Genomic DNA, 72089 nt, shown 5'->3' with positions numbered 1-72089 from the left:
AAAAGGGGTTTAGTACATCAATCATCACTCTAATCCTCACGGATTTATCAATGCCCATATAACCCGAACTGTCCAATCTTATGAAACGCCCAAATTATTCCCTAAAGCTTCCACATTAGCAGAGTACAGGCGGCATTTGAAAGGGAGATTATACACCCTTACCCACATCGGAATTTGATAGAGATGAACATCAAGCGGCTTCACGTTATCCCCAATTTCTCCAAGCAACAGAGCATGTCTATCGAAATGCCATGGCTGATCATCAAGAACCCGCTTCTTGTCCCTCCAATGATGAAATTGAAACACATATGTATTCTTCCCAATGTTGCTGATTTCCAAGCCATGTTTGGGTTGCCAAACATTCTTTATTGTTGCCAAGAAAGCATTTGAATTGATGGTGAGCTCGGTCCAAATCTTCCCTACCAACCCTAATTCCACCATCGCCTCCTCCTCTTCCTCATTACCTTCAATCCATTCAACAGCATCCTCCAGGTCACCATTACTAGCACTATTATTTGTAGCCTTGAATCATTTTCTCTAGGTTTATTGAGAGCTTTATTTGAATCGTTATCTTGATTTTTATTATTTGCCAAGGGCGTCAATTGGTCAGAATTTGCATTGTCCATGATCGCATTCGATTCCATGGCCAATTGTTAACACAAGAATCACAGAAAAACCTTCACGAAAAGGAAACCCTAGGAAAACCTAGACAACCCTCCCAAGGAGAAACCTAGAGGGAACGTCGTTACTTCAAGGTGTTAAATAACTTCATCCAAAAAAATATCTTAAAAGAAGAGAGAAACCAAATAAAAAAGCCCATTCAATGTCATTGATGGCTCGTAGATGACAGATTAAAGATCCTACTTTTCTCGAAGAAAAAAAAAAATGAAACCCATAATGAACCAACTTCTCCATTCTACAATGGAGGAATGAAGGAAGTATGGACAATCACGCCATATCCACCATCATGCTGCATTTCCCCTTATATATCAATCTCCTCCATTAAAGTTGCTTGTGAACCGTCCATTTCAACCCCATATTTCCAAAAACCCTAAGAAAATTGAAGTAAAGGACATGATTAACCCTTAAGGTTAGGATTTATTGTCCTTCTCCATTGAAGCTGCTCGTGAGGGTTTAAAGTTTTAATTATTGTGGAAGAAGATGAAATTTTTTACTCACATGATGAATGTAACGTCCAACTAACGACCATTATTTGAATGCCACTTACATGAATGTGAAATAACAAACCTATCTGTGACATGACAAACCTATCACTACAGTTTATAAATATAAAGACCAACATATCCCTTGATAAACATACCAAGTTCATCGTGGTGACAAACTTGAATTTTCTCGTTGAGCAGACAGCAAGCTAAAAAAATTTAATGGTTTTTTCTAATATTCAGATTTGACTAATCATCAACCGTATGTATAATAACTCCAGCAATTGCTGAATACTGTAAATTACAAACTTACTCTCACAATTCTCCTTCGAATCCCACAAATACATACAATTATGAGGGCTCCAAGGTAAAATAAATTTTACAATTTCATGCGACAATGTAATTTTCCAAAGGCACTAGCATTTGAGCCAATAAAGACGCATACTACAGCAAATAAGGCAGCCAAAAACGAAAAAAAGAAGTATCCTTTCAATCTGCTTCCTGCATTTGTACTCAAAGATTTACTATTGATACTACCTGAAACTGCAGGTATGATGATTTTAGAACTCATTTTTAACCTACTAAAACTAGACATCCGCTGAAACGCCTTGTTCAACAAGGCGCTATCAGCCGCTGATGCTGGGGCAGCAGGTATGGAGTCCACAAATGACCATAAAGAAGACCAGGATTGAGAACTTTCAGCCTCCTGATTTTGCTTTTGATTTGATACAGACATACCATCATATACAACACCTGATGGACATACCCAAAAACCTCTAATATCAGCAACAATTAGTCTTTCTGAACCAATCAATTACAAACAACCATCTCCATTTCACACACGCCCACACCCAAAAAAAAAAAAAAAAGCTTTGAATTTTCCACCACTTGAATGATGAACTAAAGGAAAAGGTTAAGAAATTGAAAAGTGATAATCCTTCCGTTCTTTTATGTTCTATATAGAGTACTATAAGCACACATTTAAAGAATGTAAGTGGGTGTATGATAGGTAAGATAAATAAGAAAGAGAAGATAAAAAAGATGGGTTTGTGAAAAAAAAAAAAGTTAAATCAAGTAATGAAGTGTGTGGAACGGTATAATTATTGTAGAGTTCAGGAGATATAATGGTAAAAAGGATAAGTCAAATATAGAACAATGCAAAATGAATAAAACAAAAAATGAATGAACTAAAATAGTAAGCGAGTACAACAAAAAATAACAAAAGGAAGTATGTTCAAGAATAAATAAATATAAAGTAAATAAATAAAGTGTTGTGATCACAAGAGTTAATTTGGCTATAAAAAAGTACTTCCTCTGAATTTAACAAGTGCAACATGTCCTCTTGACACACATTTAAAGAAAGTGATTAGAAAATGAAAATTAACAAATTAGCAATATAATATCAACACCGATAAGAGAAACATGTTGTGTTATTTGTGTTCAAGCCATTTAAGCTAATTTGTCTATTTGCCTTATCTATCACTTCCTCAAAATGTGTGGCATAGGGACATTGTTGAACTTGTAAGCAAAACTAAGAAGCTACATAAATTCAATCTATTTACTAAACATATTGCATCATGCCAAATTGAAGTGTAATGCATAGTCTGTGCACCCAGATGCGCATGGTGCACCCAGTTAAACAAATAAAAAGGCGGAAAGAACATTAGGTGTTCGAAAAATGACATTTAAGTGTTAAAAAAAAAACATGTTTGTTTTTAACAAAGAACATGCATTACTAAAGAACATAAAGACATTACAAAAAGAACATGATAAAAACTTAATTAAAATTTCAAGAAAAATTACATATTAACAAAAAAAATCTTTACCAAAGATATCATTTTCCCAAAAATAGTTTTCTCTCTTTCAAAAAATTCAACTTTCTACAATAATTTTAGTTTTCTCTCTAAAATTATTTTCAACTAAAAATAATTCAAGATTTCACTTTAAAATTAAATTTTAAATTACAAATTTCAAAGATCATACTTTATATTATTGAAACCCAAAAGACATGTTTAATCAACATAAGTTAAAGAACATAAGTATAAAAGAACATATTATCAAACATATATAGGTATGTTCTTTGTCAAACAAAAGTATGTTCTTTGTAATACACGATATGTTCTTTGTCAAATAACAGTATATTCTTTCCGCCTTCCGAGTGCACCATGCTCGGGTGTACAATACTATTTTCGGTTGAAGTGTTGCTACCTCCATTTTTTTTTTAAAGCATCACTTTGACTTGTGCACTATTCACATACCATGTTTAACTTAAATATTTTTACTATTAAAAAATAAATAAATGCTATAATATTAATATATCAATAGATTAGTTGCAAGTCTTGCAATGTCTATTTTCATAGTTTAATTTTGTTATTATTTTTACTAATAAACAATTAAAGATATTAATGGTCAAACTTATGTCTCAGCAAATGAAAGAAACAAAGGGAGTAGCATGGAAGACCTTGTTTGGTGTAGTTTATTATAAGTTATAACTAGTTGCAATAACTGGTTTGACTAGTTTATATTAGAAACTTTGATTAGCTGGTAAAATAACTGTTTGAAAAGAAGTGTGATAAAATTAGAGCAGTTATTTTGTTGCTTAAAATTTTGAAATGACAAATAGAAACTTTTTGTGAGTGTTGTAAAGACATGATAAATTGACAATATTGATAATGAGATGTAAATATAAACAACTTAAGATAAAATAGTCTTTTTATTGTAAAAACTTCAATTTGAAAAAGCTCAAAACTAGGTTCATAAAAAAAAGCTCTTTACCAATCAATCAAAAGAAAATATATTTTTCAAACAGCCAATTCTCTATGCTGATCAACAACAACAAAGCTTTAGTCCTAAAATAATTTGGGGACGGCTAACAAGAATCGTCACAAGGAACCGAGCATAGCAAGACAATTGATTGAATATAAGTAGGTGGAAAAAAATGTGTAAAGCGAAAAAAACCAAACTAGGATATACAAACTAAATTTAAGAGTTTAAAAGATTGGTAAAAGGTATTAATAAGTAAAGAAATAAAGAAATAAAGAAATAAATAAAAAGGAATAATGGAGTAAAACACATAACAGTTTGAGACAACTTTAACAAAGGAAATAAGTAGAGGTTGATATTAATTTGAATAAGCTGATTTTGATCAAATAAGCTAACATTTTGGCAAACTCTATTACCAAACAACCCCAAAATCTAACTAGTTAGTAACTTAGATCTGACAGACCACCATGTACAACACATTCAATCTCCATTTCAATATACAGAAAACACCAACAATTTTCCACCCAATTGAATGATTAAATGAATAGTGACTCATAAGGGTTAGTTTGACTGGTCAAAAGTATATAAATCCAGTCTATCTACTTAAAATAATGCATCATGCTAGGTTGAAGTGTTAGCATGGAAACTGTGAGTATGTACCTGTGGATGGTACTGTGGAGTTGACGACGCATAATTTCGGCTCATAAGTCCACGTCTCACTAGCTAATTCACTTACTTGTGAATGTGACCCATGGTATTGAAAAGGCATTGTTGGATCACTAGCTGCCACTTGATGTAATATGGCATCAGCATCATAATACAAATCAAATTCACTCAAACCATCTTCCATTCTGAAGTGCGAATTCCCCTGGATTTCTCCATTAGTAGGCTGTGAATTCTGAAGTGTAAATTCCCCATCTTCCATTCTAAAATGTGAATTCCTCGAGATTTCTGCGTTAGTTGGCAGTGAAAGTGATGTACTGAGACCTTGGGCAGGTCCTGGACTGAAAAGATCATCCATCTCGATAAAATCATCATCTCGGAAAAAAGTACTAACTTCCTCAAACGATTGGTTCGTCACCAAACTATGATCTTCTTCACCAATAAACTGAAACATGAATAACACGCAATTTCAGCATAAAAGTTAAATAAAAAAATAAAGAATAATTATAAAAATAAATAAAAAGCAGAATTCAAAAGCTATGCTATAATTATGGTGAGAAGCTAAGGTACATTCAGTAACAAGTACATTAGGTTATAATAACAAATACATTAAACAAACTATTCAGGTTTAGTGCCAAATGAGAATTGATATCGTATGTGATTATCAAGCCAAATGAGAATGATCTTTGCAGGTGTACCTGACATGCTAATCACACGGGTCCATATAGATTTTCAGCAATTATATTTATAATTAAATCCTTATAATCAAAAAACACAGACACAAGGAGCGAGAATAAAGTCAAAGGATTTCTAGCGCCATTTTGAAGCTCCATGGCAACTTTAGTGCTTTACGTTGATATAGGGAGGAGAGTAGGAGAGAGAACATGTGGGACTGATTGGTAAATGGAACAAGGCTAGGTTCTTTTTATTTAATCTTTAAATTTTACCAAATAGCCATTAGATTTAGTTGATAATACGTTATAGATAATTCTCACGATCCTCACTACTTTATAAGCCTGACTATATATATTAACAAAAAATAATTAAAAAATCAGCAACGAAGGAAAACAGAACCAACCTGAGACAAAGCTTGATCAAAGTCGTCGTCGTCGTCATTTAGAGGCAATGGTGCAGGCTCATTAAGCACACCGTTCAAAAACTCATCAATGTCATTCACTGAATTATCTACCTGAGCATTCTGACAAATATCAATTGGAGAAATACTGACCATCTGCTGGGCAGTATAGAGCTCATTGCAGTTGGACGTGCTTTTAGGGTAATCATCTTCAGGCCAATCTTCCTCCTTAAAAGGGGCTCCATACTGCTCACCGTTCTTAGGACCTGCACCACTCTTCTTAAAGACCTTATAGATCACATAATAATCGTAAACATTTTTGCACCTCTTCAGCTCATCTTCCTCTAATACATACTCGTGCATAACCCAGTCTGTGCGTTTGCCAGTAGGAGCACGACCCAGGTAGAAAACCAAAGTTTTCTTGATACCAACATTCCTGGCATTACAGGTAATAGGACGGTCCTTTCCAGTTGCTTTCCAATAGCCTTGTTTAGTAGCTCTGTTCGACCTTGATCCATTTGGGTACTTCCTATCCCTGGGGCTGAAAAAGAACCACTGCCGATCTCCATTCTTCAGTAAAGATAGCCCTGCATCCAAATTACAAAAAGTCCTATTAATAACCAGTAGCTCAATGCACAAGAAATTCATGACTTAAACAATAGTCTATTAACGATGTGTGCAAAAACAGTGATATCATCAAACTCAGTCAAACCATGACATCAATGAAAACTAATCTATTCTCATAACTACATGAAATAGCAGGACTATTGCTAAATGACTTTTCGCACTGCAACAGATGTTGTCATGTTAATATTAAAATTAAACCTATGAACCATTTACAATCTTTAGTGCACATTTCGGTCACTTAAACCATCACCCCGCACACACACACGCACAAATTCAAGATCTCATCAACATAACATAAACAACGTTACCAAGTCACATAACTTCCGCTAAGAGGCGATCTAATATTTAAAACCTATCAAAGATGAGAAACCCTACAGCATACACATAATTAGGCCACAATAAAATATAAAAAATATCAAAATCACTATATTTTTTAGTAAACAATATAAAAGATAACATGAGTATTCAAGATTAGATCAACATAACACAAAAAAGATCAAAGAAATACCCACCAAATCGCATAAATTCCGATAAAGATGAGAAACCCTACACATAATTCAAATACAATCAGGCAAATTAATTTATGGCCAAGTTCCTTAAATCAACCAAATTTAGGGGGGAAAAAAACAAACAAGATAAGAGGTCAACATCCCGAATCAAGAATCAACAAAGAATCATCCATAATCAACAAATCTTCCATGAAATCACACCGATCGAAAAAAATTGAAAAGTCAATAATCATGAAAAAGAAACAAGATCATCACACCGCGTAAATTCACAACAACAAAAAAACCCTAAATGAAATCAAGATTTTTTTTAAAAAAAAAAAAGATAAACCCTGAATGGAATCAAGATTCATCATAAAAAAAGTAAATAAATAAATGAAATTGAACAAATCTTTCACAAAATTGAACAATCAACAAAAGAAAAAAGATCAAAGAAATACCCACAAACAAGAAATTTCACAAGAACCCCAAAATTGAACAATCAACAAAAGAAACACAATCATACCATCAAATAAAAAAAACGTACCAGGTAAATCTTCAGGTTCGAACTTGTAAACATCAATTTCAGCGATAATATCAAGCTTCAAAGAACGACGAGAGACTTTTCGTTTGAGATAATAGAGGATTAATTCTTCATCAGTTGGATGAAATCGGAACCCAGGTGGCCATACTTCGTTAGCAACAGAAGAAGAAGCCGCCATTGATGTTGAAAGTGGAGAGTAGAGAGAGAAAGTAAAGACTAGAGAGTAGAGAGAAAACAGAGAAAAATAAAAAATAAACGGGAAAAAATATGAAAAGCGGTAAAAAAAAAATAAATAAATAAGAGAGGGTCAATGGAAAAGCCCTTATGAAGGAGAAATGGATGTGGTAAATGACTGAGTATACCCTTTGCGTGTAAATTGCCAGCTAATTTTTTTTTCCTTTCTTTTTCGGATTTTAGTTTTTTTACAAATTATAGTCAAAAGTTTTTCTATAAAAAAAACGTGTAAGGGTTACTAAAGTTCTTATAGTTTTTTTTAAAAAAAAAATCTTATAGCATATCCAAGGCTTGTAGTTTTTATACGTAGAGTATGTTCTCTTCAGTTTATTTCACTTTATTTCACTTTAATTTAGTTCAAATTCAATCATTTCATTTCAGTTCAATTCAGTTCAGTTTCTAATTTTCTTCTCTTAGAAAAATTCAGTTCAATTCAGCTCAGCTCCAGTCAGTTCAGTTCACTGCTCAGTTTAGTAAATCAGAACAGGCCCGTAGTACAAGATATCTCTAAAAAAAAAAGTATGCTTTAAGAATATACTCCCTCTGTCCCAGTTTACTCGCAATATTTAGACTACACACCCTTGTCGATGTACATGTTCGACCGTTGATATCTTTTATTATATATTTATATAAGTTATAAAAAGTTTATATTAGAAATTATATACTCCATATTAAAATAGATTCAACAACATCAATCTTAGAGCAACTCCAACGATTAGCTCATAAAAAAATTAGCTTATTATGCCACATAAGTTAATCTCTTTTATAGCTAATTTGTGCTCCAATGGTTAGTTAATAGCTTGTGATTTAATTGAGCCTTAATTTGTTAATTAGCTATTTACATTTAATTTTGTTATTGTATCAACCTATCTTTTTGGCAAGTTTATTTCTCAAGCAAATTAGCTTAGAGCAACTCCAATGGTTATACCTAGAGACTTGCTTGCAATTTTCAAAATTTTCTAGCTACTAGCTTGACCATTGGAGTTAAAAATTACAATTAGCTTGGCTAAGCAAATTAGATTGTTTAAGCTAATTTGCTTGAGAAAAAAGTTTCCAAAATTTTTGGAGATTAACATATTAAAATAATTAAATTTATAAAGCTAATTGAGAAAATCAAGCTTATTTAATTAATAAACTAGTAGCTAACCATTGGAGTACAAAATAGATACAAAGAGAATTAGGTAAAATCATATGTGGCATGACAAGCTAATTTAACAATTAGCTTACTATTGAAGATGCTCTTAACTAAGGGCTTGTTTGGCATTATTTTTGGTTTTCAGTTTTCTGTTTTTTTGAAAACCAAAAACCAAAAACAGGAAACAAGAAAAAGGTGTTTCGACTTTTCTGTTGTCAGTTTTCAAAATTATCATGATTTTAATAAGTCTATATAATTTTTGTTTCATTATGTGACATATATAATACACTTTTAAAAAACAAAAAACCAAAAAACAGAAAACCACAACGATGCCAAACGAACCCTAAGCTAATTTGTTTGACCAAGCTAATTTAGTTTTTAAGCTCCAATGGTTAAGCTAAAGCTAGGGACTTGCTTGCAATTTTCAAGTCTCTAGCTATTAGCTTGACCATTGGAGCTAAAAAATACAATTAGCTTGGCCAAGCAAATTAGCTTGCCCAAGCTAGCCCAAGCTAATTTGCTTGAGAAAAAAGTTTCCAAAACTTTTGGAGATTAATATATTAAAATAATTAAATTTATAAAGCTAATTGAGAAAGTCAACCTTAATTAATTAGCAAGATAATAGCTAACCACTGGGGCACAAAATAGCTACAAAGAAAGTTAGCTTGAAATCATACGTGGCATGACAAGCTAGTTTAACAATTAGCTTACCATTGGAGTTGCTCTTACATGATAACATTGACTTTCATATAATAATTAAAAAAAGGTCAAAGGAAAATGTGTGAATACGGAAAAAAGTCAAACCGTTGCAAGTTATTTGAGACGGGGGAAGTACTCTAATTTTTTATGTACTACCTCTATTTGTAAAAATATAATATATATATATATATATATATATATATATATATATATATATATATATATATATATATATATATATATATATATATGGTTATGACCTACACACAAAGAAAATGTATTATAATGTGGGGGTAAATATAAGAAAAAGGAACTAAAATTAAAAAAAAGGCGACATAAACTAGTGGGCCGAGGGTAAAGTTAAATAGAAGAGTTTTACTTTGTAATACTGACATAATATGAAGAGAGACGACTAAATGCTTTAATTTGGTGAAGTGTATGTAAATACTAGTCTATGTATTAAGATTAAGGATAACTTTAAAATGCAAGGAGTGAGAAAAGTGGGAATAAAATAGTTGATCTCTATTTTGGTCAAATACTCAAAGTAAGACACCTTCCAAGAAAGTGTGTTGTCTTTTTTGGGAAATTTAGATTGGTTGTTATCATTTGTTTTTAGTAGGTTTAGATTTGATTGGTTGTGAAATGGTCATGGGGTATTGGGGTTTACAGTCAAAAAGGATGAGTTTACTATATTAAAAGTCTTGGTGCATGAATGATAATCACCAATCATCATGATAGATAGTCATTTAGTAAGAGATACGATTAGTATAGAAATTATAGCTTGCAATAAATCATTTTTATTTTTTATTTTCTCTTCCAATGCATTAGAAATTAGAAATTCCATAGTGAGAAAGGTTTGCTAATCTAATATATATAAATATATATATATATATATATATATATATATATATATATATATATATATATATATATATATATATATATATATAAAGGAGAGTTTTTTCCCGAGTTTTTAGAGAGTCATATAGGATTTATTTTTCTTAACGCGCCACGTAGGATTATAAATTTTAATTGTAGCCAATAAAATAAGAGATTATTAATTTCTTTTAAAATTAAATAACTCAAATGCCATGTAAGCAAAATTGTCGAATGAGATTTTTAAGTTTAAATATAAAATATTATCTTTTGATATTATGAATTTTATCTAAATATATAACAAATTTTAGCACATACAAAAAAAAAAAAATTAAAATTTCAAAAAACCGTGCATCGCACGGGCTTCATCTAGTTTATTTTTATTTTTTTCTTATCTTTTATACGTACATAGTAAAAAAATCATCAAAATGGATAATGAATAATTTAATAGCGACATCATTTTCACCACATTTTGTGGAATATGAAGTACTTCTGTTCTTTTATATTTATTCAATATGTTACGTGATATATGGTGCATTTGCTATCATTTTCAATTTTAATTTTGAATTTTTTAAGTTTAAAATCAATAATGTATACACAAATTGTGTTCATATTGAAAAGTGATTTTAGAAATTAAAATTACTTTTTCTGATTACTATAATTTTGTTTTAAATTTTAGATAAACCGCTAATTATAAATAAATAAAAAAAACCCTTAAATTAGGTATAAATAAGAATGATGGTGGTGTTAAGTGTTAATTGTTTCTCCCATTAAAAAAATATTAGGTATAATAAAGTAAGAAAGATGTAATTATTAACAAAAATTGGAATAAATAGGATGTTAATATAATTAAAGGGTAAAGTTTTGTATGAAGGTTGTTTCGGGGTTTTCTAATGTGTCCTGCGAGAGAGTTACAACTCCTAGATTGGATCTATCGGCGCCTATACCTGCAAAACAACGGAAGCTCCGATTGTTCGGAGTTCCACCTTCGACGATCAAGTTAGTACCAAGCGGAGTGAAGTAAATGTGGAAAGTAAAATAGCTCTTCTCATATCCGGAGATCTAGATGATTTCACTGTTGTAAGAACAAGTGAATAGTGTTTGAAAATGACTTATTTTAGTTTAATAATTGATTGTGCCCCCCAAATCAATAATTGGCATTCACCTTATCTTCTAACTCTCCCCCTTGAATGCCCAACTCATACAAAAAAAGGTATACGTTGCCTCATTAAAAACCTCGCTAAGTAAAACCCTATGGGATAAAAACCATAGCTAGGGAAAAAGAGTACAACGATATTGTATTATATGCTTTGATATACTGCCTTGTTAAAAACCTTGTTAGGAAAAACCTAGTGGGATAAAAACTTGATCGAAGAGAAAAATAGTGCAGTGCATATAATACTCCCTCTTATTTTAGCATAGTTCATGAAGATGTCTTGCGCATTCCAATTTTGTGAACTAATTGCTCAAATTTCTTGGAAGGAAGTGATTTGGTGAACAAGTCGGCAAGATTGTCACAAGACTGGATTTGCTAGATATCTATTTCCTCATCCTTTTACAAATCATGTGTGAAGAATAGTTTTGGGGATATATGTTTTGTTCTATCTCCCTTAATATATCCTTCAGTTACTTGAGTGATGCATACTGTATTGTCTTCAAAGATGATGGTTGGATTTTCTGTTATTGCGTCCATTCCACACTCTTCTTAGATATTATTGATCATCGACCTCGGCCATACACATTCGCAGTCAATGTCTTCTTTGTTGATTTCCATGATATTGCAATACTGCCATAAGTGAAAAAATATCCCTTTTGTGACTTGGCATTTTGAGGATCCGATAAGTATCCAGCGTTTGCATACCCAACGAGAGCAGCATCTTGTTTCAGTTGATAAAATAAACCAAGGTCTTATGTCCCTCATAGGTACTAGAGTAAGTGTCGGACTCCATTCCAATGCCTATATGTCGGTGCATTGTTGTGCCTTGCTAACAAGTTCACAGAGAAAGCTATGTCGGGTCTAGTGTTGTTAGCTAAGTACATTAAAGCTCTAATTGAAAGGAATGATGTCCTTCGAACAAGTGTATTATTCTGATAGCGGGTTTAGAATTATTAGAAAGCTAATATATTCAGTAAGGTCAAGTGATCCAAATGCCTGGGTGGAGGCCGCTTCCGATTAGTAATATTAATATAATTAATATTACAGCTTAATCTTGACTGAACCCTTCGGGTCACACCCAAGCAAATATATGCGAACCAACTCGACGAATTAATTCGGAAGAAATTAATTCGTCGCCTGAGTGTTAAATATTTAGACGTCGATAATTCGAGCTTAGAGCGTCGAAACCGATCGTCAGAAGTCGAGTCTAAAATGATAAAAGACGAGACGCGCAAAATAATAATAAATCGACCATATTCCCGAAAATACCCCTAGCATCGGTGTGCCCCGAGCATCCGAATGCTAGGGGCAAGACGAGCTAGCACACCGTGCTAGCAGCCCCGGCCAGCCGCGGCTAGGCACAGCAGCAGCCGCACCAAACCGCAGCAGCAGCTGGTGCGGGCTTGGCTCGGGTCAGGTGCGGGCCGGGCTCGGGCTTGGCTCAGGTCAGGTGCGGGCTGGGCTCGGGCCAGGTGCGGGCTGGTGCGGGCCGGGCTCAGGCTTGGCTCGTGGCTTGGCTCGGGCCATAGGACCATGAATAAAGGGGAAGCTTGGAATATGGGAGTAAGTGGGAAAAGACATGTGGCACAAGGAGAGTATTGAGTGGGGAGCAAGTATGGTCCCCTACTCTCCATGTGGTCCTCACCAACCCATCTCACATGGTAATGCCACTTGTAGATTTATTATTAGTTTGCAATTTTAATTTAATTTAGCTTTAAATTAATTTGTGGAATTTCATGATCCCACATTGATGGGATAGAAATTCCCACTCATACTTTCCTCTATAAATACCAAACTTTGGGAGTTGGAGTAAAGTGCTTGAGTGGGAGTTAGAAAGAGCATTCCATAATTTTGGGAAAACTCTTAAACTCACATAACACTCGGGTTTGGGTCGGACCTTGCTAACCCCAAGGTAGTAGACCTTAAAGTTGTGTTCGCCCATTTGTGGGTGGATACCGTTGGAGGCGTGGCGCTTGACGTGCTAGTAGCTTTCAAGTAAGAGCCCCGGGTTTTGGGCGAAGCTCGCTTCGAGGGTAAGATTCGTTATCTTTTCTTTGTGAATATTTATTTATGCTTTGTGATTTTAATTATTGCGAGTGGTTCCTTGGGAGGGGTTGTTTCCGCGGTGAGTCGGACTCACCAAACCCCAACACTAATTGCAGTATGGTACTTCTAGACCCAGGATTTTTTCATTTTCTTCTCGGGGTCTGAATAGATCGTTTTTCATATTCAAAGAACGAACAACCATTGGGAAGTTGGTTGGAGTTGCTTTGTCCATGAAGAATCTTTTCAAAACTCTTCTTGTATAGTTTGATTGATGGACAAAAATACCATGACTCAAGTGCTCAATTTGCAATCCAAGGCAAAATTTAGTTTTCCCAAGGTCTTTCATCTCAAATTCTTTCATTAAGCATTTTGCAGTTTTCTCAAGTTCATTTGGGGTTCCGATGATATTTAAAGCATCAACGTAAACTGCAATAATAGCAAATCCTGATTATGATCGCTTTATGAAAACACAGGGACTAATTTGATTGTTCTTAAATCCTTCTATCCTAAGGTATTCACTGATACAGTTATACCAAATCCTTTCAGATTGTTTCAATCCATAAAGTGACCTTTTTAGTTTTATGGAAAGTAATTGTCTATGCTTGTGGTTTTTTGGTAGTTTTAGTCCTTCATGGACTTTCATGTAAATGTCTAGAGTGAACCATATAAATACGCAGTCACTACATCCATCAATCGCATTTGCAGTCCTTTTGTGACTGTCAAACTTACTAGAAATTTTAATGTAGTTGCATCAATTACTCAAGAATATGTTTCTTCATAATCAATCCCTGAAATTTGAGAAAATCCTTGGGGTACAAGTCTTGCCTTGTATCTAACTATCTCAATTTTCTCATTACCTTTTCTCACAAATACCCATTTATGTCCTACGAGTTTTACACCTGCTGGTGTAAGAGTTATTTTTTCGAAAGCTTCTCGTTTTTCAAGTGACTTTAACTTAGCCAGCATTGCCTCCTTCCACTTTGGCCAATCACTCCTGTGTCGACATTCTTCCACTGTTCTTGGTTCAACATCATTTTCATCAAACACAATGTCAATTGCGATGGAATTTGCAAATATTTCATCCACTATAACATCTTTCCTATTCCACTGAGTCTTGGTAGAGACATAATTCATTGAAATTTCATTGTTATCAATGTCTTGAACATCTTATTCATTTCCCGTAGGGTTGTTCTCTTGTTCATCCCCTTTTAGACTATCATTATTTTCTTTACTTTCATCCACATTTGGTCTTTCTTGACCTTTTGACGGGAGAACATCATTAGTCTCATTTTCTATTCAATCCAATCTTTTCAACTTCCTTAGTCTAGAATCTTTTAAACCAAGTGGTCTCCCATGCTTTCTACGTGCTTGAGATTAATTTTCAATGGTCTTATTGTCAGTTGGAATTTCAATAGTGCATGGCATTTTCTGTTGGTATATGTGATTTTGTCACTTTCTTTGTGTCTACAAATACATCAGGCAATTGATTTGCAACACTTTTTAAATGAACAATTTTCTTGACTTCTTGTTCACACATATTTGTTCGTGGATCTAACATCAACAGTTGTGTTGCATTCCAAATAAGTGCTATTTCTTTCTTACGTGGGTCCATTTTCTCTTCTCCTAAGGATGAAAATACTGTTTCATTAAAGTGACAGTCGAAAATTGTAGTCGTAAATAAGTCACCAATCAATGGTTCAAGATATTTGATAATAAAGATTCAAACCCGACATAAATTCCCAGCCTTCTTTGTGGGCCCATTTTTTCTCACTGGGGTGGAGCAATGGGAACATATACATCACAACCAAAGATTTTTAGATGTGAGATACTTGGTTCTCGACCACAAACAAGTTGTGGTGGTGAAAATTTATGATAAGCGGTAGGTCTCAAGCTAATTAGTGGTGCTGCATGTATTATAGCATATCCCCAAGCAGATGATGGCAATTTTGACCTCATTAATAATGGTCTTGCAATCAATTGTAATCTCTTAATTAGTGATTCAACTAGACCATTTTGTGTATGAACATGAGCTATTGGGTGTTTAACATCAATTCCAATAAACATACAATAATCATTAAGTGTTTGGGATGTAAATTTCCCATCATTTTTGTCAAGTCTTATTTTCTTTATTGTGTAATCTGGGAATTGTGCTCCTAATTTGATAATTTGGCAAGCAATTTTGCAAAGGCAACATTTCTAATTGAAAGCAAAGTGACATGTGACAATCGTGTAGAAGCATCAATTAAAACCATGAAATATCAAAATGGTCCATATGCCGGATTAATTGGCCTACATTTATCTCCCTGGATTCTTTCCAAGAATTTTGGAGATTCATTAGCAATTTTGTTCATAGATGGCTTTATTATTAATTTGTCAAGTGAACATACAGAGCATGTTAATTATCTGATCGGGGAATTTTGACATTTCTTATTGAATGTCCAAGTGAATTTGCTATTATTCTTTGCATCATCCCAGTTGCAGGATGTCCCAAATGATCATGCCATAAAATAATCAAATGTTTGTCATCTAACTTCTGGTTAGATATCATATTAATTTCCACGGGTATTATGTTTATACGATATAACCCCAAAGAATATGGTGGCAATTTCTCATAAATATGTTTCTTGCCATGTTTTTTTGCCATGAGGCATACATACTCCTTTTGATCTGTTGTCATTGTTTCTAAATGATAGCCATTTTGGCATACATCTATAAAGCTTATGAGATTTCTTCAAGATTTTCTCAAATATAAAGCATTATTGATTATCAATCTTCTCCCATTTGGAAGCATTATACAAGCCTTTCCAGATCCATCAATTAATTTTGCTGACTCGGGAATAGTGTTTACATTTGCTTGAAACAACTTTAGTTGTGAAAAATAGTTTCTATCCTTCAAGATAGTATGTGTTGTTCCACTGTCCAAAAGGCATTGATATTCGAAACTAACTTCAGGCAGATCCATATCTTCATAGAATAAATATGAGATTAGTTTAGAATAATATCATACAAACTTTTATTGATGATAAAAATTAAAAATACATGACTAGACATTTAAAATACAATACATAACAGAAAATACATTAAAACATAGTATATATTACATTAGTAGATGGGTTATCTAAGCAATGTTATTTTCTACAAAGATGAAACCATTTCCAATTTCAGCATTGTCCATGAAATAATCATACACATCAAGGGTAGGACATGGAGCATTTTCTTCATTAACATAATTTGTTTCCGCGTTTTTCTCTTTGCCTTTTATAGAAGCCTGGTAAAGGTCTACCAAATGTTTGGCCGTATGACAAGTACGTCCCCTATGCCCTGTCATGCCACATCTATAACATGTGTCTTTTCCTTTTGAAGGAGTTTGTTTGTGGCTTCCAGATGACTGTCCCTTCTATTTTTCAGAATTTTTGAAATTACTATTTCTTTGAAAATTATTTCTACCACGTCCTCGATAATTTCCACGACCATTGTAATTTCCACGTCCACCTCTTCGTGTAGCATTTGCCTCGGGTGGATAAGAATTTGTTGTATTTGCCTCATGATGAGTGGTTAATGACCCAGTTGGTCTAAGATTATGATTTTTCAACAAAAGATCACTATTTTGTTCCGTAACAAGTAATACACTCAATAATTCATTAAACTTTTTGAAACCTCTTTCACGATACTGTTCTTGCAACAGTATGTTGCTTGCATGAAAGGTAGAGAATGTTTTTTCAATCATCTATTCATCGGTGACTGGATGATCACAGTATCTCAATATAGATACTATCTCATGTGTGGTTGAATTGTAATCAATTACAGATTTGAAATCCTGGAATCGTAAATTTGTTTAGTCAAATAATGCCTTAGGAAGGAGCACCCTTTTGTGGTGTCTAAATCTTTCATTAAGGCAATCCCATAATTTTTTGGAATCTTCAACCATCATATACTCAGTTTTAAGGCCTTCATGTAAATGACGCCTTAATAACACTAAGGCTTTTTCTTTATCTTGTTCAATTACAAGTTTTACAACCGTCATTGCAGAAGTGGTAGTATTAGTTGTTTGACAAGAGGGACTTTTATTTTCTTTAACAGTGTGCTCCAACCCTTGAGCTTTCAAATTCATCATTGCATTCACTTTCCATTCCAGAATTTCTTTCCAAATAAATCTAAGATGCTGAACTATTTTTTCATAAGGTCTCCCATTTTAGCTACAACAAATTACGTGATAATTAATTTATAATAATAAATCATATGTACAACATATATGTTTAATTCTTCCATATTTATAATTAGGTTAATAAAACATGTGATAATTAAATTTAACAATAACAAACCATAAATAATATAGTTCTTTTCTCCCCTTGGTTTATTATTGTGAGTACGTAATTATATGATTAGGTAAAAATAAATCATATTAGTTGCAAAAACAGCAAAATGACAACAATAACAGTTGTAACAATAGTTATAATAATGACGGTAATTTTATACATGATGATTTATAACAACAAAAGAACATAATACAACAAAAACAAACTTTTAATCTACTAAAACGACAAAATAAGTGAGTTTTACTTGTACATAATGACAAAAATTAATATTGCTACTAAAAAAAACTACGAGCGCCGTAATTAGAAGGAAATATTGTGTTATCTTCCTTAAATCTTCCTCAAAAGTAAAGGTGTGGGTGTTCAGGGTGTTTTGGTTGCCGTCGTCGGGGAACATATCGGAGAAGAAGAGGGTGAAAAAAATTTTGGGTTATTTTTGGATAAAAAGTGGAAAGAGATAGGGAATTGTGGTGAAATTGGAGGAAAATTTTGCATTTTATAGAGGTAGGTTTACCGTTACTATTTTGTACAATTGTAAAAGTATCATATAATAGTCTAATGTATAGACAAAATTATGGTCCAAATATAATATTTATAATTGTCAATGGTTATCACACTGAGAATGCAAGCCTTAGTGGTCCAAGAGCCCTAAAATCTATAAAAGATCATGGGTTCGAAAACGGAATGAAACACAAAAAGTACGTAAAAGAAAGAAAAATAACAAGTATGAAAAAGACTGCATCTTTTTGTCAATTTAGTTAATAATATGCATGTAAAGTTACTACTAGGCAATTATAATAAATAAAATCAAATTGAATTTTTTTTCACCGTTGTTTTTGAGATATATGATACAGTAAATGTTTGAGTTTTTGGTATAGAATATTCTAAATATGGACAACTATAAAGCATACTACTCAAAACATTTAGAAGTATATCGATAGTATTTATTTGTTATAATTTTGAGAAGTAGGTATAATTTTGACTAGAAACTAGTGCTGATCGTGTTAAATATTTTACCAATAGAATAGATGTTGGAGAGTAAAAGAAATGAAGAAGTGAAAGTAGTGTAGTAGTATTGCTCCGGTTATTTTTGCTTGTCCATTTATACTTACATGGCATTCTATTATAGCCATGAGTAATATATTAAGAGTAGAATATATAATTACATACTCATATATACCATATGAGTTCACAAGTGTTTGGACCTATATGAGCATTGTAAAATCAAATCAATAATTGACATTCACCTTATCTTTTAACACTTCCCTTGTTTTATAAAAGAAGAAAATGTTATGTTTCTCATTATTAAGAATGTACTTGTATTCTTGTCCTGCTTTACCATCGAAAAATTATTTTTCATCCCTTTCACAAACTAATTAATGGTAAATGAGAATAATAGGAAAATGACTTTGACCCTACATGAATATGACCCAAAAAAACCCGTTATTACTGTCCTTTTCGATTTTAAAGATCTTGGAATCGATTAACATCACTTACCTTTGTGCCTTGTGGCTCTTTCCATACACTAAAAAAAAAAAATATCATCCCATCAATCCAAAAATGATTCGAAATTGTCCTAGCTAGGGCTACCCCACCTAGACCTGTCAATTCGGGTGAACGGGTCTGGTAAGAGTAGGTCGGGTCAACTCGGCTCGGGCCAATTCGGGTTAATGCCGTAACCTATGCGGGTCGGGTTCGGGTTGGGTCATGCTTGAGTCGGGTCACGTCGAGTCATACATCTTATCGGGTTTGGGTCGGTCTCGAGTTAGGGTAATTCTCGGGTTCGAGTCGGGTTCGGTTCAAGTCAATAATTTGCGGGTTAAAATCAGGTCGAGTTATTCTCGGGTTTGAGTCGGGTTCGGTTCAAGTCAATAATTTACGGGTTATAATCAGGTCGAGTCATTTTCAAGTCGGGTCATTCTCGGTTTCAAGTCGGGTTCGGTTCAAGTCAATAATTTGCGAGTTATAATCAGGTTGGGTCATTTCCAAGTCGGGTCATTCTGTTCAAGTCGGGTTATGTTCAAGTCAATAATTTGTGGGTTACAATCAGGTTGGGTCATTTCCAAGTCGGGTCATATTCAGGTTCAACTAACTATAAATAGATAATTATCATTTTTATCAAGCTAATTATTTCCTTTGACTATAATATATTTGGCAACATACTAGGGAACTATAGTCGATAATTTAGGAAGATAATTATCTCCTTTTACCATACAACAAATATATACTATATTTAACTCTTAAATTTGGGGATGATGCTCCTTTCTTTTGCTGGCTTGGACTGACTTGGTCTCCCTAGACAAAATTCTTTAATCAAGAATAATAAGGTGGTCTAAATTGAATTTTAGGTGATTTGAAATCGGGTCAGGAACAATTTGGGTTGAATTTAGGTTGGGTCAATAACAAGTCGTGTTGATTTCGATTCGGGTTAATAACAGATCGAATTGAATTTTTGGGTCGGGTTAGTAATAGGTCGGGTAAAATTCGTGTCGGGTCAATAACAAATAGGGTTGAATTTGGGTTGGGTCAATAACAAATCGGGTTGATTTCGGGTCGAGTTTGTAACAGGTCGGGTTAAATTCGGGTCGGGTTAGTAACAAGTCGGGTTAAATTCGGGTTTTGACGGGTTATAACGGGTTAGGGTCAATTTCTGTTCAAGTCGGGTTCGGTTCAGGTCAATAATTTACGGGTTACATTTGGGTCGGGTCATCTCCAGGTCGATTCATGTTCGGGTTCGGGTCTTACATACTCGGGTCAACTTGGGTTTAGGGTTGGTTCGTTTCAGGTCGGGTTTGGGTCACCATTTTTTTTGGGTTTAGATGGGTCGATTAATAATTGTGTTTGGGTCGGTATTTCGAGTCGGGTCAGCTTTTGACAGCTCTAACCCCACCCATAATTACCTAAGAGCATGATATATTTTTTTAAAGGTAAGGAGAATTTGATTACAAGTTACAAATAGGGGGAAATTAGAGATCCAGTTTATTCAAGTGAGAATCGAAGCTTTCTCACAAATAAGGAAGGAGGACCTCTAACAACTAGGCCACCCTTAATTCTCTAGGGCCTGAGGTCTACCGGAAAAATATTAGGGAAGTCAGTGGGGCGGATCAAGTAGGAGACCTGCCCCATAACCACCCCACTTCGTTTTGGCGGGTCAATGGGTCTCGGTTTGGCGGGTGGTGGGGCGGGGATGAGGATAAAAACCATACCCATCATGGGTGATGGGGCGGGATGGATTTTAAGTTGTACCCACCCCATCCCACCTGCCCCAATTCGTACCCGCCCCACTTCGTACCCACCCATCCCCACCTTATACCCACATCTATATATTTTAAAAGCAAAATTATATACTTTTATACTATTTTATAAAATAATTACGTGAAATAAAATATTAATTATAATACTTTGTACTACACTTATATAATAAACAAAAATGTGTGTAATATTAAGAATGTTTTTTTTTTAATTTTATTTTATTATAATCCGTATTACTTATGTAGGTTTGTGTATTTGAGAGTCGGAGATTAGGTTGGTCTTGGGTGGGGATTAGGCGGGTCTTTAGTGGGGATTAGGTGGGGATGGATATCCAATTGGGAGGTGGGGCGGGGATGGTTTTGGAGTTGTACCCGCCGGGGCGGGGATGGGGATGAATACTGGACCCGCTGCGGAGATGAGGATTAAAAATGTTAGGTGGGGATTGGGATAGGAAGGCCAAAGTCCGCCCCGCCCCGCCCCATTGACATACCTAGAAAATATGCATTACGAAGTAGAAGAAATTCATATACGAAATACTTCGTATTTATTACGGAGTAATATACTCCGCAAAAAATTAATACGGAATTCTTCCATATTGCTATTTTTCTCTCTCTTCAAGGGTTTAACAGTCCCCTCAAAGCAGCAACCTTCCATTCTTCAAGAAGCTTGATTTCTCCTTCTATATGTATTTCGTTCAAGATCTGTTCTTACTTTTGCATTCAATATGAAGATGGTTACATGAGCCTTCAATAGCAACATGAAGGTAATCTCATCTCTTTTCTTCCTTTTGATTTTTTACTTTTACTTCTCATTTGTTTCAATTTGTAAATTATCACTTCGAATTCTGGGATTTCTGGGGTACCCTCTATGATTTCTGGGTAAGAAATTAGTACCTTTGTCGCTTTTGGTGCTTGAAACAAACCCACTATTGAATGTGTGCTAAGTGTTTGTGAAAATGCTCAAAAGAACTGTGGTGTAATTAGATGTATCATTGCTTTGTTTAATGATTGTTAGTTGTACTACTTGAACTATGGGGGAATGGGTAAGTTTTTGAAATTCAAGTGTTTTGGTAAATTAGGTAGCTTTTTGAATTGGAATTTTAGGAATGGCTTTTGTTGAATTTCTTAGTGATTAGCGAATGAGGATATTAAGAAAGTTAATCGATTGTCGAATCATAATGTTGATCATTAATGGGCCATTTGCGCCGATTGAGGAGTTCAATTGTTACCTTTGTGATTAAACAGTACTTTCCAATCATATACTCAGTCAGGGTTTGTTTATTGTTTTCATTCAAAGTATTGTCATGCTGATGGGAATTTTAGAAACCATGTAGTAAGCATATCTTTCTCTTGGAATTTGGTAGTTGATGCTGTGTTTAGCTATGTGTCTTGCTTGATCTTGTTTAAGAATTAGTGATCATTCAATAATGGACTGATTGCATTTGCAATGTTCTATAGAGATAACCTTCATTGGGAAAATTCCCTGTTGTATCTAGGTATATATCACCCCCAAATCTCCCTCTACGGAAATACTAGTATAATACATATAATTATACGGTAGAGATATACTTAGGAGTGTTACCGCCGCGTGATTACGCAAGGCTACTCAAAATACTTAACTCAATAACAAAACTTGCAGCCGAAAACTCAACTTTCTTTTATTAATTCTTATAAAATAGTAACATTGTTATGAGTACTCAAAATAAAGACAAAACCAACATTCCTAAACTAGGTGAAATAAATCCCGGGACTCCCATACGCTCATTCATGACTCCACCTGAAAATAGTCAACACTGCTTACCATTACGGTAAACAGGGCGAACCAAAACAAATAGGAAATACGGATTTGCAAAATATGCTAAGTACAATAAGTAAACTCAATTCATTTGCAAACATGGTTTTAAAACCAATTCCAGTAATTAATCCAATAAATTCCAAACTCATGATTCAAAACCAATATAATTCTCAAATATTCTCAAAATAATTCCAATAACTCAATAATAATGATTAATAAAATCAATTATTTTTGAAAACTCAATCTCCTCTCTAAGTGTGCACACCCCCCAAGCTAGTCTCCTACTATTTCAAGGCTATTCTTGGAGAAAGACTAGGTCATACAAAGTCCATAGTTTTCAATGAATCCACATAGTGGGATTAATATAATAAACATGCTTTTAAAGCTTTTTAAATAAATAATTCAATAAATCCTTATAAATTCCTCCTTGAATAAAATCAACCTTTATAATAGGTTAACTCAAAACCCCTTTTGTGTTTAATTTCAACATGCTTCAAAATTGACCTTTTAATAAATACTTGAGAATTAAATCTCATATAAATAACTTTTCAAAATCAATAACTCTTCCTTTGAAAAACCTTTTATTTAATTCATCAAACTTTTAAAATCATTTTCTTTAATTCAAACCATTCAAAACATGATATGAAAATCAATCCTTTAAAAATACATTTATTAAAACAAACATTAAAATCAATACCTCCAAACATACTTTATTTCATAAATCATAATTCAAACCAATTTAATTCAATCACCAATAAATCATATAAAACATGTCATTCAAACAATGACTTTCAAAAGTATCTAGCCACCTAAACGTACCTTGATTCCGAATCTCAATCAACACTCCACACTTTCAAATTTCAATCACGAATACACATTGCAATTAATATAACCATAAGGTTATCACAACATAAACCCAAATCTAATGTGCATGGACTATAAAAATCTTTTAATATAAAATTATAGCTTTGAAATAGGTATTTGTATTTTAGAAAACTAACCATGAAGAAGATAAAGGAATAGGATTAAAGAGAATTGAATTTTCGTTGGAAAGAATAGGTAGAACTTGCAGAGGCCATAACTCCTTCAATATAACTCCAAATTGAATGATTTTTGAGCCTAACCTCAAGGATTTTTTGAGAGGAACAATCTTTTGTGAAACATCAAAACCCAAAAAACCGACCATAAGTGCCCGAAAATTGGCTTTCAATGTATACGGGCTGATTATGTATGAAAAGAGTAGAAAGAAAAGTATGAAAAGGTTTAGGAAGAAGAAGAATAAGAGAGAAGAAGAGGATTTGGTTTTGGTATGAAGAATATGAGAGGTATGAGGGGGTATTTATAGGATCATGAATGAAAGAATTATGGTAGGAGAATGTTGGAAGAATTATGATAAAAAGAATTAAGGAAATTACTTGGAGAAGAGAGTTAAAGAATTATGGAAAGTTTAATATTAAGGTGACTAAGAGTAATTAGTTTAAGGAAAGTGTGTTGTCATGAAAAATAATATGGAAAAAGAGATTACTTAGGGAATAATCAAGGAAGATATAAGTTAGGAAAATAAGATGATAAAATATTTAGGAGGTGGAGAAATAAAATTAAGGAAAATAAGAGATTTTAAGGAGATAATTAAAAATACAATTTACCAAAATAAATCAACCAAAAATCCATCATGGTGGCCGAAAATTTGAGCTTTTCTAAGCTCATATTTTCGGACCTCCCTTTAGATATTTAGGGGATTAATTTGCTAGTTTTAAGGAATTAAAAATAATTGTGTAAATAATATTTATTGTATAAAATAATTAATTAATAAAATTCCAATTATTCACTAAATAAAATAACTAAGAAAATCAGATTTTCTATACGTAGAAAATCCAAAAATCATAGTCATTAAATTAGGAATTTTCGGCCATCTTAAATAAATAATAAAATATAATTTTATTTAATTAAAATATACGGAATATAAATAATCCGGTTTTTAAATAAATGGATAATAAAACTTATCCAAAATCCAAAATAATAATTGAGTTTTAAAATACTTTTGGCACCAAAATTAAAATATCATTTTGGCTCCAAAATTCAAATAGTAAAATAAATTACTTAAAATTCCTTTTTCAGAAAATGCTAATTAATTAATTAGAAAATACGTTTCAAAAATACGGGGTATTACATTATATTTGGATGTTCAAGTAATGTAGTTATGCAGAATCTGGGCATATTTTAATTCAAAGTACTTTCATGCTCTATTCATTCACAATGAGAATTTTTGAGACTAGAGTTTGATAGGCATATCTTATTCCTGGAATCTATTAGTTGATGTTGTGTTTGGCTATGTATCTTGTTTGAACATGTTTAAAATTCATGCTCGTTCACTCTTGGACTGATTTGCAGTCCAATGTATTGAAGGGATGATATGCTATTAATTGTCTTCATTGAGATAGCTCCCTGTTGTATACGATTTTCTGTGCAGATTCAAGTAGTATAGTCAACTTATATGCGTTTCCTAACATACTAAATTTTTTCTTTGTGCAGAGAGCCCTTGCTGGCTTGAGGCGTATTGATTTGGATGGTTTGCGTTGGAGGGTATTTGATGCCAAAGGCCAGGTTAGATTTTTTTTTCCCATTTATGATGCTACCCCCACCCCCCCAATCTCTCTCTCTCTCTCCCCTTCCCTCCTACAATGTACCCTCTGCATATCTACAGTAATTGAATTTGCCACATATGGATGATTGAAAAAATGTGCATTATTTTCAGTAATTCTTGTTGCGTGATTTTGATCATCTATAGTGGAAAGTAATTCTAAGATTATTGGGTTTTATGTGACGAAGTATGAGGGTGTTACTCATGTACTATTTTTATTTGATTCCTATTGAATGTGCACTTTACCTAAGTTAGCTTGTCAATCCTATATTTTAGCAATAAGCTATGTTGTTTTTGGATCCTTATTTTCAAACAAACTAGTATCAGTCTTGCTTAACCATCTTTAGGCTCCCTTCCTCTAATTTTGAAGGAAGCTCAGATCTACTATCTTTTTCGTACTTCATGTTGGCTTACTCTAGGGCTATATCCTAGTGCTGTCTCGTTTTAGGAATTTGTATTGGTTTTTCTGTAACAATTCCATTGCTTTTGCTTAGGTTCTTGGGAGGTTAGCATCTCAAATTTCTACTGTGATCCAAGGGAAAGATAAACCTACATATGCTCCTAATTGCGATGATGGAGATATGTGCTTTGTTCTCAATGCAAAAGACATTTGCATTATAGGGAGGAAACTTACAGATAAATATTATCGATGGCACATTGGGTAAGCTCCTTGGACAACTTGGGTATTAATATAATGGAAACTATGCTGGGTGGTCGAGTGATTCTTTCCAGAAGTGTTATTTGTTTGATCCTACTGAAGTTATTCGTAAACCTATCCTGCGCATGCTTCCTAGGAATAAATTACGTGATGTAAGTATAACTTCTTGATCCTAAACACTTATTTTATGAAGTTCGTTGGGAGATTGTATGTTACAGCTATTTATTTTCTTTTCTGTTAACACTTTCCCTTCTAGTGTCTGTATGTTCTATTGACCTTCTTATTACTTTGTATTTGCCTTGTATTCTACCGGTTAATGTAGTTATATTCTGTGTGACATGATGCCTATTTGGTATCTACAGCTAATCAACCATTTTGTTCATCTGTGAAGTGTTTAGGCAAATCTTAGTAAGGCATCTAGGAATTTGCTTAGGGATTTAGGGGTAATAACAATCAAACCATAAATACGAAATATAATAACCAAGAGCAATAATATGACAGTAAATAAGCAATTAAACTTAAAAGAGAATGGGTTTGGAGATACAATACTGAGTGAGGACAATGCTCCTTGTTCAGCAAGGACACAATTCCGAGAGCATAAGTGAAATAATCAGTTTTATATTAATGTATATGTGAACATACATGAGTATTATGATGTCTCACTATGCTATTTATACTTAGGACCCATTAGGGTTACAAAGATATCGAATATATTCAAAGCGTGGGAGATCTTCTTGATTTATTCTATTTCCCTGTTCAGCAAGTATATTCTTGGCAAGTATCTTCATAATTGATATTCTGATCTTGCTTGCCATACTTATTCCAATCAGGCCGCCTTGCTTGATTTAATGTATCTTTTGATTATTGAGCAATGCCCTAGACATATTGGGTTGCTTGGTAATACGGGCCCAACATGAAGTAATCAATTAGAAAAACCTGCTTACTTTTGACTCTAATGGATGCAGGATAGAGACCGTAAACTTAGAATATTTACTGGCGATGAGCACCCATTTGCTGATAAACCCCTTGAGCCATACATTATGCCTCCTAGACAAGTGCGAGAAATGAGGCCCCGTGCTAGAAGAGCTTTTGATTCGCGCCCAAAAGAAGACAGAGCAACAAGGTGTTAACACAATGAGCAAAAATGGAAAGAAGGAAGAAGAAAAGGTTGAAGTGAGTGCGTGATTCTGAGGCATGTTTTTATTTAATCAATAGACTGATGTATATTGAATGCCACAATCATGGGTTTCACTCGTGGAAGGAGGGATAGTAACTGCTCTGTGGTTTGTGTGGCATTGGAAGAAATTTTGCTTTGTTTTTGTCCTCATTTCTACCAGTATTGATTACTATGTACTATTTTCTAAAAATGATGCCCCAAATCAAAGACTTGTGTTAGCTCGATAAAATGGTAATAACAGGTCCCATTGATGTTCATTATGTGGACTATTTTTCTGTCTGATTGACGACTTCAACCCGTTCAATGTTTCAAGTTTAATTGCATCCTTTTCTGCTAGGGCCTTATAGAAGGTCCTGAGAATGCGGACATTTCAGGATTCCTCACACTATTATTTAGTGATTGCAACATGCACTTTAGTCTACATTTTGGTCCAACATCATGTATTCTACAGACTTTTACCTGCCAATTTTACGTTGTAAACTATCATGATGATTGATTTTGTAATGGCACCAATTACCTACCAAGCAAAGATTAGTCTAACAGTAAGGTTTGTCATCTCACAACCAAGAGGTGGAAAACTTCACTAGAGGTACTTTGGGGAGGGGATTCCCTTACCCTTCTTCCCTCCCCCCTTCCCAAAGGACCTAGCCCGCTAACCCCTGGGTTGAGTTGACCTATGAGAGGTTCCTGCATGATATGGCCCTCCTTACCTATCAAAAATTGAATTTGCAATAGTGATTGTGATGATGTTAAGTGTAGGACTTTTAAAATTCAAGCATATTCAGTATTTGCTGACTGCTGGGTATGTGTTAAGAGATAGATTATGAATAAATAAGTTAAGTTTTCCGATAATTATAATTATGAAATCAGGTAGAATCAATCATCTGTGGTAGCATTGTCACTCATAACTCGTAACTTCGGGAGCAATTTAACAATGGTTTGCTTTGCTTCCATAAACATAAACTATGCATGGAAGCCAGGGAAAAAAAAAACTGTAATAGTGATGAGTTATGGCTGTATAATCAACAACGCATTTTTAAGAAATGGTTATTACGTCGCGATTTTAAGCATATAGTTCACTTGGTAGCTGGTACCAGCATGTCATACTTCTTTGATAAAGACCGGTTTCATTATAATTGCACAAGCAATAGCTTTAGCTTTTAAGACTGAAAATAGTTCACTAACAGAATTATAAAAAGCTTTGAAATTTTGTTTATAGCTTTAACAACTATTCATGGAAAGTCTTCTCTAAAACTCGGCCCGATTTTGTGAACTTGTGACGCTTTAACAAATGAATGAATGATGATTGTCATACCAAAGGGATGGAATTGCTTTCAGTTAATTTTTGTATATATCTTAGATATTATATACAGTACATGGGTAAGTTTCATAGATCTGGATACCTATAATTACTCTGGTATTTTCTATGCATCTAAATCATCATCTTCAGACGACTCGACATCTATGAAAGCACCATTTTCATCTCCACTGTCATATGTTTGCAAGTAGGCCTCTTCATCTTCATCCTACAAATAAGAAAATTGAATTATTAATCAGCAAGAACTCAGTAACATCAAAGATCCTTTGGGCAATATCCCATCCATTCCGAAAGTCAGTACTCAGCTCTTAGTCTTTACCGAGCCAAAATTGTGCTTGAGTGCCTTATTACCTCCCACACTAATGGTATTTTGTTTAGTGTTCTTAGCAACCATTGAAGGAAGGGAAAGACAGGATAGAGAATTGAAGGGAGGGCAGAGAGAGTTGGGCATTTATATCCTTCTAAATCTTTCGAGGTTTCAAATGGATTTAATTTATTAAACGGAAAGGAAAATATTCTAACCTTCCCCATTTTATGTGCAAAAGAAAATGCATCATTCAATCCTTTTCTCTTTCCCATTCCTCCAAATCCCCCCTTACCAAAACACACTATAGGTGACCAAACTATCCTATAATGTTTGTACAAGCATACAAAACCCCTCTTAGTCTTACCTCTTCCATCTCATCATCAGAAGGAATAGAAGTATCGTCCAATTTTTTATAAAACGCCATATCATCAATCTCTTTTCCATTTTTCATATCCTCCTGCAAAATTTTATAAAAAAAGTGGGTCAACCTTAAAACTTTATTTCAAAGATGCAATAAAATATATGTATATAATACGTATAAATAAGAATACATACTATTTCAGACTTCAGCAACTCCATCTGTTCCTGTAAACTCGATATATGATGCTTCAGTCCCTGTGTGAGTCAGTACGACAAATGTAAGAGGAATGTTTTCATTATGTCAAAATGATAAAAGACAGATCACCAGAGCTCACCTCACGTCTTTGCAATTCGATTGACCGAGCTAATGCTTGCCTTCTTGTCAGTAGATTCCTAGGCCTCAACCGAAGAGGTTGCTGATAGTTCTTTCCTCGATATAGAATGATTGCATAGCCTCTAGTAGTTTTATCTATTGATACAAGCACACCACCACTCTCTGCCTCCAACGATATTGCAAGATGTTTAACTTGTCCAAAATTTTTGCCCCTCACAATTACCTTCACCAACTCCCTGAATTTCCAGTGCAGATGTATGTTCTCTATGGTACCATCAAAAACTTCTCGCCTCCCTGTAAAAGAAGCAGCTTTTGTAAGTAGTTCTTTAGGATGCATATATATACCTAAGAATTAAGTTCACATGCTTACCCACAAGCAAGAAAGGCTTCATGCTTAAGCCAATTTTATGGAATACTAATCTCTCCTCATCAGTTATCATTTCTAAATCTGTAGGGAGCTCTTCTGGTTCTAGATATCCTTGCACCTTTTCCAATGCCTTCTCAGCCTTCTTGAGCTTCTGATTTGCCTGCAAGCAATTAAGAACGAGAAATGGTGAATCAGAGAGCATTTTTGAGAGGGCTAAACAGCTCATTATATCTTTGAAATCGAGTTGTGAGATACTTTATAAAGTAACAAAAACTTACAATAGCTAATTTCTTTTTATGATAATTAACCAGTGAAGCATGTCTAGCCAGAGCTGAATCTTTTATCATTTTCTCCACATCTTCATCGTCTACTTGCTTTCCCCAACGAGAGGTTGCAGCAACAGTCTCTGCAAGAGTCCCCGCGACCATAGGAACCTTGTAGTTTTTAGAGTTTGAGTTAACCAAAGCTAATGCATTCCGCCGTTCTTCTTCTTCTTGATAATTAAGCATCGACAGCCTATCCCTTTCCTTCAGCGATTTTGTTACATTTGGGGGCAAGAAGTCATTTCCTCGATAAAAGACAATGTACTCTTTATTTCTTGAGAGTAATGTCCCCCTAGTCAGTCTCTGCAATTGGAAGTTGAAAGTGCTCTAAGAAAACATGGTATATTATAGACCCTTGCATTATTGACGAAAAGAGATCAAAGCTTTTCATTTGACACGTCAAATAGAATTTTTGTCAATATGTAATGCATATTAGATTACAAGTGAAGACAAACTAGCTATGATCTTGGATTCAAAAGAAATTAATACAAGTATTAGATTTCAACTTTTCTGGAAATTCACCAAGCAAACAAACAAGATAAGTCTTACCTTCAGCTCCCAAGCCATTCTCTCATTGGAAGTATTTAAGACACCACGTTTAATGGCAATTTTGGCTATAGCACTTTTCTCCCATAACTTTACCATAGCAGCAGCCAGACCTTGGAGATCTCTGCTCCTCCCTACCACAATCAATCAATTGAATAATATCGCTTGAGTCAGTAAGATTTTATAATCTATATTGTGAACACTGTAATCATTTCTGACATACCCAAAGCAAAATGTGGATGGGTGTTCCTTGCAATCCTACGGTATTCAGTTGTTTGCGAATCTTTTAAACAAGGCCGTACACCATAAGGAAGAAGTCTGAATGGAGTTTTATAGCCAGGAACTACAGCTGGAAGCAAATCTGCATCAACAGGCAATGGAGGAGGGCCAGACCAGTCGACAAATCGTGGACCCAACTCATCCAACAGATTGTTGAGCTCGCTTATCTCCATCGACTCTTCTTCAGACAGTTTTTTTTGAACTCTCGCAGAATCAAGAACGCGTTTTTCTGGATGATTTGAAACATCTAAATCTACTTTTTTCACTTCCTTATATGTTTGTACACAGTCTAGTTTGTAGGTCAATCCCCTAAATAGCACCACGGAACTACCTGATCTCCATATCACCAAGCCTCCTGTTTTACTCTAGCAAACAATATGAAAACATATCTTAAATTTACATACTCAAATACTCGAAAAGCCTAAACCAACTACATCACACATTCAAATATGAAGCATGAGTATACAACTTAACAATGAAATTATGAAAACATTTATTAGAAGCATAAATATAATGAAAAACTACAAGCAGCTATCCAATGCATAATCATGCCATATCTAACATTTTAGTCTACAAACATGAATGAAAAATACAGGAATCAAGAACAAATATATAGAAAAGCAATCTGACCTCAAGGACCTCATGCATCCTTTTCATATTAACCGTGGACTGCGCTTCGAATTTGAGTTTCACAACTTCATCAATCTTCCATTTGTCATGAATGGCATCCACCAAGGCTTGTGTAACACCTGCTGCCCCAACTTTTATCCTCTCTTTCATCCTCAATGCTACATTCCTCAATCTATTAAGTTCATATTCCGGAATCGATTTCTCGGCTAACCAGGTCTTGCTCTTCGACCGCCTATCTTCATCAGCTTTCTCAGGGTCGGGTACCCATGGCAACCTATCTAACCTTTCCTCTTTAACATCATTCTCACTAACAGCCTTACCTTTCCGAAAGTCGCCACCATTAACATCAACATAGTTGCTTCTAGATAATGTTACTTTACTACTACTATCTTTCTGTAATCTAACAGTTGCAGCATTTTTCTCAGCATTTTTCTTGAATTCAACTACTTTCTCAGGAGCTAATTTATTCACTAAATTCCCACTAATTAAATCAATTTTTGGCAATTCCTTTTTCTCAGCAATTGAAGATGAAATCGAAACATTACCCAATTCAACATTAACATGATTACTAACTTTATTACTCAACTTTTTATCAAATTTTCTACTAAAATCAGAAATGGGCTCTTCAATTTTGCTTCGATTATTGAAATTAACATCAAATTTAGGAGTTTCAACAACCCCAGAAATTGATTCTACCTCCTTATGATTTCCCGCAATTTCTGACGATGAAATTGAAGGTGGGTGTTCTTCTTCTTCCTCCTCTTCCTCATCTTCTTCATCTTGTTGTTGCTGAATCTGCCATGGAAATTTCTGGGTATGAGAAACAGGTTTGACAGACCATTTATCACGAATTTGATCAGAAAAGCTTGGTTTTGGCTTCCTTTTCTTCTTGATAGTGTTAAGAGGTTGGGATTTCTGGGTTTGTAGTTGGATTGTATTGCTCTGTGAACAGAGAAGTTTGAAGTTGAGAGGATTGAGGAAGAAAGGAGGGAAATTGGTGTGAAGTTTAGGAGAGAGAAAGAAAGAAGATAAAGTGGGGTTTAAGAATGGGTGACAATATTGGTGATGCCCTGAAATTGCCATAACCAGTTATCATAATAGCTTGGCAATATCTTCATTTTTCAGGAGAAGGAAAGTTGAAGAGGTAGCATATGGGCTTGGGCTGACCCGGTACCAAGATGCAGTCTCGAATGAAATATGATGCGAGTGTTTTGACATGGATCGTGTAGTGCGTTTTTGTCTATTAATGACAATTGACAAAAGGTGACAAAGGACGGATCGTGGGTACAAAGCAACATGAGTGGGTATTTGATTTTGAAGATGGATCATGGCCTCATGGGTGACAACTCTAATAAGAGTGAGTGGTGTTTAGGGCTTAATTGCTTAAGATAATCAATCGAGTCGCGGAATTAAAACATCGAGTTTGAGCATCTTAGAATTTGGGATGCTAAACTGTGAATGACATTTAAAATCTAGTTATTTTGGTGGCTATACTAATTATAAAGATGAAAAATGTGTCGTATCAGATTTTTTTGTGTTCATGTCAAAGATAAAGAATGAGAAACCCTAACACTATCTCTACCCGTTCTATCAAATGTTTCATGTTGTGTAACCCAAATTTGTAAACATGTCGAAATCTTTAACATTGTCATTAACCCACTTTTTTCTTGTTTGATTCATGTCGTGTTGTCGTGTCGCACAAAATAGAATTGGCTTGGTACTACTATTTATTATCAAATAAATTAAATTATTGGTAATTCTCTAGGTTAAGTTATGTCACTTTCATGATGGTAATCTCAACACTAGTCTCCCTTCAAAAAAAATAAAAATAATAAAAATAAAAAATAATAATCTCAACACTAGTTTGACCTAATTAGCATATTTTGTCAGGTTGCCCTTTCGCTTTTTCCGTGTCCGATTCATATTGTGTCAACTTTTGTCCGCTCTAAAGTAGTGAAAAAAAATAATAAATAATAATAATAATAATAAATAATAATAATAATAATAATATTAATAATAATAATAACAATAACAATAATAATAATTTAGTACCTGATGAATATCTCATGCAAATTATTACTTGCTGCAAGTTCATGTTCATATTTCTTATGCTAGCTCCAACACAAACCAAAGCTTTCAACTAAATTGGATATTTGTTTAGTCTCAGTTCATTTAATAGGTTATAGACTTATAGTGTCCTTGAAAAACTCGTTCACGAATCGTTTATTAATTGAATCCTAATAATAAACATAATTCATCTACTGAAGAAGCTTTTTCTTAAATAAAACATTTTCACAATTAGGATTTTTGCTTGGAAAATTTATCAAAAATATGTCAACCTTTGTATGACTAACTCAAAATAAGTCAAATTTTCGATTAACTCAAAATAAGTCTTTTTAGTAGTGTTTTTTTTTAATAAGTCAAATGACCTACAACCTACTAATCAAGTCATTTTTTGAATTAAAAATAATTTATTAATATTAAATATAATTACATTAAATAAACAAATTCTTAAAAAAATCCCCCATCCCCACCAGCTCCCCACTTCAAGCCCCCATCTCCACCATCTCCCTTTCCACTAGCCGCCGGTCCGAGACCACTCCATCGCTCGGCCGCTGGTCGGAGACCACTCCATCCCCCGATAACGGTGACCCCACCCCCTTCCCTTTTCCCCACCCACAACACCCCTATCCCTCCCTTTTCCCTTTCCTGCTTCCCACCGATAACACCATCTACACCACCATCGCCACCTCAATAATGTAAACAACAACCAGCCTCACCCACCAATTTACAGCTCTAGCCGCCACTTTCGCACCACCATAGCATCCATTGCACCAATTTGGCAGTAGTACGGCATTGAAAAGCCCCAATTTGGCTTTCGATCTCGTCGCAAGATTGATGAGGGCGCGCATCCTCCAAGCATTGGTTCATCACAACCGCACAAGCAATGTTAAGGATGTCACACTTCCTTCTGGCGAATTGCCGGCGAACTAGAGAGCGAAAGAGGAGAGAGAGGGGTAAGTGTTGGGGTGGGGTCGACGGCCGGCGCCGGAGGATAGGGTGGTCTCAGCGGTTGGTGGAAGGGAGTTGGTGATGAGGGGGACTGGCAGTGGGTACGGGGTGGCTAAAGATGGGCATCGTGTCGTGCCGTCGCGGGCCGTGCCTGGCCGTGCCGAGGTGGGGCTCGTGTCGTACCATGCCATGCCAAGGTGGGGCTCGTGTCGTGCCATGCCATGCCGTGCCAAGTTTTGGCACACCCCAGCCCACGTCACGGCACGACCCACATGCCTAGCGGGCCGTGCCGGGCTGCGGGCCACCACGATTTTTTAATTTATATATATATATATATAACGTGCTGGCGGGCCGTGCCGGCGTGCCGACGATCATGCCCGTGCCTTGCCGTGCCAATTTTCAACATTTGTGTTCACGGCACGACCCACGACCCACAAGTGGGCCGCCGTGCCGTGCCACGCCGGAGTCGTGCCGGGCCCATGCCGCCCTCGTGCCGGCACGGCCCGTGCCTAGGGGTGGCTGTGGGATTATTTTAGGGTTTTTTTTTTTTTTGATTTAATTTTTTTAAAAAGGCCAACTCTATAATGATACGTGACATAATTTACCGAAATAACTGATTATCCCAAAATTCAACATGTCATGACTTATTTTAGAGCATGAGCAATGGTGAGTTACTAGTAACTCACAATACTCTCTCTCCTCTTTGTGAGTTACCTCACTATTGTGGAAAGTAACCCACAAGTTACTCATGGTAAGGGGAACACCCCACTGTTGAGTTACTGGTGAGTAACTGACATGTACATAAATTTTTTTTCTAATTTTGCTATTATCCAATTAAAAGATGACAAGTGTCACTTATAAAGGAAAATTTGATTTAGGCTCTACCATTGTGACTTATAGAAAGAGTGGTGAGTAACCTTATCATTGTACATAAAAAATAAGGTGACTCATAATAGTAACTATAAGATAGTGGAAAGTGAGGTGGAAGATGATTTGGAAGAGAGAGAAATAAATAAGGTGACTTGTAATGGTTGTGAGTTACACACCATTGCTCATGCTCTTAAGAAGATACTCTATAAAGTTCGACTTATTTTTAGTTAATAAAAAAATTAACTTATTTTGAGCTAACTGGATAAAGATTAGCTTATTTTTGACAAATTTTCCTTTTTGCTTTGGACATTAGAAAATCTCATAATCAAGTCTAATACTATTGATGTACGCAAACCTGAGATTTTCTAACAGAATTTGGCCAATAGCAGCAGTGATTAAATACTGTTGATTGTTGACAGTTAAAACTAATACTAGTAAAAAGTACATTTAACAATCACTACAAAATGTGCTTCAGATTAGGAACAAAAAAAGTGCAATTTGATGCACGCAAATCTTCAAGTCAATTGCTGTAGAATTCCGGTGACAAGACAAATACTGAAATACATATCCACAACTTTGGAAAAAACACGAACAAATGAATAAAGGATATAAATCTTTTTTCTTCGTCTATTTTCTCGCAGCAAGGCCGGTGAAGTTCCATTTCAGTAGCAGGTCAGCAATGTACTTATCTCAACTGAAGAACATTGGCAAAAGTACTTGACAAATAAGAATATTTAGATGTTATATCAGCCGTTTGGGCCTGTTTCTATATCTCCTCTTCTTCAAATGGATCACGTTCAGGAAAGTCTCCCACCTAGAAAATGAACGTTCAGAACATATAATGTAACGTTTTGATATCATTGGGGTGCCAGCAAATATCCTACTTGCAGTATCAGTCAGAAAGCTTAGATTTATTAAACTAAAGTTCACACGGACGAAAGTATTTGAAGAGGCAATAGAAAAGAACTACACAAACTCCAAAAAAAAAAAAAAAAAAAAAAAAAAAAAATTCTCCTTGGTACCCAAGACCCATGATAGATTCACAGCAACAAACTCATTTTTTGGAAAGCAAAAACTAAATATAACCAGCATTCCCAGTAAGCTATTGAGGCATAAAAGAGGTTTGAGTTCAAGAAAGATGAATAGGACTTATGGAAAGGCATGAAACTGTACATATATAAAGGCATGGCACATTGAATGTCTTGTACATACTAACTTTTTTCTAGCATAATTGAGTACACTAGCAAAGGGATGGGAGTATAGGACAGCCGACAAATCTATCTCAATGAATCAAGTAATCCGAATGAAACTTCTAATTACTAACTAATATATCAGCCTATTATCATGGTAGATGAATAGGACTTTAATGGTCCTTTTCAATATATGACAGAAAATATTGCTGGATTAGTAAAAAAACAAACCTGTACTTTGTCCGGTCTAACCATTGCACCGTGAAGTGGTGGACAATCAAAGTAGCGAGTCCCTTTGACCCTGCAACATGAAAAGCTCAAATGAACAATCTTAATATACAATGGATTACGTTTGGCTGCAAGAATTACCAGTTATCTTCAAGTGAAAGTTTCTAACAAAAGAAACACATGGTTACTACAAGGGTTATGAATTGTAAGACCATCAGAAAGTTGCTACGTGAATAATAGCTGAGGGATTTGATTTACTTACAATCCATCATGCTTCCCCAGTGGTTCATCATACTGAACTCCAACCCAGAAACCAGGGCCTAGATTTTCTGCTTGGCCGACATATTTCACAATACCACGTTTGTCTCCTGGTTGAACTTGACATCTATCTCCCACCTGAAAGAAAAGTAAGAAGTCATAGGTAGGCACAATAGCATACTGCTTTCAGCCAGCCAGTCAACCAAAAAGACATAAACAAAAAAAATTACACTAAAAGACAGGAAATGGTGAATAGCAGTAAACCAGCTAGGCTAGCATATACAAAGCTATTTTCATGCATTCAAGCATGAAATAATACCAGCAGTGATGTAGTATACCGCATAGGGCCCTTTTGATAGCACAAAAACATGAGGAGAGCAGTTTCATGGATGGGATTTTATAAAGTTAATGAACTCGTGTACTCGGCACATAATATAAAATTGTTCATAGGCTACATGAGAAGTGAAGCATAAGACATCCTTATAGTGAAAGTTGACAAATGACCATAACACATAACTAAATGGATGGTTCAATAATAGCATCAACAATCCTAGTATCCTACACAAGGTATAGGGATTCCTGAAAGCAGTTAGGAAAAAAAAGGGAATGGTATATTGAATCGAATCATATAGTTACAAGTACAGGTAATATTGAAAGTTGAAACTGATTATCTTGTTACAAGAGCTAAAACTGAAGGAACCAATACATCATCCAAACGAAAAACCAGCAAAGCATAACAATATAACATACTACACCAATCCAGTCAAGCTCCCAATAAAATTTAAAAGTTTAGACATTAGAAAGTGAAAAGGGGAATATTAAGGTATTTCTTGATATCCTATTGATTAGGGGTGAGCAAAAATTCAGGGTACCCTGAACCGGATCCGGAACCTGTTCGGAACCGCAGGTTCCGGAACCGGAACCTGTAGAGCAGGTTCCGGTTCCGGGTAATAAAACTAGGAACCTGTTGCAACAGGTTCCGGTTCCGGGTAATAAAATTTTGTACCCGGAACCTGTAGGGTACCCTGTTAGAACAGGTTCCGGTTCCGGGTACCCTGTTACCCTATAGGGTACCCGGAACCGGAACCGGAACCTGTAATTGAAGCCCAAATATGCAAGCCCAATATCAAAATTACAAATATAAGTAAGCCTAAAAGTAAACAAAAACCCTAAGCATATTCTCATTTCTCATTTTCATCAGCCGTCATCTACTACAAAACCCTCCTATATTGGTATGTAATCTATGATTTATGTATGATCTCCTTCCCTTAAATTAATTCTTCTTCTTATTTAAACTTTTAATTCTTACTTAATCCTTATTGCTGCGTTTTTTCTTCTATTTTCTGATTTTCTGATTTTTTTTTTTTTTTTTTGATAGGCATTATAAATGGATAGTGAAAGCAAAGAAGATGGAGCTTCAAGCAAGAGAACAACAAGCAAAAAGGCTGGTGATAAGCGAAAGTCAGAGGTTTGGCACCATTATTGGGATGTAAGAGATCTAGAAACGGGTAAAGTTGTTCAAGTTAAATGCAAGTATTGTGATGGAATATTGGCTTATAGTGTGAGTAATGGCACTTCATCAATGAAGAAACATTTGAATACATGTCCAAAACATCCTAAAAATGTTGATAAAAAACAGAAACTTATCTCTGTTTTTAGGAGTGCTCAGAGTGAAACAACAACCATTTCTAATTGGGAATTTGATCAAAATGCCTCTAGACTTGCTCTTGCTAAAATGATAATAGTTGATGAACAACCATTTTCTTTTGTTGAGCATGAAGGGTTTAAGTACTTTTGTAGTGTTACTTGTCCACAATTTGTTGTTCCTTCACGTTTTACAATTGCTAGAGACTGTAAGAAGTTGTATATATGTGAGAGAGAACAATTAAAGAATACTTTAAAAGGCTTAAAATCAAGAGTTGCTCTCACAACTGACTGTTGGACTTCAATTCAGAATTTTAATTACTTGTGTTTGACGGCACATTTTATTGATGATTTCTGGAAATTACACAAGAGAATTTTAAATTTTCAATTGATGGATGGTCATAAAGGCAAAGAAATTGGAAAGGTTGTAGAGACTTGTATACTTGAATGGGGCATTGAGGAAAAGATATCATGTGTCACAGTTGATAATGCTAGCTCGAACGATGTGGCTATTAGTCATTTAAGGAAAAATTTGTCTGATAAACTTGTCCTTGGAGGTGAATTTTTTCACATGAGATGTGCTGCACATGTCCTTAATTTGATTGTGCGTGATGGTTTGTCAAAAGTAAAAAATTCAATTAGTAGTATTCGTGGTGCTGTAAGATATGTTAGGAGCTCTCCCGCTAGGGCTAAATTATTTAATGAATGTGCTAAACGTGTCAAAGTTCTCCACAAAGGTTCAGTTTGTCTTGATGTGTCCACTCGATGGAATTCTACTTATCTAATGTTGGAAAGTGCATTGAAATATGAAAAAGTCTTTGATCGATATAATGAGGATGATGTTGATTTTGCAAAAGAGCTTAAAGATGGTGTTCCTAGTTTAGATGATTGGGCGAAAGCCAAAGGTTTATCAATTTGTCTTAAGAGGTTTTATGAAGCTACTAAAAGAATGTCTGGTAGTTTATATGTGACTTCCAATATGCATTTTCATGAAGTGTTGGCCATACTTACTTCTTTGTTAGAGTGGGAAAGTAGTGATGATCTTGAGTTATGTTTGATGAGTAGTCAAATGAGAGAGAAATTTGAGAAGTATTATGGAGATTTGGGGAAAACAAATGTCATGGTGTTAATTGCGGTTATTCTTGATCCACGTTATAAATTGAAGTTTGTCAAGTTCTCTCTAAAGAAACTTTATCCTCATGACTCTAGAAAGGTGGATGATACATATAATCATATACATGATGTGTTAAATCGTTTATTTGCCAATTATGTTGTGTCTTCTACTTCACAAAATGTTGCTCATTGTTCCACTTCCTTCACCATGGATGCTGATGGTAATGATCAAATGGGAGCGGTGAATAATGTAAACATGAAAAAGTTGTATGATGAGTTTGATGAAGAAGATGTTGATGAAGTTGGTGGAAAATCTGAGTTAGACTTGTATCTTGAAGCACCACTTGAAAAAAGAGATGATGAATCTTTTGATATTTTAAAATGGTGGAGTCTCAAAAGTGATACATACAAGGTTTTGGGCATGATGGCGAAGGATATTCTTGCTATTCCAGTTTCGACGGTTTCAAGTGAGTCGGCTTTTAGTACGTCGGGTCGGGTCCTTGATCAGTTTCGAAGTAGTTTAGGTCCAAAAACTGTTGAAGTTCTAATTTGTGCTCAAGATTGGTTGAGAGCTTCTGACATAAGTGTGGACATTGAGCAATTGTTAGAAGATGTTGAGAAATATGAAGAAGGTAGTACTTTAATTATAATGCATATCTTTTATCAGTTCATATGATGAGTAATTGAGTATATATAAGTTAATGAATTCATGCTTTTTTTTATTTTTTTTATTTTTAGATTTAAGTGATAGTTGTATTACACAACTAAATGAAGATGTTGGCAAAAATTATTAAGGTTGCTCCTGTACAAGCATTAAGGTAATCTAACTTGTAATTTTACTTTGTTATTTTCTTTATATTACTCTACTTTTATTTTACTGCCAAAATTATTAATTGTAATAATATACTTTTATTTTACTCCGCCAGTGGGTTTCCCGCTGCCAGTCCCAAGCCTGGATAAAGGAGGAGGGTTACGGTAGGCCAGTGACAGCCAGTATAAAACTTCGTCACATCCCATGACATGAGCCAAACAGATATTTTCGTGGGGGCGTTCCCTACTCAGCGACGCGCTGCACTTCCTAGACCCGGGTGTAGTGATAAGTATGCAAGGGTTGCTAGGTCGTCGCCCAGAAGCGACGCGCCACATTGCCCGAGTGTGGTGTCAAATGAGCAAGGGCGTGCCATTGGGGCGTTCCCTACTGAGCGACGCGCTGCACTTCCCAGACCCGGGTGCAGTGATAAGTATGTAAGGGTTGCTAGGTCGTCGCCCAGAAGCGACGCGCCATATTGCCCAATTGTGGTGTCAAATAATCAAGGACTTGGAGTTGGGATCAGGAGGGAGCGTGGGAGAAAAGAATTTAGTTTGCGGATTGGTTCTTGGAATGTGGGGTCTCTTACGGGAAAATCAGCAGAATTGGTAGAAGTAATGAAAAGACGACGCGTGAACATCATGTGCCTCCAAGAGACAAGATGGACAGGAGAAGGAGCTCGAGGCTTGGTTTTGGGGTATAAGGTACGGTATGTTGGGCAAGAAACGAGCCACAGAACAAGGAATGGTGGAGCTAGGAACGGAGTTGGTGTGGTTCTCGATGAGCGGTTGGCAAAAGAGGTGATCGAGGTCTATCGGAAGAACGATAGGTTGATAAGGCTGAAGTTGCTATGTGGCAAGGAGATTGTGAATGTTATCAGTGCTTATGCTCCCCAAGTGGGTTTAGATGCAGAAGAGAAACGACAATTTTGGGAGGACCTAGACGAGGTGGTGCAGGGTGTCCACCACTCAGAGAAGTTATATATTGGAGGGGATCTAAATGGGCACGTTGGGGCGAGCCGAGATGGCTATGAGAGTGTCCATGGAGGCTTTGGGTATGGGCAGAGGGACGCCGGTGGTGAAGCTATTATGGATTTTGCCCAATCATATGATTTAATTTTGGCTAATACTTGGTTTAAGAAGAGGGATTCACACTTGATAACTTTTCGGAATGGAGCAAATGCAACTCAAATAGACTTCCTGCTCACAAGGAGCATAGATAGACAAAGTTGCATAAACTGTAAGGTTATCCCAGGGGAGAGTGTGGTCACCCAACACCGGCTATTGGTAATGACTATTCGTCTGAAAGAGAAGGCGAAGAAAAAAGTTAGACAAGAAGAACCAAGGATAAGATGGTGGACCCTAAGGGATGCAAAAGCTAAGGTTTTTACAGAAAAGGTAATTGAAGAAGCGGATTGGGATGGAGAGGTGGATCCGGACATGACCTGGTTACGAATGAAGAACTGTTTCCTAAGAGTGGCCAAAGAGGTCTTAGGGGAAGTAAGGGGAAGAACTTCGGTACAGAGAGATACTTCGTGGTGGAATGAAGAGGTGAAAGCAGTAATTAAGCAAAAAAGGGAATGCTATCAAGCCTTAGGAAAATGTAGGAGTGATGAAACCTTTGCAGCGTATAAGGAGGCTAAGAGTAAGGCAAAGGCAGCTGTTCGCCAAGCAAAAGAAAAGGCATATCAGGAGGTTTATGAAAAGCTTGATTCCAAGGAGGGAGAAAGGATCATTTATAAGATGGCAAAGAGAAGACAAGAGGCAAGGAAGGATATTGGCATGGTGAAGTGTGTCAAAGATAAGAACCAAATGGTCCTAGTGCAAGAGGAGGGCATCAAGGACAGGTGGAAGGGGTACTTCGATGAATTATTTAATGGAAGTAATGGAGTTGTGATAGGAGATACCTCTATGAGTGATGAAGAAATCAACATGGAGTATGTGCGAAGGATTAGGAGAGTAGAGGTGGAGATTGCACTGAGGAAGATGAAACCTAAGAAGGCGGTTGGCCCTGATGGGGTACCGATAGAGGTGTGGAGGTGTTTGGGTAAGATTGGTATTGATTGGTTAACAAACCTTTTCAACAAGATATGGACGGCTACAAGGATCCCACAAGATTGGAGGAAGAGCACCTTGGTCCCGGTTTATAAAAACAAAGGAGACGCTCAAGATTGTTCTAACTATCGAGGAATTAAGCTTATGAGCCATACTATGAAGTTGTGGGAAAGGGTGATTGAACAAAGGTTGAGGGCATGCACAAGCATTTCAGATAACCAATTTGGTTTTATGCCTGGGAGATCTACTATGGAGGCAATCCATTTGATAAGACAAATGATGGAGTTTTATAGGGTAAAGAAGAAAGATCTTCATATGGTCTTTATTGATTTAGAGAAGGCATATGACAAGGTGCCAAGAGAGATACTTTGGTGGGCAATGTTGAAGAAAGGTATCCCACGAAGGTATGTAGACCTAGTTAAGGATATGTATCGGGATGTGTCAACAAATGTGAGGACATGCGGAGGGTTGACAAAAGATTTCCCTATTACAATCGGATTGCATCAAGGGTCTGCATTAAGCCCTTTTCTTTTTGCAACGGTTCTAGACGTATTAACTAGACCAATTCAAGATGAGGTTCCATGGTGTATGCTGTTCGCAGATGATATCGTTTTGGTGGATGAGACTAAGGATGGGGTTAATGTCAAGTTGGAGCAATGGAGGCAAAGGTTGGAATCTAGAGGGTTTAAGCTAAGTCGGAGTAAGACTGAATATTTGGTATGTCGTTTTGGCACTCAGAGGGGGACAAGCAATGAAGTGGTGAGTTTGGATGGAAAGGATTTGACCATGAGTGAATGTTTTAAGTACCTAGGGTCGATCATCCAGAAGAATGGTGACATTGATCAAGACGTGACCCACAAGATTAAGTCAGGGTGGCTTAAATGGAGAGCGGCCACGGGAGTGCTATGCGACCGCAGCATTCCCTTAAAGTTGAAGGGAAAATTCTACAGGACTGCCATAAGACCAGTGTTGCTCTATGGTACAGAATGTTGGGCTTCTAAGAAAGAGCATATTAAAAAGATGGAGGTTACGGAAATGCGCATGTTAAGGTGGATGTGTGGAAACACTTTAAGAGATAGAATCAGAAATGAGGTTATTCGCAAGAAAGTAGGTGTGGCGGGCATTGTAGATAAATTAAGGGAAAATCGTCTGCGTTGGTTTGGACATGTAAGACGGAGACCCGAGGGTGCACCGGTGCGAAGAGTGGAAGAGTGGGACCATGGAGGGATTAAACGAGGAAGAGGGAGACCAAAGATGACTTGGTTGGAAGGAGTGAGGAAGGATATGAAGTGCATGGATTTACGTGAGGATGAAGTTTTGGATCGTAAGGGATGGAGGAGAAAGATTTATGTTGATGACTACACGGAATAATCAAATTTGGTTCATGTTAGCCGACCCCACTTTTGGGATTAAGGCTTTGATTGATTGATTGATATGTAGGTATCAAAAGTCTTACTTCATGGGCTATCAAGATTCAAGATGCGAATATGAGATTGTGTAATAAAATTTGTATTTTTATCATATAAGTTAAGTATTTGTATTAAATATACTAGACAGTAAACAATTAGTGTTGGATTGTTATTTGTAAGCTTTTAATTTATGGTAAACATCCTTTTTTTTTATAACTTTGGAACAATTTAGTAATTTTGGAACAATTAAGCTTACTTGAGACAGGGTACCCGGTTCCGGAACCGGAACCTGTAGGTTCCGGTTCCGGGTAATAAAATTAGGAACCTGTTGCAACAGGTTCCGGTTCCGGGTAATAAAATTAGGAACCTGTTGCAACAGGTTCCGGTTCCGGTTCCAAGGATTTGTACAGGGTACCCTGCTACGCTCACCCCTACTATTGATATAATGGTAAGAGAATGCACATTTCTTTCACTAATTTAAAGATGCAGCACAACTATTTCAGAATGCCTGTAAGTTATAAGTTATGTTGCACAGTTGCACTTGGCTTTTCAACATTGAGAATAGAACAGGGCTACAAAAAAGATAAGTGACAACACCCCCTATACATTCTAGTTTCCACCACACCCCCCCCCCCCCAAAAAAAAATAAAAAAAAAAAAAATAAAAAATAAAAAAATAAAAACTGAAAGAATGTAGTAAATAGAGAATGTTAACTGAAAACTCTAAGAATGTCAAATACCGAGTGGTTGTTATAGTAAGTATGACCAAATAACTACTAGTAATCTAGATTCTCAGTTTCAATATCTTCAAGGAGGTCAGAAAAAGCAATCTGGTAAGCCACTGGCTTGAGGGCTGGTATGCTCTTCTTTAGCCCCTGAGCATTTGTTTGTACGCCAAACATGAGTAAAGCATCATCTCATTACATCATACGATAGCATCCCAGTATAAAGTGCAGCTACATGTCACGTGACATACAGCTCCACAAATCAAACAGAGATGGACTGAAAGTGGTAATTGCTAAGAACAGAAAATAACTAACCTTGATACTAGCACAAAGATCTTCCATGTAATTTTCAGGTAACTGCATAAGAGGAAGAGCAAAAATTGTCAAAAAAAAAAAAAAATGGAGGTGTTGCAATCACATTCAGACCAATTTGAGAGTTACACACTTCACCAGTAATAATCAAAGTTAGATGAATAAGATACATTTACATGTACAAATTTCACAGAAACACAGCAGACTAGAAGAGCAGATTCAAAACATACAAGATGAGCAATATCACAAAGATCCCATATGCATAGCAATATATTCAAGGCTTACCTTAGTACTGGCACCTGAAGGGCTTTTAAGTTCTAACTTTTCCTTGAATTTTCTAAAAGTACCTACAATATCAAAACATTCAAATTAAGAAGGATAGGAGAAAAGAAGTCCAGAACGATTTCCTATAATTGCTTGGTAGAGAACATTTGGAGTAAAGAATATGCACAAGACTAAAGATAGTCTAGCCAACATATTCTTAAATATAGTATTTAAAAAAAAAAAAAAAAAAAAAAAAAAAAAAAAAAAAAAAAAAATTGCATCAATGATCATACATTAAAAATAAGCTAAGAAAAAAAATAAAATACACCCCAAGAAAAAAGATAGAAACACTAAAATGTATTCAGGATACTACAAAAATATGTTTTATAAAGTAGTTTTTAAGATACTTGCCATGACGTTGTTTATAGGCTTCATCGGAAATTTTGTATTTCTCCACCAAAGATGTGTCTTCCAGCCAGCCACCAGAAGTTACTGATGCTGGGTCAAGATCTACAACATGCAGCCGATATCTTTGGTGACCCATTGAGAGAGAAGAAAAAAGAAAAGTATTAAAAATGAAATTCATCTAATTTAGATACCAGACACAATATCAATTGAAAATATTGCACAGAATTAAGTCAACAACAAATGCAAAAGAGAAAATTACGGGTAGCTATCTTACCCATCCATTGGAGAATAGAACCCAAAGGATCTTGCATTATCAGTGAGATCAGCAATTTTAGCTCCTGCATCATCATAAAGCTCAAGGGACATTGACTCTACATTGGTACCACATTTTTTCCACAGCTTCTCTTTCATGGCTTCAACAGTCATCTGACCACATTATATCACATTAATTTTATTTAAATTAGGATTTTCCAAATTAAATGAAAACCAGCTCACGAACCTCAAGTGGAAAGCGAACATCAGCGTTGAAGCTTTTGAGATTCGAATGTGTTACACGACAAAGGACTGACTCATCGCCTTCAATTTGCAAACGAGACCCCATCGAACCTGAAGATTATTTCAGAATGTCTTGTTTCCTGAGACCCCAAAAACCCTTGCATATAAATTTTTATGATAGAAATAATAAAACCAAATTATTCAGCACAAAGCCCTACATAGTATATATACAAGGGTTGAGATTTGTTAAGAAGCATAGTTAACATGAGAAGCCAAATATATTATGGATACATCAAAAATATATTTTAAATACATTAAAACTACATTCCATATACAGAAAATTCTAATAAAGGTACAATTAGGACTAAAGGCTATGGAGCACACTCTTAAAGAAACTAAATTGAGCATCATTTACCAAAAGCTATGGATCAAAACATAATAAGTATGCAAAATTAATCAGCACACTGGAAATTTGATAACCTTAACGCTACAATAATTCAATTAAGTAGTTCTCTCTTATTTATACAATTGAATTTAGAAACCAGCTTCAAACAATAGAATCCAAAGCTTGGGGATTGGAACATCTTTGAGCATATGAATTGAAAGCTGAAGCCAAATAAAAAATAAAAAAAAAGGAATGAAAATTTAAACATGTTTCAGAAAATAAAAATTAGAGGAGCTTGCTTAATATTAATTCTTCTCACCCTTTTCACCTTAAGGCTGATTCTCACATGAGCTAAAGTGAGAAAAGTAAGAAAAGAGGGATAGAAGTGAGAAGAAAAGAGGAGAATATGAGGATTTGGGTCAATGACAGGCAGGAACAGATATTAGTACACAAAAAAAGACATGGTAACACTTGTGATAATGATACAAATTATACAATGACATTTTATCACACTATAAAGATAAGAGTTAGCATAATAGGAATCAATTCTAGCTTGCTAGGGAGTAGTAAAAAAATAATATGACACAATGGTTTAACAACTTGGACATGGACAAATTATACACTTGTGATAATGATACAAATTTCTTGAAATTTTACCTAAAATTAATGCATTTTTAGAAAGAATTTGTTAAAAAGCACCTCATAAAAGTCCAACATGGTAAGTAACCACCTTATACAATTTAATTGGCAAAAAGAAACCTTTTCTTTTTTCTTATTTTCTTGTCAAATGAAACACTGTCAAACACCCTTTTTTTTTCTTCAATTTTTTTTCTGTTATTTTGATATTTTTGTATTCTAAAAAACTAGGAATTCTTCCCATTCGAAGTTAAAACCGAATTCACTTGCTGAACCAGTCCATCCTCAAATTCTGCAGCCCTATAACAACTACTTAATTCCTTATTTAAATACGGTTTTTCATGATTACTAATGCACATTATTTTTGGTTGCATTTTTAATTGTAATCGTACTAAGTTCTAACTCAAATATTCCCAATATTGACAATTCAAAGAGCAAGCATTTTTAATAACTGTATTTTTATGAACAGATAACAATTTTGAATCTCAGTGTCCCACAAATGAAGCATTGCCTCAATTTAGCAATTGGATGGGCTAATCTTTACTCAAGATTGCATAAACCGATAAAAATTGGCAATCTCAATTCTAAAACTTTATTTTTCGGAATAATAATACAAATAACCCTCTTCAAAACAGTAAATGGGGACACTTTTGGTTCTTCAAAATTAGAGCTAAAAACATGCTAAATGAACAATTGTATCCACAATTAGTACATAATTGGAACGAAAAAAACTGCAATTATAAACCCTAATTCAACAAGAATAATAACGAATCAGAAATCTTGAATAAAAAAGAGGAAATCATTAGAATTACCTGCTTCAATTTTGGGTCAATTGAAGTTTAGTGAAGCAAATTTGAATATTGATGAAGAGATCCAACTGGTTGTTGTGTTCAATTGGGGAAGAACAATGCCAACAAACAGAGAAAATACGATTAGAGAAATTGGAGAAAAAAAAATTAGAAAATAAGTTACCAGTAAAAAAAAGGAAAATTTGTTGACAATAAGCCAACCTTTGGGTGGTTAGATTAATATAAGCCAATTTTTTTATTAATTTAAAATAAGTCGACTAAGGTATTAAGGTAAAATATGACACGTGTCATTACGTTGTTGGTTCTTTTTTTAAAAAAAAATAATTAAGATCTAATTTTTGATTAATTATTAAACAATAATTAAATTAACAATTAAATGATTATAAAATAGAAAAATAAAATAAAAAAATCTTAGCCGCTACCCCTACCAACGACCGGCAAACAACCCCCCTCCCCCGCCAACGGCCAGCGAACATATGGTTTGGCTGCCCATTCTTGTTCCTCCACCCCTCCCTTTTTCCCTTTACTGAAAACAGCCTAAGCACGGGGCTTAGTCAAGCGGGACCGGGTTGCCTAATGCTTCGATCGAAGAAAACAAATTTGTTGTTTGTGACTAATTATAGCCTAAAAGTGCATTAATAATTCCCTTTGTTATTGTTTGTTAGCCCAATTCAATGATTCCTATTCCTATCCATTCACCGATCGGTGGAGGGAAAAGGATGTCGCTGACGGTGAATGGAAGTTGTGGGACGACAACGTCGGGGAATGAAAATAGTATATTTGGCTATTTCACCAAATGCTACTGAGCACTTTTTTTTTTATTTTTTTTTTATTTTTTATGGAAAGCCGACGAAACGACTAATTATTCATACTCAAACAAAAATCCAACGCAACTACATCTTCTACCACACTTGGACAACTCCAACCCACACCCTAGTAGAGTACTCAAGGGGGGCAAGGTAAGCCATAGAGTGGGCAACAACATTAGCTTCTCTAAAAATATGAGAAAAAACAACATAATAAAAAAACTTAGCAATAGACTTAATCTCTTTAGCCAACAAACCCAAGAAAGAGCCCTTACACCTTGAACCATTTACCAGTTTCACCAAATGCCATCAAGGTTTTCAAAATTCACCAAATGTCACCAAATTTTTAAAAAATTCACCGAGTGCCATTAATGACTAACGGTCGTTAAGTTCGTAAGTCATTAGGGTTTAATCATGACACATGTCACGATATGATTGGTTAATTTTAATCATTTATTTAAATTAATAATATATCATTTTTTTTATCGATTTTTGTGACAAAAATTGTCTGGGTAAAGTTTTGGGAGTTATTTTAACCCTTTATAGGTTCAAATTAAGCAATTGGCAAAAAAAAAAAATGTAAATGCCCCGTTTCATGTGTCGAAAAATATCTTGATTAGCTAGTCATTTTTTTTAACTACAAAAATTGATCAGGAAAGGTTTTGGAGGTTATTTTGACCCTTTAATGGATTCAAATTAAGATCGGAATTTGCAAAAAAAAATAACGTAAATTCTCCGTTTTGTGTGTCAAGAAATATCTCGATTAGCATATCCTTTTTTTTTTAATTGTGTAAATAGTCCAGATAAGGTTTTGGCAGTCAATTGGGCCCACTATGGGTCCAAAATAAGCTCGGAATTGGCAAAAAAAAAAAAAGTGTAAATGCCCATTTTTGCGTGTTAAGATCATAATTTTTTTAACCGTAAAACTGCAAAACGAGGCATTTACGTTAATTTTTTGCAAAAAATGAACTTAAATTAGAATCTTAAAGGATCATAATGACCCCTAAAACCTTACAGTTCAATTTAATGGTTAAAAAAGACACGTTATTTTTTTTACACACAAAACGGGGCATTTATGTTATTTTTTTGCCAATTCCAAGCTTGATTTGCTTCATAAAGGGTAAAAAATAACTTCCAAAACCTTACTCGATTAATTTTCATGGTTAAAAAATAATGACTCGCTAATCGAGATATCTCTCGACACACAAAATGGGGTATTTACGATATTTTTTTTTGCCAATTCCGAGATTAATTTGAAACCATAAAGGAACAAAATAACCACCAAACTTTACACGAATAATTTTTGTCACGAAAATCGAGAAATTTTTTATTATTTTTATTAATTAATTAAATAATTAAAATAAAGCAATCATATCATGATTTGTGTCATGATTAAACCCTAACCTAATGACTAACGGAGTTAACGGCCGTTAGTCATTAATGGCACTCAATGAATTTTTTGTAAAACTCGGTGGCATTTGGTGAATTTTGAAAACCTTTATGGCATTTGGTGAATTATTAAAGTGCTCAATGGCATTTGGTGATATAGCCGTAGTATATTTTGACATATAAATAATTTGTCTTGGTGTAGTATAGAGTACAGAGTATAATAATTTCATTTTGACAGGAAGTAAGGAGTATAATTTATCACGATATTAATCTTTTGTTTTATAATAGATGCAATAAGTGAATAAATGATGATTTCAGTAAACTGCAAATTGTGCATTATGACCTAATTTGATTATCTTCTTTGACCTCTTACCTACCAAAGCTCTTTAATGAAGGAATTATGTCTTCAACAAGTGCAATTACTAGATATATTAAGGATCACTATTATGGAGATATGATAACTTGTTATTCGATATGATTTTAGGGTGACTTTGAACCCTGTTTAATTGATATATTGGCGTTTTGGTTCACTTTTACTCTATTTTCGTGCAGTTTTTGTGTTTCCCTTGTGTAGACACCCAAATGTGTCTCCCCAAAACCAAACCCAGTGATGAATACCTTTTGCGTCGAATGATTATCGAATGAGGTGAAAGTGTGAAAAGTCAAGTGTTGCGGTTGGTTTTTATTAAAATTCTTTCTCTCTGTTTTCGAAAACAATTCTATTTTATGAAAACAGCCAATCCAGTTAGTTTGGTCCACGAAAAGGGTCCAATAATAGTGTAGTTGGATGGGGCATGCAAAGAGCTTTCCAACGATATATTATAAGCCCAATTCCGATGAATAATGAGGAAGTTATGGCCAAAATACTAAACTGGGCTCGGTTTGATCTTTACATGCGGCCCAATGATCTAGGGGAGGGCCCAATGTTAATTATTATTCCTAAAGTTATTAGAATTAATTATAGTCTTCTAGAATTCTCTAGAAGGTTCTCTTTAATCCTAATAGAATTAGAATTAATAATTATATTTTGATAAGTTTTATTTGGAATAAAATATTATTTTATGAAAATACGATTTCAGTTTTCATACGGACTTTACAAATTAATTTTGATTCATATGTGGACTCCGTGTTGAAAGCGCGTAGAAATCCAGGCTGTCGCCAGACGACAGGCCTGTCGCCACGCGACAGACCCTGTCGCCTGGCGATAAGGTCGGTTTTGCAGCGACAACGTGAAGTTTTATTCCTTATCAAATTCTACCTATTTCCGGACTATTTTCTTATAAATAGGGTCATGAACCTCCGTTTTTAATCATCTACAACAATCATCTTTCTCTCTCTAAAGCTAGAAGCTTTCTCTCCCTATTCCTTTTCTAAACCTTCCCTCTTACAAAATTCCGCATTCACAAGATCTAGACACACCTAGCCAAGTTCGAAGTTGCCTTCACCCTAGACGTGAAAGGTTATAATTTCTGAGGGTTTAGTCCCTAATCTCTATTTCAATTATTTGATTTTATTGTTTGATTTTATATTTTCCTTGAAGTTACTAACGCGTGTATTTTGTTATTAGAAAGAGGTACTAGGCATCAAAGTATGTAATCTTATTGCTCTATTCTTGTAGAAAACATGTTTAAATTTGTTTGATTCCTAGTATCATGTTAGGATGTTATTATTGCTTTCTAGTATCATGTTTAGGGAAAAGGTTATAATATCAAATATGCTTATTATGATTCCTGCGATGCTTCCTATTTCTTTCCTAATAGCATGTTAGTATCGTGTTAGGGATAAAGCTTTGATCTTTATTGCTTAGTGACATGCTAGGGTTTGTTATTAATCTTGTTAGTATCATGCCTAGGATCTTGCTATTATTATGCTTTAGCTTTAACATGATTGTTATTATGATTATGATAATTATGATGATTATTATTATGTTGCTTGATGTTTATTCATTGTTATTGCTTGATCACGCCCTCTCTTGCAGGTTTAAAGGGAATTTGTACTTGTAATCACGCTTAATAAGATAATTAATCTTGTTTAGGGTTAATTTGATTATAATTCAAGTGATCGCCAATAATAGTTTTTTTGTGCATTAAGTTCAACCAACATAGATAAACAGGTTTAGGGTTAACCTGTTGTTTGCATGTTAGTCAGAAAGCGCACATGAATACGAGAAGAATGAAGTAGAGGCCTATTTTATAGGGCAGGTTCAATCTCTTTTAGGTTGGATTTGTACCTTCATCCCCGAACCCTATTTGGTTCAAAACCTTTTGGAGTTGACGATCTCATGGATCGTTAAGGGGTGTAATCTTCACCTTGTGAACGGTTTACAAGTTCCTAAAACTTGTTGGCGACTCTTTTGCTCTAGCTTCCTTCCCTTTGGACGCCACCATGCTTAAGTGTATGATCACAGTGGGGTTCAAGCTTGGGTTTAATGGCTTGAAATATTCCCTACAGTTTTTGGCGACTCCACTGGGGAGGATTTCTATTTTAATTCCTGAAATCTATTTTGGCAATTATTTAGAATGAGTGGATGAGACTCGAAAAGTTCTAAGTATTTTATGTGCGTAATTTTGATTAGCATTATTGTCATATGCATAAAAAAGGTCCTTATTGGATAGACCATCCGAAATGAGTCAAAAACATAGGATTTTTACACGTAGGAAATTTGAGAAATATCTTTCACAACTAGAATTGAAATAATACTGCGAAATCTAGAAAATTCTAAGAACGTAGATACCTGCTGAGGCATGTAGGAACTAGCGTCTAGAAAACAGGATTGTCGCCTGTAAAGTGCTTCTGTCGCCTGGCGACAGTTCTGTCGCTTGGCGACAGGGGCACTTTTGCGGCGATACTCCCTGTAGTCTGGTGCCAAGTTCTTCCAATACCGAGCCAGAACTCTGCCTTCTTGTTTTGACCATTTCTAGCACTGTTGGCTCGATTCTACTTCCTGATTGAGTTTTTCTCACTTTTCTGAAACCCATATGTGTTCTACATATGGACATAACCCTCTAGGGGTTCACGCTCCATCTACCCAATCGAACGCTCCTGGCAACGACGGGTACGTCCGAGTTTGTGAATCTACCAAACCATGGAAGCAAGTTTTTAACTTGCGGGGTCCCATCCACTTGCGCCAACCCTTCCAAAGGTAAGGCTTCCGCGCGGTGCATCCGGACTCATAACCATGGACCCTATTTGACTAACCCATATCCCGAACTTTAGAGAACTAGAGCCATGGTTAGGTTGCAAACTCATTGCATCATTTTGTGACTACTTGACTATTTGTGCATTCTTTGCTTGTGCATACCTTATATGTGCTAACCGTTTGTTTGACTTGTGTTTAAGTCTAAATAAACCAATTAATGACTAAAAAGGACTTTGTCTAATTAATGAATTAATTAATTAATTTGACTAATTAAAGACTAATGAAATAATTAATCTGACTTAGTACGACTTTAGGCATGTCCCCTTAGAGTACAATCACTGGAAACAGTCCCAGATTAATGTTCCAGAAATGGCGCAGGAGTTTGGGTTGTGGCGCTGCAGTTTATTGTTTGTTGCCTGGCGACAAGCTTTAAATTGTGGCGACAGTTCTGTTGTTCCGGCGACAGTCCAGATTTTTACTCGAGTCATCACGACGAGTCTAATAAGCAGTCTGTTAATCAGTTTAATCAATTTGTTAAGTAATTAATTAAGTCTAGGCACCTAGTCCCATGGTCATACACAAGAGTCAAAGCATGTCACTTGCACTCACTTATAAAACACACACTTAACATGTATGTCACCTTGATCATGTCTAGAGAGTCTTGAATGCGTGTTTTCCGTCATTTTTTTAGGGGGGTAAGTCGGATATTAATCCTCCAATTAAATCACTTGTTTGAACCCATTCCCAAAAATATACACCCTATTTTTGTTTTTTATTACCATAAAGTCAAAATCAATTTGAGTTAAGTCAATAAAACAAATATGGTTTAATCTACAGCGCGTGGTTAAGAAAAAAAGGGCGTTTAATCAAGGACAACACTTTTGTTCAAATCTCACTTTTTGATAAGCCAATCAATCAAAGAAGGAAAGCTAAGAAGACAATGGCAAGTCAGGAAGAAGTCAACGAACTCAGGGGACAGGTAGCTAACATGGCTGAAATGTTGAAGAGTCTGACTCTTCAAATCAATGACCCTGCAAGACAACAACAGATGAAGCTCATCCAGCAAAGCTTGAGCAGATTATCTAATGACTATAGATTGCAAGGCATTAGCTCACAAGGGGTCTCGGTGGACAAGGATCTTCTTCCGCAGAATTTCAATGCCAACGACATCCCGAAATTCAAAGCAATGGATAACCCTTATTTTCATTTAAGAGCTTTTGAAACTGTAATGAATATTAAGGGAATAGACAAAAAAGCTTTTCATTCTGTATTTTCTTTATCTTTAGAAACCGTTTGTCGGCAATGGTATTTCTCTCTTGATAAAGAGAAAACCTCCAGTTGGGAGTCAATTGTAAACGCTTTCATCGATAGATATAAATGCAATATTCAAGTTGAAACTGATCATAGGGAACTTGAAATACTCAAGCAGAAAGAGAATGAAGGCTTTACTTCCTTCTTTAATAAATGGAGGGAAACTTCTGCAAAGATGGTTGAGGTGCCTAGTGTGAAAGAATTTGTGAGGATGTTTATCAAGAACCTCCAAGAAAAATATTCCAAGCATCTCAAATACCAAAATAACTTGCACACTTTCAAGGCCGTCTATGACATTGGTATCAATATTGAAGACGACCTAGCTAAACAGAAAGCTGCTAACGGTACCTCTAGTAGTGGCTGGAAAGGCAAGAAGAACGACAATCCTTCTTCTTCCAAAACCACCCACTCAAATAATGTTAGCACCTTTAATTTGAGTGAAGTCCTCGCCATGAATAATCAAGGACAAAAGAAACCACTTAGAAGGAACTTTACTCCTATTGGTATGAGTTATGACACCGCATTCGATCGCTTACATGCAAAAGGTTTTATAACTCCCATAGGACCGTTTGGGGACCCACCTGTCGAGAAGAGGACAGCTAGCTAGAACCCCAATGCACATTGCAAATATCATCAGGGTAGGGGCCATCTCACAGAAAATTGTTGGAAGCTAAAGGAAGCAATCCAAGATTTAATTGACAACAACAAACTTCCATTGCCCCCTGCAAGAAAGAAGCCAAGTATCAATAGCGCACCACTGTCGGATTCCTTGGCTATTTCCGATGAGGAAAATCAGGTTGACCCCTCAAACCTCATCAAACCTGTCGAAGTTATTGAAGAAGAGGAGGAAATCTTCGAAGATGCCGAGGATCATTTTCCTTGTGGACAAGAACCTGCGACAAAACAAGAAGTGTGTATCCTTATTCAGGTTGTGTTGGAAGTAAGAGAATTATTACGCGAGGCCATGGAAGTGGTAAAAGAACGAAATGAACTACTCAAAAGTAGACCTCTTCCTAAAGAGAAGAAATCATTCTCCCTCCAAGTAATTAACACACCCAAAAGGAGCAATAGGCTATACACTCCAATTGGAACTTCTTATGCAAACATGTTCAAAATGCTCTCCGAGAATGGTAAAATTCAACCTCTCGAATCGAGACCATTTGAATCACTAAAAAGGACAGATAAGTACTACTGTCCATATCATCAATTGGGAGGACATACTATAGAAAATTGTTTCAAGTTCAAAGACTTGGTCCAAAGATTGATTGATAACAAGAAACTAGTTCAAATCCCACAAGAACGAGATGCTACCATTAATGGGGTTTGGGATAGTGATGATGAGGATGTCTACCTTAAGGACGTCGAAGAAACTCCACTCTCGACAATATACCCAGTAGGTGACATTTGGAATGAAGAGGATTCACCAATAGATGTCCTCACAAGATCCGGGAGAATGCAACCTCCCATTACTACACAACCTATTCCCACTACTCAACAAGTTCCCATACCAATCATAGAAGACAACAATGTTGTCAAACAATTAAAAAGGACTAAAGTCGAAATGAACGTATGGAAACTTCTAGCTACATCCCGAGAACATAGAATCGCAGTCATGGATGCCTTAGCTAAAGTAGGGATAGAATCGGACACTACTCCCGAGGGGTTGGCTAATTTCCTCACAAGTGACCTCCCAAGTCCTACTAATTTGATCACTTTTTCCGACAAAGATCTACCGCCGGAAGGTGACAAACACAACAAAGCTCTCAATCTCACAGTAATTTGCAAGAGAATGAACATCCCTATGACTCTTGTAGATAATGGATCGGCAATTAACGTTTGCCCACTTAGGACTGCAAGGATGTTGGGGAGAAGGGATGAAGATTTATCTCCATAAATACAAGGGATAAGAGCTTACGATAACTCACGTCGCTAAGCATTGGGCACAATTACCATGAACATAACGACGGGAGTAATTGAGCATGACACCACATTCCAAGTGGTAGATATTAAGGCTTCGTTCAACTTACTGTTGGGACGCCCTTGGCTTCATGACCTCAAGGCCATCCCTTCATCTCTTCACCAACAAGTAAAAGCCATAGTCGGAGGAGTACCAATTACAATCGATGCTTCACCCATGAGGATCAAAACAGTAGAAAACCCACTAATCAATATGGAGCACGATGAGAATGACGAAGATCTGTGGGGCTTTAATGAAGAGGTCTCCTTGATCGAGGAAGATGAAAGGACCCCTCTTCGCTACGACCTCCACTCAAACATGATAACCAATGCTATCCTGAGAAAATAAGGACACTTCCCTGGAATGACCCTAGGAAAGAAGAAAGGGATAGCAAAACAGATGGGACTACCTGGCCTCCCTAAATTAGATACTTTCGGACTTGGTTTTGAACCGACTCTCGAAGATCTAAAGCGAGCCCAGGAAAAATCAAAAGCACGCAGAAATGCTCGCGCACAAAAGAAAGCAATCCCAATGGATCAATACCCTCTTACCTTAAATGGACAATTCATAAGAGAGGGAGAAGACTATCCATGTTACGAATTTCCAGAACCCTTCGTTGTAAACGGCATAAGACAACCTGGGTTTGAAATATTTCTGGATTGTTTCTTTCTAGATGAGATTCCAACTCCCATACATAAAGAAAAAGCACCCCCATGCTTTGACTTTAACATCATGGGACTTCTCTTTGGGCAAGAAAAGAATGAGCCAAGATACATAGAGGATAACTCTTCACTCATTCAAACAGTCCTACAAAGCGAGAAATTTGATCCCTCCAAGCTCATCACTCCAGCAGAGGATTTAGTGCGAGGATGGCGCAAGACAGTGAAAGTGACTACTGCAAACGGAAAGAAGATCTCAATAACTACAGGACAAGGGCCAATGTTCGAAGAATCGTCTGAGTCAGAGTTTGAGTCTGAGTCTTCCCCTATCGAGTCCTCTAAGTCTCTAGTTGTAGCACCTCCCTCTACTCCTAGGATAGTTAGCAATCAAGTCCCAACAGACATTTCTTTATTCGATGTAATGATTTTCGAGTTTAATAATATGTCTTCTTCCCCTTATTCCTCGTGTCTTTCTTTAAATCAAGATGACAAGTATTGCTTAACTAACGATGAAAATGACAAAGAAATCATTAAAGCAATGGAAACACTTGAAAATAAAACACCAATAATTGAGGACACTGAAACGGTTGATATCTCAAAAGACTCAACCATCAAAAGAGAAGTTAAAATCGGATTCACGTTAAACAAAGATGAAAGAACCGATTTAATTAATCTACTTAAAGAATTCATCGATGTATTCGCATGGTCATATGAAGATATGCCAGGCATTAATAGAGAAATAGCTCAACACACTATACCACTAATCCCAGGAATGAAACCTGTAAAACAAAAGTTGCGTCGAATGAAACACGACGTAGCTCTTAAAATAAAAGAAGAAGTACAAAAGCAAATAACTGCAGGTTTTATCAGGGTATCCAAATACCCCGAATGGGTTGCAAATGTAGTCCTAGTTCCAAAAAAGGATGGTAGGGTTCGAATGTGTGTCGACTATCGAGATCTAAATAAGGCAAGTCCAAAGGACGACTTCCCTTTACCACACATCGATATTTTGGTAGATAATACAGCGACTCACGCACTTCTCTCATTTATGGATGGATACGCAGGGTACAACCAGATCCTCATGGCCGAGGAAGACATGGAGAAAACAACATTTATAACACCTTGGGGTACTTACTATTACACGGTAATGCCATTCGGGTTGAAAAACGCGGGTGCCACTTACCAACGAGCAGCAACTGCCCTACTCCATTACATGATGCACAAAGAAGTCGAAGTATACGTGGACGACATGATTGTGAAATCTAGAGATCGTCCAGGACATCAAGAGGCCTTAAGAAAATTCTTCGAGAGGCTAAGAAAATACAACATGAGGTTGAATCCATCCAAGTGTACTTTTGGAGTAACCTTAGGCAAACTCTTGGGATACGTCATAAGCTCTAGAGGAATAGAGATAGACCCAACCAAGATTAAAGCAATCATGTCAATGCCACCGCCCAAAATCGAGAAGCAAATTCGAGGATTTATTGGCCGGTTGCAGTATATAAGTAGGTTCATATCTAAGCTAACAACAATATGTGAACCAATATTCAAGAAAGAAAAATGCGCCATTAATATGGGACGACGAGTGTCAAAAAGCCTTTGAGAAGATCAAAGCCTATCTCGCCAATCCTCCTGTATTAGCCCCAGCGCTTCCAGGAATTCCTCTAAGGCTGTACTTAACAGTCACCAAAGAAACAATGGGGGCTATGCTCGCACAAGAAGTAGAAGGAAAAGAAAACGCCATCTACTACCTCAGCAAAAAGATGCTCGAATATGAAGCACGCTATACACCACTTGAGAAATTGTGCCTCACATTGGTGTGGGCCACAACCAAGTTAAGACATTACATGCTTGTTCACACAGTCTTTGTAGTGTCACGAATGGATCCTCTCAGGTACTTATTCGAGAAATCCACGCTTAACGGACGCATCTCAAGGTGGATAGTCAACCTAGCCCAGTTTGATGTAAGGTTCATGCCTCAAAAGGCTATTAAAGGATCTGTAGTCTCGGACTTCTTAGCGGACTTTCCAATAGAAGATTCGACACCAGTACACGACAATGAATTTCCAGATGAAGACTTAATGGTCACGGAAGATGATACTTGGACTTTATACTTCGATGGAGCCTCAAACCAAAAGGGATGTGGTGTAGGAGTCCTATTAGTATCACCTAAAGAGGAGCATATTCCAATTTCAATAAAGTTAGATTTCGACGTTACCAACAATGCTGCAGAGTATGAAGCATGCGTGGTAGGCCTCGAAACAGCTTTAGCATTGGGTGTAAAGAAACTCCGAATATTTAGAGATTCTTCCTTGATCATCAACCAAATATCAAAAAGATGGAAAGTAAGGAGCGAAAGCTTAGTCCCTTACCAAACCTATTTGGAAACTCTCACCGATCAATTGGAAAAGGTGGAATACACAAATCTACCTAGAGAAGAAAATCAATTTGTCGATGCCTTGACAAGACTAGCCTCAATGGTTAGGATTCCTAAGGAAATTGAGCAAATGCCTCTAACAATAGAGAAAAGACACAAACCAACATATATTCAAGCTATAGAGGATGATGAAACAATCCAAGAAGAAGAAGAAGAAGAAGAACCATGGTATGCTGACATACTCAATTATGTCACCAAAGGAGAATACCCTCCTCATGCTGACAAAAGAGCAAAACGAGCTTTGAGACTTTTGGCTTCCCAATACGTACTCATAAATGATGAGCTACACAAAAGAGTACCTAAAGGTCGAGCCCTATTATGTGTAGGCAAGAAGGACGCTCAAAGAACTATGAGAATAGTCCACGAAGGAGTATGTGGAACACATGTTAATGGCAAAATGCTAGTCCAAAAGATAATGCGAGAAGGATATTATTGGACTACCATGAATAGGGATTGTCATCAATATGTAAAAAGATGCCCTAAGTGCCAAATTTATGCAAACTTGCAACATATTCCTCCATCCCTTCTCTACACTTAAACCTCACCATGGCCATTCTCAACATGGGGAATCGATATAATTGGAAAAATCACACCTCCTGGAACAGGAGGTCATGCATCTTGGTAGCAATCGATTACTTCACAAAGTGGGTAGAAGCACAATCATATGCTAAACTCACTGCAAAACATGTGGCACTCTTTATCGAAAGGAACATAATTTGTCGATATGGAGTCCCACATGAGATGATAACCGCCAATGGAACTCACTTTCAAGCCGAATGTGAAGAATTGTTACAAAAGTATGGTATTCAACATCACCATTATTCCCCTTACAGACCTCAAGCAAATGGAGCTGTTGAAGCAGCTAACAAAAATTTAAAACTATCATCGAGAAAATGATAGAAAATTACAAGGATTGGCCTGACAAACTCCAGTTTGCACTTTGGGGTTATCGCACGTCAATTCGAACGTCAACAGGAAACACGCCATTCGCTTTAGTCTATGGAATGGATGCCGTACACCCTGTAGAACTAGAAATACCTTCTCTACGCATTGCGTTAGAAAGTAAACTCGATGAAGTTGAATGGACTAGAGCACGGTATGAAGAGTTAATTCTACTTGATGAAAAACGACTAGAAGCTCTACATCATACCCAATGCTACCAAACTCGTATGGCTAGACACTTCAACAAAAAGGTCAAGACAAGAAACATCAAGGTTGGAGACCTGGTACTAAAAGCACTAAGGAAGAATGTGTTGGATCTAAGAGGCAAATTCAGGCCCAATTGGTCCGGACCATACATTGTCAAAACAATCTTGTCAGGAGGGGCAGCTTAGTTAACCGACATGGACAGCAATGAATTCTCAAACATGACCAATCTTGACCAACTTAAGAAGTACTACCCATAATTACTTGAGTAGGACACTCAAGAGAGCTACGTGTGGCCTGATTCCTTAAGAAAGGATACGTAGGCAACCCTTTAAAAGGGTGCGGCCACTTTAATTATCAAACATTCCGTGTCTCAGTAAAAAAAAAAAAAAAAAAAAATTGTCGCCAGACGACAAGGCATAAAGTCCGGCGACAGACTCGTATGAGCGACGCCAATTTTCTGCGTATATCTGGACAACTTCGGTGTATTCTAGAAATTTTTTCGACTTCCGTACTTGAAGAAATTTTTCGGAAAAAATATTTTAAGTTGTTTTCATTACTTTAAATGAACAAATGTAAAGTTAATTTAATTAAAAAGCTGAAATTGCATTAATAAGTAAAAGAATTACATCATTGATGGAATTTAAATAAAGCTTAAAAAATTAACTAACATGTCTAATACATCGAAAGAAAAGCAATACTCTAATATTTCTTTTCTTTCTTCATCCTTTTCACATTTTTGTCAGAGGCTTCTTCTTCATCCATCACTTTCGCTATGAGACATCCATTAGAGGCTCTACATTCGATTTTAGTATGGATAGTCTCTCCCACAGCTAAAACTCCATGCTTCTTCTCTACCCAAACCTTATTTTTTGAGTCCACCTTTCTTTTCCCTTTGTCTTTCTTAGCACTCTTCTTTTTAGGCGTCACAGGAGTCTTAAACTCAACTCTTTCACATAGGCGTTCCTTCGCAGGCATTTTCTTGTCACCAAGGCGAGTCTTCACATTGGTCTTCTCTATTTTGGTTCGGTCCTTTTGAGATCTACCAGTCAACCATTGCTTCACCTCATTGGACAAAGAAGGTGGAGCCTTTTGGGTAATCACTTTCCATAAGGGCCTAGCACACCAATACACGTCAAATCGCTCAACTTCTTGTGAAACCGGGAATTCATAAGGGAGACGATGATCTCCCGTAGGAATGGTTTGAGCAATCCCATATTGTCTCTTTACTCTGCAGGGATAATAAAAGGTCAATTTTGACAAACTAGGAAGACGACAAAAGGGTTGGGTATTACAACCAATCATCTTTTCACGATTCCACCAGGGAATGACCCATTTAATGGAGAATTCACAACTGGCAAACACTTTGCCCCATTCACGGCGACCCATCTTCAAGGAGAATTCTCATCAATTCTCATCTACAACAATCAATCATCTCTCTCTCTAAAGCTTGAAGCTTTTTCTCTCTATTCTTTTTCTATACCTTCCCTCTTACGAAATTCCGCATTCACAAGATCTAGAAACACCTAGCCAAGTTCAAAGTTGCCTTCGCTCTAGACGTGAAAGGTTACAATTTCTGAGGGTTTGGTCCCAAATCTCTCTTTCAATTATTTAATTTAATTGTTTTATTCTATATTTTCCTTGAAGTTACTAATGCGTCTATTTTGTTATTAGAAAGAGACACGAGGCATCAAAGTATGTAATCTTATTGCTCTATTCTTGTAGAAAGCATGTTTGTTATTTATTAATTCCTAGTATCATGTTCGGATGTTTCTATTGCTTTCTAGTATCATGTTTAGGGTGCCTTTTACTCTTTTCTAATATCATGTTAGTATCATGTTAGGTTTAAAGCTTTGATCTTTAATGCTTAGTGACATGCTAGGGTTTGTTATTAATCTTGTTAGTATCATGCCTAGGGTCTTGCTATTATATTTAAGCTTTATTATTATCATGATTATTATTGTCATAATTATTGTTATTATTATTATGATGATCATTATGTTGCTTGATGCTTATTGTTATTGCTTGATCACGCCATCTCTTGCAGGTTTAAAGGGTGTACTTGTAATCACGCTTAATAAGATAATTAATAATCTTGTTTAGGGATAATATGATTATAATTCAAGTGATCGCCAATAATAGTTTTCTTGTGCATTAAATTCAACCAACATAGATAAACAGGTTTAGGGTTAACCTATTGTTTGCATGTTAGTCAGAAAGCGCACATGAATACGAGAAGAATGAAGTAGAGGCCTATTTAGGGCAGGTTCAATCTCTTTTAGGTTGGATTTGTACCTTCATCCCCGAACCCTATTTGGTTCAAGACCTTTTGGAGTTGACAATCTCCTGGATCGTTAAGGGGTGTAATCTTCACCTTGTGAACGGTTTACAAGTTCCTAAAACTTGTTGGCGACTCTTTTGCTCTAGCTTCCTTACCTTTGGACGCCACCATGCTTAAGTGTATGATCACAGTGGGGTTCAAGCTTGGGGTTAATGGCTTGAAATATTCCCTACACCTTGCTTCACAGGTTGTTAGTGTTTTTGTTGAGTTTTTAGGTCCAAAGACGACCACTTGAAGCATATAGATGATAAACTGAGGTTAAAAGCCGAGACAAAGGAGCAAAACCGATGAAAAGGTGAAGAAAAGGGCCTAAGAGACCCTGCACGGCCGTGCCATGTCCTGCACGTCCGTGCAGGAGCGTTCCAGCAAGCTGTAGGTTCTGCCAGAGCTTGCACGGCCGTGCAAGACTTCAGCACGTCCGTGTAAGTCACCTAGCACGTCCGTGTAGTCTGCCCAGCCCAAAACAGAATCAAAACTGATCTGTCTCCTTTGAGCTGCACGTCCGTGCATATGGTGGCACGTCCGTGCAGACCTGTAGCCGTGCCCGACTCTTGTTTTCTCCGTCTTTTTTATTTGGGGGTCTTATAAATAACCCCTTGAGCTCATTTGTACGGCACCCAAGTTTTTAGAGCTTTCTCTTAGTTTGTAATCTTAGAAACACAAATATTCTCAAATCATTAGTTAGAATTGAATTATTAGCTTGGAATTTTCAACCTCAATCATTGTAGAAGACAAGTTCCACCATTGTTATTCAAAGTTGAAGCTTCAAGTAACTTTTCTTACTCTTCTCTTCCATTTTAATTGCCTTGATTGTTAATTATTTTGCTTAAGTCTCGTATGCTTAGATTGTTAATTAGTTTAATCTTTAGTTTGAATCTTGTTCATGAGTATCTTGAAAACCTTAATTGCTTTAATCTCCATGGATTGTGGGTAGTCTAATTTTCTAGGGTTTGGGTAAAACCCTCAATGTAGTCACTAATTACTTGTTGCATGTGTTAATTTGGTAATTATTGGGTGTTAATTAGTTGAGCTTAAGTGGTTTAATTGGTTAGTTCTTGTATATGACCATTGCTAGAACTATTATCCAAGCTTTCTAAACGAAGGATCGAGAGATGAACTTGAGTTAGCTCCCTTATGCTTAATTGACTTGAAATGCTATGAGAATAGGAATTTCCAGTTAAGGGAATGTTTTTGTCATCGTGATTATGTTTTAATACTTGTTTTATGCTTTGTAACCACGAGAATAGGTTGTATTCATGATTCAAGTAATCTCTCTAGCTTGAGAGAGTAGTTGGGTGCTTTAGATGACTTACCCTATATTATCCCCTTAATTTACCATTGTTTGCTACATGTTAATTGTGATTTGTGATGAAGTTGAGTGGTATATCCCGAGCCCTAGAATCCTCTAAATATTGTTAATCACCCCTTAGTCTTAGTTGTTTTGAATTAGTTCATGCTACATAAAACCAACCTAATATTGACTTCATTTAGCTTATTTAAACGGTAGTATCTCGGTGGTTGATTCAACGCCTCTCTTGGGTTCGACCCTTTCTTAACCTTGCTATTAGCTAGTGAGACTAAGATAGGACTTTTATCTTTGGTAGGCTCGACGACGGCCTCAGAAAACAGGAGGTGACTTCAAGCGAAGTTATCTTCGATCGTGTTCCCTAGGATGTGGAAGATGGTCATAAACAGCAGAAATTGAAGGCGGCTGTAAGCGGAGCAGTCTTCAGGCGATGTCCCCTAGCTTGAGGGAGATCGTTAAACAAAATCGGTTACTCCAGAGACGTGTGCTCGACGGTACAAGATACGCGTTTCTTAACTCTTTTATCTGTTTTAACTAACGCTAGTTTACAGGTATTGGCGTTACAAGAATGATTTAGGATCGCAGAACGTTCTGGATCATTCTCCGTCCCTATCGCTACTTTGACTTTTCGTTTTCGAAACATGCGTTTCTCCAAACTCAGTCAAAGTGGGGGCTTCTGTAGACACCCAAATGTGTCTCCCCAAAACCAAACCCAGTGATGAATACTCTTCACGTCGCTTGATTATCGAACAAGGTAAAGTGTGAAAATTCTAGTGATGTGGTTGTTTTTAATAAAAATACTTCTTTCTGTTTTCGAAAATATTCCTTTTCGTACCCTATTTATGAAAAACGTCCAGTACAGTTTAGTTTGGTCCATGATATGGGTCCAATAATGGTGTATTTGGATGGGGCTTGAAATGAAAAGACCTTTCCAACGATATATTATAAGCCCAATTCCGATAAATAATGAGGAAGTTATGGCCAAAATACCAAACTGGGCCCAAACCGAATTTTACCTACGACCCAATGATCATGTGGAGGGTCCAAAGGTTTAATCTTATTCCTAAAATAATTATGATTTATAAGAATCTTCTATGAGTTTCCAAAAGATCTTAATTATCCTTTTTGAAAAGATAAAATCAAAGAGTTTGAAATTGAATAAAACTTTCCTTTTTTTAAATCCTAATTCTATTCGAATTTAAAGATGTTCAAAGACAGTCAGATATTATTTTTGTGCCTCATAATATTTATCCAAATCTTATATGGTTGGATAGATCTTGAAATTATCTTCTCAATGATATATTATAATATTAATTCCGAGCTATAACGAAAAAGATATTAAAGGAATATGAAACTCTATCCAAAATTGACACCCTTCCACTATTTTGGCCATATCTTTTTATCTACAAAAGATTTTAATCTGATTCTAATTTGCTTGAAAAGTAGACTTCAAGAGATTTCCAACGACATATTATATGACTTATTTAGACTTCTGGATAAAAAGATATGATAAAAACAAAATTCGCAAAAAAGCTGTCCCAGCGCCAAACGACAGGTCTGTCGCCTGGCGTTGCTCCTGTCATCTGGCGCTAACTGTCGTTGGCGGCAAGAGATCTTTTATTCCGAATAGGACTCGAACTCTTTCCTATCGTTTCCATGATATTTTTTCTATAAATAGGGGTCGTATCTCCCCGTTTTTAATCATTCACAACAATCATCTCTTCTCTCTCTAAAAAAGCTAGAAGCTTTCTCTCTCTCTTCTTTTTCTAAACCTTCCCTTTTACAAAATTCCACATACATTAGCTCTAGACACACCTAGTCAAGTTCGAAGTTGCCTTCGCCCTAGACGTGAAAGGTTTATAATTTCTAAGGGTTTGGTCCCAAATTCTTATTTCAATTATTTAATTTAATTGTTTTATTTATTATTTTCCTTGAAGTTAATAACGCGTGTATTTTGTTATTAGAAAGAGGTACGAGGCATCCAAGTAAGTACTTTAATTATTCTTTTGATAAAGAAATCATGTTTTGATGATTTTTATTCCTAGTATCATGTTAGGATGTCTTTATGATTCCTAGTATCATGTTTAGGGTTAACTAATATTTCTAATATCATGTATATTAGTATGATGCTTCCTATTTCTTTCCTAATATCATGTTAGTGTCAAAGCTTTGATCTTTAATGTTTAGTGACATGCTAGGGTTTGTTATTAATCTTGTTAGTATCATGCCTAGGATCTTGCTATTATTATTATGCTTTATTGAGATTGAGATTATGATGATGATGATTGTTATTATTGTTGCTTGATATTATTATTGATTGCTTGATCACACCTTTTATGCAGGATTAAAGGGAATTTGTACTTGTAATCACACTTAATAAGATAATTAATAATCTTGTTTAGGCTAATATGATTATAATTCAGGTGATCGCCAATAATAGTTTTGCTTGTGCATTAATATTCAACCAACATAGATTAAACAGGTTTAGGGTTAATTTATTGATTGTATGTTAGTCAGAAAGCACACATGAATACGAGAAGAATAAAGTAGAGGCCTATTTTAGGGCAAGTTCAATCTCTTTTAGGTTGAATTTGTACCTTCATCCCCGAACTTCCAGTCATGGTTCCAGACCTATTGGAGTTAACGATCTCATGGATCATTAAGGGGTGTAACCTTCACCCTGTGAACGGTTTACAATTTCCTAAAACTTGTTGGCGACTCTTTTACTCTAGCTTCTTTCCCTTTGGACGCCACCATGCTTAAGTGTATGATCACAGTGGGGCTCAAGTGTGGGATGCTTGAAATATTCCCTACATGAGTACAAAGGGAATTGAATTATTTTGTAAAATAGATATATAGCTTTAAAAATTTGGAAAATTTGTCTAAAACTACCCGAAAGATAGGCTGTTTTGTTAACAACTACCCATTTTTTTTATTTGTTTACAACTACCCGCAAGATTGAAAACGTTAGGGTAGCACTACCCAATAACGTTTTCCGTCCAATTTGAACGTTATATGGGCCCACCACTTACCTTTTCCCACCCAAATTACTTCCCCCCAACTACCTTTTCTCTCCCCTCTTCAAATGCTTCTTAATTTTCCCTCCCTTCTGTCCTAAAAAATCAGATCCAAGAATTCAAGCAATTCCAAAAAAAAACAGGTAATCTTTGACTCAGCTTTTCTTTATTTATTGTTTTTTTTTGCAATTGTCTACACGTTTTACTTGAATGCAATTTAAAGAGTAAGGGTTTTAATTTGTTCTTGTAATTAGGGTTTCTAGGTTCAATCGAATTTGGGGGTTTTGATTTCTAAGGTTAAGGAATTCAATTCACTCGTAGGTTTGATCAATTAGGGGGTTTGGAGGCATTTTTGTTAGGTTTTTTAACACATTGACTTTGTTAATTGTTAATTGCTAGGATGTCGAGTTCATCATACCACTCCTCTATGCAATATCACCCCAAAAAGTGCAATTGTGGCATTTCACCAAAGCTGGAGACGTCATGGACTACCATAAACCCTGGGAGAAGATTTTTGGCTTGTAAATTCTATGATGCTGTGTTTGGTAGAAGAGGATGCAAATTTTTCAAATGGATTGATGAAGATATACTTGAGTGGCAGAGGGTTGTTACTAATCAACTGGTGTTGGACAAAAAGCTGATGCAAAATGAGATAGGGTTGTTGAAACAACAAGTTTGCATGCTTCAAGATCAAAAGGCAAGGCTGGAGAGTGAAAAGGAGAGGCTCACCAAGAAATGCAAGGTACTCTCTGCTGCAGTGAAGAAAGTAAAGGCAGGTGACTGTGGTGGGATTTCAGCACTAATGCAGCTGGTTATAGTTGTTGCAATTGGAATGATGTTAGCTTATTTAGGGAAGGCAATGATGTATTAGGCAATTTAGTAATGAATGGTATTACATTTGCAGTGTATGAGTGACAGATGTCACAAATTTTGGATTGTAAGCATAGTGCAAATGTTAATCTTCATCTAAGTAGGTTGTATTGATGCATTTAAAATGAAATGAAATGAAATTAAGCTTTGCAAATGTTAAATATGCCATATTTTTTGCACAATTATAAAAAAAAAGCCTTGCAATTGAAATTCCAAAGTAATTACAAAGGCAAAGTAGATTTGTTCATCATCACTTTTTAAAATGTAGGCTACAAATTAATTTGGTGAAGTACATGTAGCACAACTGATTATAGAAATATTGTTCTGAAAAGACACACAACATGACAAAAGCACAAAGTCCTATTCTAGGGCTTCCACACTGGCTGATTCTTCATCTTTGACCTAATTGGTAGCTTGGCTGTTGAAGATGCTGCCTTGGACTTCATTGTGCCACTTGATTTAGGCTGGGATTGGGTTGTCTGGGTTGGTTGACTAGGCTGGGTAGTTGCACTTGGCTGGGTTGATTGAGTTGGCTGTGGTGGAGCTACACCCTGTGAGCTTGCCTGAGTGGGAGCAGGTTGGGATGTGGATGCCCCAGTTTCAGGGTTAATCTTACCCTGACAGACAAAACAAGAACACAAACCTAATTAGAACATGTCATAATAAGTAACTATACAATGCACAAGCAAACTTGGAGGTTCACATACCTTTTTCACAGCTCTGTCCCAATTTTTCTTTCTTTGAAGTACATTCCAAGGCTCCATTGATGGAGGTCTGCCACCTTTATCAACCTCTTTGGGTGGTGCTTGGTTTTTGCACTTGTTCTTGTAATGGCCTGGGACTCCACAGTTAGAGCACTTTGGTGCTTTCTTAGGCTTTTGGGATGACTTAGCTCCTTCCCTTTTACCCTGTTCTTGTTTCCTTTTCTTAAGGGAAGGCCTTCCTGGCATTTTTCTCATGACAGGTGGTTTAGGTTGCAGCAAGTCAGTCCTCTTTTCCCATTGTTTCATACCAGGCATTGGTCTGATACTTGGAGTGTATGCCTGCAGGTATGTCTCTTTGCTGTAGAAATCATCCACAAAGTCCTCTGGCCTGAGTCTTTTCTTAATTATCACAGCCCAAGCATGTGCACAAGGGATCCCAGTGAGCTCCCATCTATAACATGTGCAAGTTTTCTGACCCAGATTCACCACAAACCTATCACTGTAGTAATCTACTTCCCATATGTCCAGCCTGGAAGGGATTACATGACAGTTGGCAGCCAGACTTGACACAAACTGTAACTGCTTGGACACATAAGGCATAAATCTGCCTTCATGACTTTGAACACCCTCCCATTTCAGAGTGTTCCTCTTCATGACATACATCCTAATCCATTAAAGACAAGTGATTATAGGTTTGTCTCTAGCTTCCTTCAAAACAACATTGAAACTTTCACAGATGTTGTTTAACTACATATCAGATTTGCTGAAATTGGAAAATGCATATTTGACCCAATGTCTAGGTGGAATTGCAGCTAAATAGTGGAATGCATCTTCAGAAAGCTCTTTGATCTTAACCATATTCACTTCATAATCAGCCTAAAAATGATTAAAATGAAAAAATGATATGTAAACATTGTGCAAAGTAGTAATTTGCCTAAAATTTATTGAAATAGTGAAATTGATATCTAAACACAGTTACAGAGCAATACCCTTTTTGTTGACCTTGCTGACTTCCAGAAATACTCCTTGAAAGCTTCACCACCAAACCTGAGCTTAAAATTGGCCCAAATGTGACTTACACAAAACCTGATTTCAGCATCAGGAACCACAACAACAAAAGCTTCCAGTAGTCCCTGTTAACAGCAAATGCAATCAATATCACAACTATTGTCCACATGTTCACAAAATAAAAGGCAAAAAAACAACAAGCAAAGTACCTTCTACCTGTCTGACATCAAAGTAAGGCCCTTCCCTCTTGGTTTGTCAATGTCTTTGATTAGGAGCTCCAAGAACCATATCCATGTATCCTTGTTTTCCACTTCTACCACTGCCCAAGCAACTGGGTAGATATTATTGTTGTCATCCTTACTGACAGCAACTAGTATCATACCAGGGAAAGCACCCTTCAAATTACACCCATCCACTCCAATCACAGGCCTGCAGCCCCTCTTGAACCCAACTTTGCATGCTCCAAAACACACATACATCTTCTGAAAAATGGGGGGTGGGTTTTCAATCCCTTCTAACACCACTATGGCTGTAGAACCAAGGTTGTGTTTAAGCAAAGCCAGCCCATAATCACACACCCTTGCATACTCCTCAGCAGAATCTCCATACAAAGTTAACTTAGCCCTTTCCCTAGCAAACCAGGCCTTATAGTATCCAATATGAACCCCTAAATCCCTGTAAACCCTCTCTATGAACACTTTCAGCTTCCAAGTAGGGTCAGATCTCCATTCATCTAGGTATCTATCAGCCAGATACTCAGATGTTACTTTGGAACTCTCATGGTGAAATCCACAAGTGTGGTTCAGATTCAAATTTCTGATTTGGAGAGTATGCTCCATTCTTGGCTGCCTGAACAGAATCCTAAATTTGCACTTGTTCTCTGAGTTACAAGAACAAATTATCTTACCATGCTTCTTGTCCCATGGGCACTCACATTTGTTTCTACAATACACACTCACCTTACTCTTCCCATTATGCAAAAAATAATAATCATAATTGTTTTCAATGCTATGACACCTAATTGCTTTTCTAACAACTTCAACAGTAGGGAACTTTAACCCTTTAACAAAGCTTATCTTTCTTTTGAAATCAACCTCAGGATTAAAAGTGGGATGGGGATCTACCTCATCTTCTGAGCCTTGAAGAGATCTAAGCTCTTCTGAGTCATATTCCACCTCAACAGCATCACCAACATTGAATTCTTCCTGCCTAATCTCTGGTTCAGTCTTGTTCTGGTCAGCTTCATCTTCTAAGATGTCTTCTCCTTCAACAGCAAAGTCTGGATCTAAATCTGACCACTCAGATTCATCAGACCACTCTCCTTCCCCACTCCAATCCTCCCCATCAACACCTAGCTCAGTCACTCTTTTTGACTTTGTCTTTCTGTCAACCTTTCCTTTCCTCTTACCCTTACCCTTTCCCTGAGCCTTAACTTGCTTACCCTTTTTTGCTACAGTTTTCTTTGACTTTCCCTGTGAACAAAGTGTTTTCTTCCTAGGGGTAGGTGTTTTACAAGGGGATGAGCTGCTAGGGTTCACTGTAGGAAAAGAAGAAGAACTGGGCATGTGTGTTTCTTTTTGTGGACTAATAGACAAAGTAGGGGGAGGGATTTCTT

The 72089-nt window shown here is 36.0% G+C and overlaps 3 protein-coding genes and 3 long non-coding RNA genes across 8 annotated transcripts; 3 read left to right on the top strand and 3 right to left on the bottom strand.

Annotated features, from left to right (window-relative positions):
- Window positions 1-1413: 1413 nt before the first annotated feature.
- On the bottom strand, window positions 1414-7614 carry LOC145580057 (NAC domain-containing protein 17-like). The gene is made up of 4 exons (XM_081637379.1): window positions 7324-7614; window positions 5668-6251; window positions 4587-5034; window positions 1414-1916 (listed from the first exon to the last, which is right to left on the bottom strand). The coding sequence occupies exons 1-4, from the start codon at window positions 7496-7498 to the stop codon at window positions 1543-1545; spliced, it is 1581 nt and encodes a 526-aa protein (XP_081493505.1). The 5' UTR covers window positions 7499-7614; the 3' UTR covers window positions 1414-1542.
- A 14101-nt stretch (window positions 7615-21715) lies between these two features.
- LOC145578898 (uncharacterized) lies at window positions 21716-26079 on the top strand. The gene is made up of 3 exons (XR_014098940.1): window positions 21716-21794; window positions 25358-25429; window positions 25961-26079. It is a non-coding gene; the product is annotated as an uncharacterized LOC145578898 (long non-coding RNA).
- Window positions 26080-26205: 126 nt separating this feature from the next.
- Window positions 26206-27596, top strand: LOC145578899 (uncharacterized). Its single transcript, XR_014098941.1, has 2 exons — window positions 26206-26276; window positions 27090-27596. It is a non-coding gene; the product is annotated as an uncharacterized LOC145578899 (long non-coding RNA).
- A 997-nt stretch (window positions 27597-28593) lies between these two features.
- LOC145580056 (CRM-domain containing factor CFM3, chloroplastic/mitochondrial-like) lies at window positions 28594-32918 on the bottom strand. The gene is made up of 9 exons (XM_081637378.1): window positions 31766-32918; window positions 31080-31500; window positions 30860-30990; window positions 30266-30613; window positions 29991-30147; window positions 29622-29914; window positions 29482-29541; window positions 29291-29383; window positions 28594-28827 (listed from the first exon to the last, which is right to left on the bottom strand). The coding sequence occupies exons 1-9, from the start codon at window positions 32846-32848 to the stop codon at window positions 28726-28728; spliced, it is 2688 nt and encodes an 895-aa protein (XP_081493504.1). The 5' UTR covers window positions 32849-32918; the 3' UTR covers window positions 28594-28725.
- A 3183-nt stretch (window positions 32919-36101) lies between these two features.
- Window positions 36102-47398, bottom strand: LOC145580054 (tubulin-folding cofactor B-like). Of its 3 annotated transcripts, none has more exons than XM_081637374.1 (9): window positions 47268-47398; window positions 46559-46694; window positions 46334-46485; window positions 46063-46181; window positions 45673-45734; window positions 45391-45432; window positions 37328-37461; window positions 37069-37138; window positions 36102-36461 (listed from the first exon to the last, which is right to left on the bottom strand). In XM_081637374.1, exons 2-9 carry the CDS (start codon window positions 46658-46660, stop codon window positions 36414-36416), a joined length of 729 nt encoding a protein of 242 aa, XP_081493500.1. In that variant the 5' UTR covers window positions 46661-46694; window positions 47268-47398; the 3' UTR covers window positions 36102-36413. The 3 variants fall into 3 exon arrangements, with proteins under 3 accessions (XP_081493500.1, XP_081493501.1, XP_081493502.1); XM_081637375.1 differs by having other exon boundaries at window positions 47259-47361; XM_081637376.1 differs by having other exon boundaries at window positions 46559-46665; window positions 47268-47286.
- On the top strand, window positions 38429-44582 carry LOC145580055 (uncharacterized). The gene is made up of 3 exons (XR_014099265.1): window positions 38429-38555; window positions 38702-38831; window positions 44383-44582. It is a non-coding gene; the product is annotated as an uncharacterized LOC145580055 (long non-coding RNA).
- Window positions 47399-72089: the final 24691 nt, after the last annotated feature.

This window comes from Chenopodium album, chromosome 14 (genome assembly GCF_948465745.1).
Source record: "Chenopodium album chromosome 14, dcCheAlbu1.1, whole genome shotgun sequence".
Lineage (NCBI taxonomy): Eukaryota > Viridiplantae > Streptophyta > Magnoliopsida > Caryophyllales > Amaranthaceae > Chenopodium > Chenopodium album.
Note: the sequence above shows the minus strand (reverse complement) of the source record. Positions and strands in the feature narration are given on the sequence as shown.

Excerpts from the sequence above, each read along its gene's own strand:
- LOC145580054 (XM_081637374.1), bottom strand. The coding sequence starts at position 46,660 with ATGGGGTCTCGTTTGCAAATTGAAGGCGATGAGTCAGTCCTTTGTCGT. Across the intron at positions 46,182-46,333 it reads TTCTATTCTCCAATGGATGG|ATATCGGCTGCATGTTGTAG; the intron begins GTAAGATAGCTA and ends GGGTCACCAAAG. Across the intron at positions 36,462-37,068 it reads TTAGACCGGACAAAGTACAG|GTGGGAGACTTTCCTGAACG; the intron begins GTTTGTTTTTTT and ends TTCATTTTCTAG.
- LOC145580056 (XM_081637378.1), bottom strand. The coding sequence starts at position 32,848 with ATGGCAATTTCAGGGCATCACCAATATTGTCACCCATTCTTAAACCCC. Across the intron at positions 30,148-30,265 it reads ATAAAAAGAAATTAGCTATT|GCAAATCAGAAGCTCAAGAA; the intron begins GTAAGTTTTTGT and ends AATTGCTTGCAG. Across the intron at positions 29,384-29,481 it reads AGTTGCTGAAGTCTGAAATA|GAGGATATGAAAAATGGAAA; the intron begins GTATGTATTCTT and ends AAAATTTTGCAG.
- LOC145580057 (XM_081637379.1), bottom strand. The coding sequence starts at position 7,498 with ATGGCGGCTTCTTCTTCTGTTGCTAACGAAGTATGGCCACCTGGGTTC. Across the intron at positions 6,252-7,323 it reads CGAACCTGAAGATTTACCTG|GGCTATCTTTACTGAAGAAT; the intron begins GTACGTTTTTTT and ends ATTTGGATGCAG. Across the intron at positions 1,917-4,586 it reads CTCCACAGTACCATCCACAG|GTGTTGTATATGATGGTATG; the intron begins GTACATACTCAC and ends TATGTCCATCAG.